Raw genomic sequence first — 72,089 nt, 5'->3', positions numbered from 1 at the left:
TCACCTTTCCTTCATGTGTAAACGATCAAGATAACACTGCGTTTATATAACGCGGTGCCCTATGCACCATTGTTTTATTATTATTATTATTATTATTATATATTGTTGGAAAATACATCCAAAATTTAACACGGTTATTGTAACAATCCAATAACCGTGTTAATTTATATTAATATTAATTTTAACGGTTTTAAAGTTACATTTATATTAATATTAAAGGTATCTCAATTAGATAAGTTCACAAACCCTATAAATACCTAGACTTCCATATGCTTTCATCTATGTCGAGAAGTTAAAATATATATTTTTTCTTATCACATACACGATTAGGCATTATCTGTCCATTCAGTTCAAACAGCTTTATAAAGATATATGGTAAAACACAAACTTTGATGCCTATTATGCATACAATATAATATTTATATTTTAAAATGTTACCATTTTTTAAGTGATGTGATTTCGTAAAAAAATCGTTTTTTTCCATTTGAAGCAATGGCAGGATGCAAACGAGTGTGACGTCACATCCTTTAGCTTGCCCCCTTGACTCGCGAGTTATCAAACGAACCTACGTAGTACGTACTATACGAGTATACTACACTTACACGCTAGTTTGATAGTTACATAAATGTCTACATTCGTACATGTACGGAGTATTACTACGGAAGATATGATAACGTATTTTTTCTGCTTTTAATATTATGTACTTGCGAGTGTGTTATACACATATTATGTGGTTTAACATAGTATCTAAATTACGGTGTATATATATTTTACTCATTTCAGTGCTGGATGTACGTGTGTGTGTGTGTGTTGAAATATATATATATATATATATATATATATATATATATATATATATATATATATATATATATATATATATATATATATATATATATATATATATATATATATATATATATATATATATATATTTATATTTTCTCCGCCTCTGTGGTGATGGTCAGCGTGTTATATATATATATATATATATATATATATACATATCGCCCTTGAGGTAGAATTTTGCACGAGAATGACATATAAATTATCTGCTAGGTACTGTACTATTAATTTTTACCTTGCCTAAATTTGCACTTGCCGAGAAATTTCACAATGAATCGATTTGATGCAGTGCCCTATGCACCATTGGGTGCGGATGAGGGTAAGAAGAAGAATGAACAGATTTTTTCTTATTTATATATTTTTGTCTAATCGTATTTTTTGCCGTTATAAAATTGATGGGACAATGGAAGCCAGGAAATAGTTTGTTAACATTCGAAATATTTTGATGAAATAAGGAAAAATACAAGGTTGAGATAAGTACTATCGATAAAATTGAGAAAGGTGCGTTGAAATGGATAAAAATATGAGTCCAATGTAGTGGGAAACGGAAAAGGAGGAAGCCCGAGAAAAACCTGGCATGATCAAGTGTTTCAAAAATGTATTTCAAAGGAACAAGGTCTCTATTTTAGAGGCTTGTCTGCATTTAAGATAGTAAGGATAGGGAAGGTAGATATGAAAATACATCACAGACACCCAGACCAATTGAAAATAAATATTTCAAGAATTAATTTTGCAATTAGCGGTAATCGAACCCGCGACACCAGTTTCGCTGACGAGCGTCTACGCCTGGCGTATGTATGCATATATATTATGAACGAAAATATTTTGTCAGGATTACGAGTCTTGGAATAATAATGGGAGGAAGTCCTTTCCTGTCCAATAGGCGATGGCGATAGGGCTACCAAACTATTATATAAATAATACAAAAAAGAAGAAGACGTTCTCATTAATGAATATTGTCATCCTTTTCCAATTTATCATTCATCATCTTGAATGAGATAGATCATCAAGGAGATGGCGAGGGGTTTTACCTAGAATTTTTAGCTCAAGAATTATATCGCACCGTATAGTATTAACTCAAAAAACTGTTTTTTCAGGGGAGACGAAAAACGTATAGTGATGTCGCCGTATGTAATAGAAGTTTTCATTTTATGAATGGACAATGAATATAAAAGACTATTTACATTAAAACATTTCATAATTACTAACTAACCATCACGCCACTTCTCCGAAGGGGTAGGCAAAGAGAATCGTACTCTTTTATTCATGAAAAGGAACATATATTTTCAAGAATATTTAAGATATTGACTAACCGCATAAATTGATGATGCGTCTTCGTTTGTAGAATCCGAAAAAGTGATTATCTAAAAAAAAATCATAATTTTTGAGTTGATGCAGTTTTGATCTAGGTGTGTGATATGTTATAGTAATTTAAACATAAAGAGTAAATACACTCACAAGTAGGAACAGAGTATACAACTTATAAAGTTGGAGCCTTAGTATGCACATGATAAAAATATTAAAATAAAAAATATTTTATAAAATAATTGAAACGAATATTTTTTGTGATTCCACTCCTCTAATTTGATTCAACATTCTCCATCTTCTTCAAACCCTTATCCGCACCCGATGGTGCATAGGGCACTGCATCATATAAACGCAGTGTTGTCTTGATCATTAATTAACACATGGAGGAAAGGTCTCCGCTTCAGGTAGCAGTTCCAGGTTAATTAATATTGAATAAACATTTTAGTTGAAAAATCACTTATTATATTTATTTGAGATACAGTTTTCTGAAGGTAGTTGATGAAATAATATTGACGCTAAAAAATAGGCGAAGTACTTTTCCGTTATTTTCTTCAACGATTTGCACATTTAATTGTATTTTTTCCGAATCTTCTTTTTTTAAGAAAAATCTATTTCAATATTTTTACAAAAAATAATAAAATAAAAATTTCATTGTTTCGACAGTCACTTTGTTTATAATACCTTTTGATTTTTTAATTAAGTTTTACTTGGTAAATACCACAATTTTTTATAAATCTATTGTTACATGTATTGTGTTTTATTATTATTTCTTCAGTTAGTTTATATTACATTTAATAAAAACTATAATTTACACTTAATTTACATCATCCATATTTACAGCTTCTTACAGTACATAAATCAATAATTTTTAAATTCTTTAAGACTGTTATAATTCTTCATACATTTAGGCATCTCATCTTACATTTTTAAACCCTTATGCGTAATACAATGATGTACACAATCGATGTACCTCGCATATTTTTCAATGAAAATGGTGCGGAATGCTACAAATACGTGTCACAATAGATTTCAAGAAATAGTGATATATTTACCAAGTAAAACTTTTATTTGAAAAAAAATAATCTTAAGGTATTCCCGTTTTATCTAGTAGCCCTACTCAGCGGTTAGCGCTGGTCAGTAGTATTCGCTGGCTACGTCACATCCTCTTCCTGTTATTAGAATTATTAAATACTTGGACGTTTTTCCAAGAAGTGGTCTCCATACATCATGCCATATAATGGCTCCTGGTCCTGCTTATCATGGGAAACCATATTTCCATGACTAACCATCAAATTAGCAGTAAAAAAAATAATTTATGCTGAAAACACTGACACATTTTCGTCGGTTCCCAATAGGCATTCTTTTAAAGTCATGTAAAACTCACAATATTTTATGTTTTTGTTTACAAATCTAAGTTCAACTAATTTTGTGTATAATTATTTATAAAAAGGTCACGAAAAAACTACCCTTTTACAGGTAGAAGCCCTTTAATTTCCTAGATATCTGTAATCTTCTTCGTCTATGCTAAGATATCAATATAAATAACTCCCATGTGGACAAACCCTAATTTGTGAACAAAGATTTGGATACATTTTAAATGTTGTGTATAATAATAAGGTCAAAATATGTCGCTCACTCCTTTCAACGTCATATATCAAAAAGGTTAAATTTTCAATTTTGCATGTTTTCGGAATGCCCATAAAATGTACTATATCCCAGCGAAAGAGGCATATTTTTAACTTAATATTTACCCGCTACAGGGCAGAAAGTGTTGTTTTTGCATTTTGAAGAAAAGGTATTATTTAATATATTTTTTAAATATACTAAATATTTTTCAAATGGAGAAAAAACATTTAGTTTTAACCTAAAAAGATCTGTTGCACAGTAAAAAGTTCGATAAGTGGCTTGATATTTAGTTTTAACACATTTTATTATATTTTTAAACTTTAAAAACGTTCTCCAGAAAAATCAAGTTTTTTGATTTATGACGTTCATGAAAGGAGTAAGCGATAATATATCATAAATTATAAATATATGTTTTTCGTTGTAACCGGGATTGTTCGTTCATCTCCCGCTCGCTAATGATTCGAGCCGACCAGGAGACCAGCGGACCAGAGGAGACCAGCAGACCGGATATCGAGACCGGCTGGTTCGGTGTTCAACAAGCCCGTTAATAGTCGGGACGGCGCGAGAGGGACGCGCGCGCGGGTGCGAGCGGGACGCGGCGTGAATTATTGCACCAATCACGGGCCGGAAGGGACTCACCCTGATTGGGATATTACCCGCGTTAAAAAGCTCCGAAAATAATTAATTCTCTAGTTACGGACGAAATCGAAAAGGAACATGACGCTTTTATTATAAGCCGTTATTCACCTTAATGGATTCTGTTTATGTGTCTTTGTTGAGAGAAAACTTGGGATTATCCACAAAATCTAATCAGTACCTTCCATCCATCCATCCACAAAATTATTTACAAAATCGAATAAATATCTTCTATCCACAAAATTGAATAACCCTTTGTACTCTAATTGTTTTTACACGGAATACCAGCTACTCAATGGATCATTCTCATGATCACTCATTTCCTCTCCCATATAGCAGTAATGTCCTTCACCCTAAGCTTAAATAAATTTTAAAAGTTAAATTTTATCATCTGATTCGAACAAACATATTCCACTTCTATATCCTTCAATCTGAATACCAGCTAATCACCTAGCCTTCATATAATCACGATCGAATAACACCACAGGAATTGATGCAGTGCTATATGCACCACATGTGTGCGGATAGGGGACAGAAGAACCATAATATTGGGTTTATTAAAAAGGTTATTAAAAAATTATTTATAATAAGTAAATCAAAACACAACCGTATGCTCCAGACAACAGTTTTAATTAAGGAAAACATAAAGATTACATACTTTTGTATGGAAGCGAACTGTGGACTACCGGGCAGGTAGAACGGGGGCGGATGGAGGCGTTTGAGATGTGGTGCTACAGGCGTATGTTGAGGATTCATCTCTCTGAACATGTAGGGAACAACAAGGTATTAAGCAGGGCTTGGGGAGTCTAGATGCTTACTAAATAAAGTAACGCAACAGCGACACAAATGGATAAGCTGTAATATAAGACACACAGACCTGCTTCTTACGATTGCGGAGGGCATATGCGAAGGACAAACTACAGAGGACGTCCCGCTTAACACACATGGACCAAATTATCTCCGACATGCGCTGTAGCAGGTACGCCGAGTTGAAGAGACGATCGGAAGATCGGAGGATAGACTCGGGTGGAGTCAGATCATAAAAGAAGCGAACCAATCATCACACAGTTTTATTTTTTTAAACTTCATGTACAGAAAATAAATAAGTAATTGGCGGGCTTACTGCCAAAAAGCAATATCTTCCAACCAACCAAAAACAGACTAGTGAAATTGATCAAAACGTTTGATATCATATATAGCTGTTTGCAATCAGAGGGTAGATAGTACTTGAACATTTTAAAAAACATACATTACAAATTGATGATAATAAGGAAGATAATTAAGGCATAGATTATAACCCACGAAGAGGAAAATCAAAATATTATCGTCTTAACATGAAATGAAATCGTCGTAAATTATTTTAAGATTTTTTTATGTACCTACCTACAGTATCGAAGAGATTAATTGAAACAAAACTTTTTTTTTCGTATTTTCAACACCCTCTAAAATTATGTTCTGGGGGTGTTCCTCGTATTATGGACCAGCTGCTTCTTTCAGTGACTGAGATGATGAAAAGCGAGAAGTATCACCCGATTCTACTGGAAAAGATACTACCGGAGATACAAAAACAAAGGTCATATGGTAATGGAATATTTCAGCAGGATTTAACCCCCTGCCACAAATCCAAAAAAAATATGAAATTATCAAACAAAAACAATGAACTGTGTTGGGCTGGTCAAGAATTTTGCCAGACATAAACCTAATTGAAAATCTATCGGCAATCTGTAAAAATCGGTTCTCCAAAATTGATTGCACTACTGTGGAAAAGCTCATTTTGTCCATAATTCGGGGATGGTTTCGAGACGAAAAAATGGCATCCACGTGCCAAAACCTTATATAATAGATGCAAAGAATAGTAAAATCTTTGATTGAGCTCAAATGAGTTCATATTAAACATTAATTTGTGATATAACTAATAAACACAAGATTTTACGAAACTTTTTACGAAAATACAACAAAAAAAGTTTTTTTTTCAATTAATCTGTTCGATACTGTATGTACCTACATACGCATACACCTATGCATACGTGATATACCGATATGATACCGATATTTCATTTTGGATGCTGAATCTCGTGATTCGAATAAATTACGAGAAATATCTAAAGAGCACATTTTTTCAATTTTCGGACAGAACGAAGGCGGGCTCTGGTAAACGCCTGTCACATACTTCAAATGTAGGGCCAGTTTTTAGAGTCCTCGCTAAGTCAATTTTAAGGAAATATGTGTGTAAAATAAAATTTAAAAAAAAAAACAAAAAAAAAACAAAAAAATCGTACAAAAAAGAGTGTTATCCGCGTCAGTGGTATAATGGTTAGCATGTTTAGCTACCGTGCTGGGGATCCCGGATTCGATTCCCAGGGAGGGGGAGTTTACACTCTAATATGTCAAAGTTTGAAAATAAAGAATTGTGAATAATTTTGATACAATATATATTATTTATTAAATTATTATTAGAATTAAAAAAAAATGGATTTCTAAATTTTCTTAATAGTTCATAATTTGGCCTTAGTGTGGTACTAGGTGTAATAATCTCAGTTTTTGCGAGTGGAATGAGTGATTTGTATCTATTATATGATTTGCAAATTCTGAGAAATAATCACTAACAAGACCACTACGATGTTCTTTAATTCTCATCTTTAAATTTCTCGCGGTTTGGCCTATATATTTTCTATCACAATCTCCTCACGAAAATTCATCAATACCCCTTTTTGTAATATTTCAATTTTTGATATTGAGTTATCGAGGATATTATGTAAATCATTATTTGTATAATATGCAGGTTGGACATAATATGGTTGTTTATAGTTGATATGAGATATCGTCCATATATCATATCAATTAGTATAAAAATATATGAATAAGTCCCTTTTGACCACATTAGTGCTCCAAGTAAAAAAAAATCTTTGCAGTATTAATACGACAAAGGATTCACTCATTGTAGAGTCGACATTCTAAATAAAGCCACATTAGGTTTTTTTCCCAGTGTTGAATTGTTGATTCAATATTCCAGTAGAACCGCTTAACCAGAATTCATCATTCATCACCATTCTCTGTGGATGAATTGAAGAATGGCAAAAAATCCATCTGGTTTCGTATTAAAATAATGAGAGCAATTTTTTTTCTTTAAAAATTTTTTTTTATACATTTTTTTTACAATTGAATTTTACAATTGATTAGGCAAATCTATATCCATACAATTTCTAAACATTTGTACTAAATACAATCTTATGAATTTAGTTGCGCTGAGCCCCTCCAAAAAATAGTCTGAGCTATTCGGCTGTCCAAATTTAAAACACAGTAAGGGACATTTTTTTGTAGTAGTTTTTTTTTTGCATTTTTGGACTAAGTAGAGTCTACTTAGTCCATAAATGCAAAAAAAAACCTACTACAAAAAATGTTCCTTACTGTGTTTTAAATTTGGACAGCCGTATTGTGCTTGGAGAGGGACCTTTTCTTCTTTTTTTGTTTGTTCATAGTATCATGTTATACATTTAAAAAAAAATACACATATATATATATATATATATATATATATATATATATATATATATATATATATATATATATATATATATATATATATATATATATATATATATATATATATATATATATATATATATATATATATATATATATATATATATATATATATATATATATATATATATATATATATATATATATATATATATATATATATATATATATATATATATATATATATATATATATATATATATATATATATATATATATATATATATATATATATATATATATATTTCACAAAAATATACTTGACTTAATGCTTTTTACCAGAACACCCTCCACATTACAATAAAATATGTTGATTTAACAAAAATAGCACCCTCTCTTTTCGAGACCGAGAATAGACCGCGCGAATACGGCAAAAAATTATGAATCTTGAATAATATAATCAAATATCCAATTGAATGGGGGGTTCCCACCTTGCACCCCGCTACCCACGTCTCGCCCACACGTGCTCTATTTTTAGCCACCCGTCCATAAGTTTGGATCCCGAGAGATAACCTTCGATTGTTACATTAGAATCTAAAGTTTGGATTTCGCAGATTACCTCGGGATGTATAATATTCTCCAGACATTTTTGTATCACAAAGAACTTTTCTTAGCGAATTTCTCGGCGACGAGGTGTGGGCGAAGAAAAGAACTACGGCACTTTTTAAGAAAATATGCTTTTTCAGTCAGTCCCTCGGGCGGCTATTTTTAACTTTCTAATTTTATATTAAGCGGTTTTATTCGTGAATTTCAGAGTTCAGAATGAATGGATATTATAGTAACATAATATGAATAAGATTAACATAACAATTGATTCATCTTCTAGCCCTTATTCCTAACCCAGTGATGCATAGGGCACTGTATCGTATATAACCAATTACGTAATTGCGCCATTAAGTCACTTTGTGTAATACCACTAAAATTCAAGTCAAAAACACTAGCTCCTAAAACGGAACTAAGCCAAGAATTGTTTTAAAGAGGTATTTTATTTATATATATATATTTGGCGTTTGATTTGTAAAACTGTTTTTAATTTATGTATTAAATTTTAAATCAAAGACTGATTTTTTTGAGTCAACTACGTTCTACTAATTCAAAAGAGTCTACTAATTCATAAGAATGTTTATTGCATTTACATTCGTCTAGAAACGACAAAAAAATGCCATAACTAGGCGAAACAACTGTCGCAAACTTTATTTTTTTAACAATAATACACTAAAAAAATCAGTGTTTGATTATAACATTTAATATAGAAAATAAAGTCTTGTTTATTATTCGCTAGCCCATCACTAAACATGAACCATATATGCGCAGTATCAATATCGTTCTAATTGGTTGACTAAAAATGTAACATATGCCCATTAGGGAAATCTATATCCATACAATCCACATCCTTTGGAGTTATTGGATGAGATGCATTTCCCTTCCTTTGTGTGTAGTAATCTCAGCAGCCAAGTCTGATTAAGTGCGTGGTACATATCGCTCACTCCTTTCAAGAACGTCATAAATCAAAAAACTCGATTTTTCAGGAGAACGTTTTTAAAGTTTAAAAATATAATACAATTTGTTAAAAATAAATATCAAGCCACTTGTAGAACTTTTTACTTTGTAACAGATCTTTTAAGGTAAAACCTGAAGGTTTTTTCTCCATTTGAAAAATATTTTTTATATTTAAAAAAATAATCAAACCATACCTTTTCTTCAAAATGCAAAAACAACACTTTCTGCTCTGTAGCGGGTAAATATTATGATAAAAATGTGCCTCTTTTGCTGGGATATAGTAAATTTTTTGGGCATTCCGAAAACATACACAACTGAAAATTGACGAATTTTGATTTATGACGTTCTTGAAAGGAGTGAGCGATATGCAAACCACTTAGCGTCTAGATAAACGCGAATATCACACTTTTGGGATGATTCTCCCGTCTCACGGTCACACTGCTTGCTGCGTATTCAGTACATTTCTGAGAATTGGGTCGGACATATTTTTAAACCTTTTTTTAAATTCCACACAATGGATCTGAGTCCAATATTGGACTGAATACTTCAGAATTCATAGACAGAAATGGTTCACGCAGAAAGACATGTCAATAAATTAATATATAAATATATTGAAATAATATAAGAGTTTCTGCTCAATAAAAAGCTTCTTTTTATCTCACCAATAGATGTCTCTAGTGAAGTTCTAGGGATTCAAGAACGATGTTTCTGAATTGGTTAATATATATAGAACTTCCATGAATTTGAGTAGTGTGGTTGTCAATAATGGGAAAAATTGGTGAATGTTATACGTGTGTAAAGTGATCTCTTAAACCACCCTACGACGGTAGTCAGCCCCGTAAATGCCCAGACTTCCATAGTAGCGATGAAATCCAGTTACTGGTAAAATAAAAATGAACTAATAACAGGTATTTGTTGTTTTTTTTTTTTAAATATATATGCAGTTCCACTAAGAAATGTCAGTACAAAACGTTAATCATACATGTTATTTTAGAAGAAGAATTTTGAATTGTTAGAGAAATTTTATTCTTACTAGGGTTGGTAGTAGAGGTAGGTGGTAAGGTAAGCTAGGTAGTATTTAGTAAGGTAGGGTAGGTAGTGGTTGCATTTTTATAGGATAGGCGCTGTTTTCTGCCTTTATGGAATGTACGCCCCTGCTGACTACCATATAACAGTCGGCGATAGGATAGCCTATATGCTAGTATTATTATTACTATCATTTCATTAGTAGTATCTAACAATGTCATAATACTGAAGATGTTGTTGAGAATCAATCTTTATTCCGATTGGGCAGAGCATTGGTCTCTGACGGCTAATATCCGGTATGGGGGCACTTTCCCACGCGGGACCGGAAGTGAGCCGCGGGCTCACCTGTTGGGCCGACTTGATTGGAGCCCAATATTTCTTAAAGATTGTATTATGTATTCGAATAAATTATTTGAATAACTTATATAAAAAATACGTAAAATACGTATGTAAAAAAATACCTTAAGGGCGCTTCACTGTGAATGAATTGGGGAAAATATTGTCATATATAATCAGTGTCCGCAGTGTAATGGTTTGCACGTTTATTTTTTGACATCTCAACATAGGTGTCATAGGCTGGTTTAAGTGATCACTTTACACACGTGTAACATTCACCAACTATACCCATAATTGACAACCACACTACTATTTTTTTATTACCTAACGTCCTAGTGACTATGAAATCTAGCTACGGCTTATGTAACACCGCTTGTCATGACCTTACTCAGGCTTCAAATTTTTAAGTTTTATAGCCTATGCCTACTCGTGAGTGGATTTCCTCTTTATGTTTGAAGTTACTATAATCTCATGTAATTCATGAGTGAAAATTCTAGGCAAAAACACTAGCTCACACACGCACTACTCAAATTCTTGGATGTTCTATATATATGATCCAATTTCGAAACATTGTACAAGAACCATTAGAATTTTCACTAAAGACATCTATTGGTGAGATATATAAGTATTTGGACACACTCAAATCTTCTTTACACGTTTGTCTGTGAATGAGGACCAGATCATGCAATCAAAGTAAAAACAGATTTTTTACTTCAAATTGGACGTTTTCAAACCAAATTACACGTTATATTGTATTTTATACAAAGTTTAATATAAAAATAATAAATATGTACATATTAGTACTACATTTACCGTCAGTGTAAATACCTGCCCACATCTTTCATTCTTAAGACTAGCAAGTTCGTTAGTTGTCAAGTTGGCAAGCCTGCATGTCTAACAGGTTTACTTATGTATATGCTATATAGTATCGGTGTATGTGAACGAGCGTGCTTATTTCAAACAAATGTATGCAGCTAGAGAGCATGCTTTTATTAAGCATGGTCATAAGCATGCTTACTTATGAAGTAGCACGTCTAATTAGTACCCTCATGTAGATACTTAGCTATGTATGTATTATTAATTCAAGTTTCACTTAGTAAATACCACTATTTCTTAAAATCTACTGTGTCACGTGTTTCGATGCATTCCGCACCATTTTCAAACACCGTATGATGATGCGGAATGCATCTAAACACGTGTCACCGTAGATTTTAAGAAAAAGTGGTATTTACTTAGTAAATCTTAAATTCAAAATTGATTGATTTTACCAAAAAGTGACTACCGAATCAATTAATGAAATTATGTACATATGTATTTACTAATAACGCGGGTGCCGTTTTCTCGACAATGCATTTTATTTTGCTCGCTTCACGTGATGCACTTTCCTCACACATCACCTTCACCCTCGCTCTTTCCTCCTTCATTTCATCTCCCATTCTTCTCAATCGTCGAGTTCTCCCAAGTCCAGGGCAGCTGACGAACAGAAACATAAAACCATAATGCGCCATTGTTTGCGATAGTATAACGCCAGAGTGGAAACAGGTCGTGTTGCCACTTTCAAATTATTTTAATAGCATCACCTTGATATGTTCTACTGCAATCTTTCAAACTTTAAAGCTAAATTGTTCGAAATCTTATAAACCTAAAAAGGTAATTCTATTCCCTGTCCTTTCCTTCTCTTCTTTTCCTATCACTGCCATCTCCTTTTCTCTTTCTCCCATCCCATCCTTGTCTCATGTTCTTCCTTTATAAAGACCTCTATTATGCATAGTTGTGAAGAACTATAATTGGAACTCATGATTTTATTTTTTGTATTCTGATGTATCATATATTGTACTGTTGTTCCTTCCAATAAAATAAAAAAAATAAAAAATAAAAACATCTCAACATATATGAAGAAGAATATGGTAGGGTATTTACAGGGCTTATGACTTATCATAGGGTGGTTAAGTGATCACATGTCACATTCACCATTCTACCCATGATTGACAACCACACAATACTGAATTATTTTTTGTAACTCATTCATACAGGTATATCATGAATATCGATTGAGTTCACGACGGCATCTATGGATGGTTTGAAAAAGCTTGTAATTAGCAGAGACTCTTTTAAATAGATGTATGAAAGATCCAAATCGGATTCTTTCACATACTGGGAGACGCTTGACCTAACGTAACCGAACCTACCCCAGATTTGTAACGAGAATTAAAAAAAAACTAAATTTTTTATTAATAGCTCCTAAGAATTCTAACATAAAAAATATATTTCGTTTACTTTCATGGGTAGGTGGTAACTGCCCTCAAGAAACTAGTACAAATATCTATCTGATCGTGTCACAATGTATGTATGTGTATATATATATATATATATATATATATATATATATATATATATATATATATATATATATATATATATATATATATATATTATATATATATGTATATATATATATATATATATATATATATATAGATATATATAAATATATATATATATATATATATATATATATATATATATATATATATATATATATATATATATATATATATATATATATATATATATATATATATATATATATATATATATATATATATATATATATATATATATATATATATATATATATATATATATATATATATATATATATATATATATATATATATATATATTAATATCATGGGCAAAATTTCCTAAATCCGTACCTTTTCCTTTTGTTAAGAACCGTTCCGGTTGGGCGGAAGTGTAAATGGCCTTGTGTGCCCTTGCTCGGCCCTGTACCATAAATTAATACTCAATCGTATGTATAACATATATGTATATACTTACGTATTATACAAATAACACACCCATAATATGTGCTTCAACCAAATGCGAAACGATTATACAGTATCACCCCGAATTACGTTAATTCGCAGTTACGTAAATATGAAAAAATTGAAACAGTGTGTTGAAAAAGAAATTTTACATTCAATTTATAATTCAAAGATCTAATGTGCGTTTGGTTTCGCGCGTTGGTATGTATAATATAATATAATATAAATGGTATTGTATAATATTTTTGACCTCTCAACATATCGCTCACTCCTTTCAAGAACGTCATAAGTCAAAAATCATAAATTTTCAGCTGTGCGTGTTTTCGGAATGCCCAGAAAATGTACTTTATCCCAGCAAAAAAGGCATATTTTTAACTTAATATTTACCCGCTACAGGGCAGAAAATGTTGCATTTTGAAGAAAAGGTATTGTTTAATTATTTTTTTAAACATATTAAATATTTTTCAAATGGAGAAAAAACCTTCAGGTTTTACCTAAAAGATCTGTTGCACAGTAAAAAGTTCAATAAATGGCTTGATATTTATTTTCAATACACTGTGTTATATTTTTAAACTTTAAAAACGTTCTCCTGAAAAATCTAGTTTTTTTTATTTATGACGTTCTTGAAAGGAGTAAGCGATTTATGAAGAAGACTGGGCATTTACAGGGCTGACGACCGTCATATGCTGGCTTAAGTGATCACCAATTTTACCCATGATTGACAACCACACTACTCAATTTATGGAACTCCTAGATATATTTATTAAACTCGTGACATAGTACATGTGAGTTCACAACAGCCATCTATGTTGGAATATGGAAATTATATATTTCTTACATTTACATTAGGTACTTACTTTATATACATTTTATATATTTTCTGAATAAGGTGTTATTTTGGGATATATTTATTTGACATCTCAACATAGATGAAGAAGAATATGGAAGTCTGGGCATTTACAGGGGTTACGACCTATATTGAGATGTCAAAAAATAACATGAAAAATAACTCCAATAATTGGAAAAAATCCACATTTGTGAACAAGTATTTGGACACATTCAAAATGTTGTTATATTGTTATTTTAGACAATTTTGGGATGATTTTTCAAACAATTAAGTAAGTTATATTATTTTATTTTATTTTATTTCTTTGGGAATCGTACAGCTTTACATATAAAAAATGATAAAATAAACAATAGTCACATTAACAATAAAAACATTACATTACATTAACGAAAATAGTAACGTTAAAAAAAGCGAATTAAACAATTCTACATTTATGTTTTAGTAACTATTAAAAAAGATTCAGAGTAAAAAAAAGGGGATGGTATAAAATAATAGATTTTGCAGGAACTAGAAGGAAAGGAGAGGAATTAATGAGGGTGTATAAAGGATTTTTTTTTTCTAGGTAAGAGGTTTAAAAATAAGAATATTTTTTAAATTATACATACATACATATACATACATACATACATACATTCATATATATACATAATACCTATATATTTTTGATAGTATTTTTTTCCTCTTTCCAAAACTTGCCAATGCTTAGGTTATCTCCTCCAAACGTAATATTCGTTTGTATTATAATCGAGGATAATAATATATGTTAATATTATGTTCTCCATCACGTTGAAAGCAAAAAAAGAAGCTCAGTTTCCCGCTGAAGGCTGAGAGGATTTATATAATATTCAAAATGCAAAGGATTGCAAAAAGTGGCTTTCCTCGCATCCGGTCGCATTTGCATCTTCTGCAAAGCTGTAAATTACATACAGGAGTGTTCAATCATGGTGATAAATGCCTGCCAGGTACCAGCAGGGATACACTAAATACTTTTCAAATTTTACCTTATACTGGGCTGGACGTGGTTTAACAAACTAACGAATATATATTTCCTCTTCATAAAGGCCCTACACACGTTAAATAGCAACTTAGCTTTCTACCCATGTAACATATGTCGTAATGAATTTTTTTCTTAAAATATTATTTTCGTATTGAAAAAAAAAAGTTTTTTTTCGTTTGGCGACTGATTTTAAAAGAAGAAAAAAATATTATAAACAGCCTGTGACAAAACCTAGTGATAAAATCAATGAGTACAAATTTAACCCTAGATTACTAAACTATCCTACGAGTGACGTTGTTACTAAACATTCTTAAAAAATACAACATATAAATTAAACGGGAATAAATAAGATAATCATATTCATATGCAACTATTATTCTTTTTTGTCCACCTTAACAGTGAAGTGGTCAGCGCGTTTGGCTACCGTTTGATGTCATTCTCTCGTTATCCATTCGCTCCACATGTCCATACCACCGTAAAGAATTCCTAATCATTTCAATTATTCCTTGTTCAGCCTTATACTCCTCTCTTATATCTTCGTTTTAAATTCTGTCATACAATGATTTTCGACACATTCGTCTGAGGGAGCGCATTTCAAAACTTTACTGCAGTTAAAAAAAGCCTTTGTATTTAAGAGCTCTGAACTACTGTGCGATAATATGGTAATCCTGCGCTGCTGATCAGTCCAAGTCTCGTATTTCTTATCCATTCATTCATATATGTAAGTTTTATTTGAATACATGAGGTGTCAGTATATAATATATATTACTGAGCAGGTATTGTGAAACGTATTACCATATAGGGCAAACGTTGGTAGTGGGTTGACGTTAACTTGGCGGTGACCACAGTTTTAAAATAATGGGAACCAGAAAAAAATCAATATTTTTGGATGGCTTTTCATTACCAGCACTGATTGCAATTTTACATGAAGAAAAAAATATGTATTTAAAAAAAAAAACAATGTAAAAACAAATTTAAACAAAAGTTTTATTAATTGATTCGTCAGTCACTTTGTGGTAAAATCTATCCATTTTTAATTAATGTTTTACTTGGTTAATACCACTATTTCTTAAAATCTACTGTGACACGTGTTTCGATGCATTCCGCATCATTTTCAAACACCGTATACGGTGTTTATACGTTTTCGCCTCGAAGAGAGGTATTTAATAAGTAAAACATTAATTAAAAAATTAAACAATATGCTTAAAAAAAGGACATCAGATGCATGATGTATGTATTACGATATACAGAAACAGATTTACATACATTTAAAACATATTCTTCTCCGTCTTATTCTTGAGGTTTTGACTGTTGTAGAAGTAATGACTCGTCTCCAGTTATCCCTTGACTGCGTTGCACGTAGCGCTCGAACCACCGAGCTGTCTGCTGCTGCCTTAACTTGATCGGTCCATCCTGTGGGAATCTTCCTCTTCGTCTCCCTCTCTTCCCCTCCAGGCTACCGATCACAACCAGTCGTTCCAGTATATCCTCGTTTCCACGCGCAACGTGTCCAAAGAACTGAAGAATCCGTCGTCTAAAGACAGTGGCCAGAGTCAAGCCATCAAAAAAAAAATCTCAAAAATGTATTTGATAAGAAAATATAAATAAGAATATTTGGTAATCACGTAATAAAGATAAAGCAATTTCGTCACAAGATTTAATTATAATGAATAAAAATACTATGTACATAAAAGATAAAAAATTCATTAGGTATAATGTAAATGTGATTCAAAAGTAATCATACATTGACGACCTCTATCCGCACTCAATAATAAATAATGCAAACTGTATCTAATTAATGCAATGTCAAGAATGTACTCTCAAATGTACAAAATCAGTAGGCGATTGTGCGAGAAAACTACGGAAGCGATTTCAACAAACGCGTTTTTTCTTTATTTTTGAAGATTAGTTTCTAACTGCCCGTGGTTGAGAATTCCACGCTATTGGTCTTGCAACAGTTACATATTTCACTTATCCTGAGTTGCTAACGAAGGGTCACCCCAGCGGAGGAAGCTGCGCGAGACCAGGTGTTATCTCGGGCTTCCTCGCTTACCTGTTCTCAAATACTTAAACTGGACACCATAAACACTCCAAACCATCAAATATAGAACACCACATTACTTAAAAGGGTTCCAATCGTAAAACTGCCCGTGTTAAAGGTGATTTTTTCCCCCAAAACTGGTTACTACTTATAACCTACGGGAAGGCTCACCTAAACTCCACTGGCCTGATGAAATAAGGACAAATAATATAGATGAAATTGCAAATTAAAATGCGGCATTGCTGTTGATGAAATGGAATCATGAAATGGAAGGCTTGTAGCAAAGCATAGATTAACATTTTCAGGTAAATATTACATTTAAAAAATATATATATTAATATCATTATGTTATGGTTTTCCAATCCTTTACGGGTCTCTAAAGTTCATATAGAATAAACATTATTCAACATAAAATATTTTTAACATATGATTGAGAGAAATAACAATAAACTTTAAATGAAACTAGAGATAAATTTATATTTTTTTAAATTTAAGTTTTACTTCATAATTACCACTCTTTCTGCCTATTTACCAAGTAAAACTTAAATTAAAAATGGATAGATTTTACCATAAAGTGACTGCCGAATCAATTCATGAAATAAATGTATTAAATATTAATGTATTTTACAAAGGTTCGTACACGGATAAAAATTTCAATTATTATTTAGAATTTAAAAAAAAAGTAATGTAATATTTTGAGTGTGTCCAAAACATTTTTCACAAATCTGTTTTTGTCCATATTTTACTTCTATTAATATGCCAACATAGATGAAGAAGAATATGGAAGTCTGGGTATTTACAGTACTTTTGACCTGTCATAGACTGGTTAAGTGATCACTTTGAGATGTCAAAATGTAAAAATAACTCCCAAGTGGAGAAACGCAGATTTGTGAACAGGGATTTGGACACACCAAAAAATGTTGTGAAATCAAATAAGACCTACAAACAGTGAAGGTAAGTATTGTAACATACGAAATTTATGAATTACGTAAATATTTACAACATTTTGAGTGTGTCCAAATACTTGTTCACAAAATCTGGATTATCTCCAATTACAGGAGTTATTTTCATTTTATTTTTTGATATCTCATCAAAGATGAAGAAGAATAAGAATAATATAATAATATAAGAGTTTCTGCTTAATAAAAAGCTTCTTTACATCTCACCAATAGATGTCTCTAGTGAAGTTCTAGTGATTCATGAACAAGGTTTCTAAATTGGTTCATATATATAGAACTTCCAAGAATTTGAGTAGTGTGGTTGTCCATAATGGGTAGAATTGGTGAATGTTACACGTGTGTAAAGTGATCACTCAAACCAGCCTATGACGGTCGTAAGCCCCGTAAATGCCCAGACTTCCATATTCTTCTTCATCTTTGATGAGATATCAAAAAATAAAATACGTAAATATTAATAAGAACAACGTTTACCTGCTGACAGGAAATTACTTAATCAATATTTCAACGGGATATAGGATACATTTATAATTATATGAAATAGTGATTATCATACCTTTCTAACGACTCTGAAAACTACTTCAAAAATAACCATATAAGTACAGCCTAAAGATTTATAGCTGTCGAAAAATTAAAACTGTAATTTGTTATAAATCTGTCTTCACTTTTTTATATGGTATCGATATGGTATTGCTAAATTTGATGAATTAAATTTGAGTTATTTTAATATTCATAGGAATATTTGAGGTCGGGAAGATGCCAATTCGAATATTCATAGGAATGTTTGAGGTGGTGAAAATGCCAATTTGAATATTCAAAGTAATTTTTAATTAATGTTTTACTTAGTAAATACCACTATTTCTTAAAATCTACTTTGACACGTGTTTCGATGCATTCCGCATCATTTTCAAACACCGCTGAAATGATGCGGAATGCATCGAAACACGTGTCACAGTAGATTTCAAGAAATAGTGGTATTTACTAAGTAAAACATTAATTAAAAATGGATAGATTTTACCACAAAGTGACTGCCGAATCAATTAATGAAATTATTCAAAGTAATATTAAAGGTCGTGAAGGTGCAATTTTGAATATATTCATAGGAATATTTGAGGTCAGGAAGATGCAAATTAAAAAAATTATGGCAATGTTTGAGGTCGGAAAGATGAAAAAAGGTATGGGTAAAGTGACCATACGTCCCGTTTTGAACGGGACCTTCCCGTTTTTAGATAGCTTGTCCCAAAATAAAACAACATTTTTTTTCTTCATATTTATATTATTTATTTCTCTTATTTTCTTTATCAACATTCCTTTTCATTTCTTAATACATAAAGGCTACGTTTTTTTTTTAAATATACATTAAGTGGTATATTCAAGTATTTAATTTCTTAAAAATAGCAACATGTCGTTCCACAAAGTTAATGCTGATTCAATAATATATATATATATATATATATATATATATATATATATATATATATATATATATATATATATATATATATATATATATATGTATATATATATATATATATATATATATATATACATATATATATATATATATATATATATATATATATATATATATATATATATATATATATATATATATTATATATATATTTATATATATATATATATACATATATATATATACATATATATATATATATATATATATATATATATATATATATATATATATATATATATATATATATATATATATATATATATATATATATATATATATATATATATATATATATATATATATATATATATATGTATATATCCCAAGGTGGCGAAAATAAATATTGGTGATTTCGCACTCCAATATTTTTTGTTTAGTATTACCCTGAAGCGCAAGAGTAATCACCTCGTCTTCATGTAAGTAACGATTAATATAAGATAACACTGCGTCAATACTATGCAGTGCCTTATGCACCATTGGGTGCCTATAAGGGTTAGAAGATATATGCTAAGTACCCATAAACAGTGCCGAACACACAGTTAACGGCACTAAATAACATTTTTATTACGGATGCCTAATCTTCAGTGTTGACAGTTTAAAACCGTAGCCTATATTTTGCAAAACATTTTTTTATTCTATCTCTCTTCCTCCGCGTCTACCTCCGCTGACTTGTGGTTCCACCTTATTTGTGTGGGTTCCCACATATCCGTTTCCTGTCCCTTTCAAATCCCCGGGCCGTGTTGTGTTATTCTTTCTACATTTAACATCCTGTCTCCAGCCTTATTAATGTATTCCTTTGTGAGCGACGTCCCTTCCTGTACTATTTTCTATTACCTGTAACAGGTGTTTGTTCGTCGGCCATCTTACAAAGAATGGTGTAACTTCGATATGCTAACTTGTTACTTAAATTAGTTTATTCGTGATAGTGCATAGGGCACCGCATTGGATCGACTGTTAATTTTAACAGTGTTAACATGAACTTCGGGACTCGGATCTGACTTGGGAGGATGCAAGGGAGCTGGCAGCCGACAGAAAAGCCTGGAGACAGTTTGTGGACTTCATATGCTCCACCTAGGGAGCGGATATGGTTTTTAATAATTTTAACATGACTATTATTTTAAGCCCTTTCGTACATATTTTTTTAAAAGTAAGTTTTAAATACCTCCACGTTTGGAATTTAAGTGTGTAATTAGACATGGACAAAAAATATAGAATAAAATAACAAATAAGTATGTAATATTTTCCACAGGATTTTTTTTGGACCGGGTTTCGTCGTAACCGACATCATCAGACTAGTCGACATCACCAGTCTGATGATGTCGGTTACGACGAAACCCGGTTGCTGGTCAAATAAAATTCATGCGGAAAAAATTACATATTTGTTATTTTATTCTATAAAATGCAGTTGAACCAAGAAATATCAGTACAAAACTTAAATCGAAGGAAAATATACAAACATATTTTTTTGGAATTTACAAAGAGACCTCATATAAGGCTTATTTATATTTGAGGGGAGCAATAGTATGGGACTGTAACATTTTTATGATAAAAATTTCGATGTATGGAATTTGTGTAGGAAGATTTTAATTTTTTAATAAATTTCAGCGGGCTCAAACAAAATACTGATTTGTATAAAATTAAAATCTCTTGAGTGTAGAATTTAAATAGAATATTAAATATAAGAATTTATATTAGAATTTGTGTAAAATTTTAAGAATTTATGTAGAAGAATTTTTTTCAAAACATATTACATACATAAGTCATATATATACAATATTCCCGATGAGTAATTTCTATTTCTCTTTTTGGATATATATAATTTTATATATAATTTATATATAATTCAAATATATAAAGAATTTCACAAAAGCCTCATTTAAAAGGCTTATTTGTATTTCAGGGAGTAAAAAAATATAATAATCTTGGATGATTTATATAGCGCCATTTTCGTAAAATACTACCTCAAGTGCGCTTAAACAGATATGGATTATAATATGAAAATGATAATGAAATTTGAGCAGCAAAATATGGGACTGTAATTTTTTAATGATAATCTAAATAAATGATAATAAATTGCTTGTATTTGTAAAATAGAATGTATTTACATATTGATATATCAAGACGAATATGGAAGTATGACCTATCATAGGCTGGTTAAATGATCACTTTATACACGTGTAACATTCACCATTCTAGCCATAATTGACAACCACACTGCTCAAATTAAATTTTAACTCCTACGTATATCATATGTATTTTTTTATTACTAAAACATCTCACGAAAGAATTATCATTTTTGCAAAAGAAAACCCTCAAAAGCATCGCAAAAAATGTCGAATCAACCAAATGAGTTCTGAGTCACGACGTTTTAAAAAGAAGCTACCATTTATCACTGCCAGAATCAGAGAAATAGGGAGCATTCAGCATCCTGTAGGTTTTATTATCTATTTATTTACATATTTCATCATCATCAAACCCTTATCCGCACCCCAATGATGCATAGCATAGGGCACTGCATATAAACGCAGTGATATCTTGATCGTTAACACATGAAGGAAAGGTGATCAGCCATCCGCTTTAGGTACCAGTCCAGGGTGATATTGAATAAATATTAGAGTGAAAAAAAAATCACTTATATTTATTTATAAGTGATTTTAATCCCCCCCCCCTGGGAATCGAACCCGGGACCTCCAGAAAGATAGTCGAGTGTGCTGACCATTACACTATGGAGGCGGACATATATATATTTACATATTTGGGATTATTGAAATATATGTTACATTTTAGCATCTTAATGTGTATTATATGTTTATATGTATTTATTTATTTATTTATGGTTCATAAACGATGAAAAACACATACCATGAAATGAAAAACAGTGCAAAACAACCCGTTTAAATGTTTTTCATCAATTAGATAAGAACACAGCAAACTTAAAGAAATAAGTAAAACCACGAGTTAAATACATATACTCGTAAACAGAAAGAATAGAAATTTGATTTTAGAAAATAAACTAATAAAAGTTCCAAAAAAATAGTAGTGTGTTTGTCAATCATGGGTAGAATTGTGAAGTGATCACTCAAACCAGCCTAAGACGGGTTGTAAGCCCTGTAAATACCCAGACTACCATATTCTTTTTCATTTATGTTAAGATATCAAAAATTAAAGTTAAGGTAATGCTAGATGTATGTTAACACATCGCTCACTCCTTTCAAGAATGTCATAAATCAAAAATCGTCATTTTTCAGTTGTGCATGTTTTCGGAATGCCCAGAAAATGTACTATATCCCAGCAAAAGAGCCATATTTTTAACTTAATATTTACCCGCTACAGGGCAGAAAGTGTTGTTTTTGCATTTTGAAGAAAAGGTATTGTTTAATTATTTTTTTAAATATACTAAATATTTTTCAAATGGAGAAAAAACCTTCAGATTGTACCTAAAAAGATTTGTTGCACGGTAAAAAGTTACATAAGAGGCTTGATATGTATTTTTAATGCATTGTGTTATATTTTTAAACTCTAAAAACGTTCTCCTGAAATATCACGTTTTTTTTATTTATGACGTTCTTGAAAGGAGTGAGCGACATATCTTTTAGATGTGAGTAATTTGTAAGAAATATAACTAGGTTTGAGGATACCCACTGTCTAGAGATCATATATAAGTGTATGTACATACCATATGTCCTACTTAGGAATTTGAAGTCGATATGGTTGGTAAAATTTGCGGTCACTAAGGATGCAGAATCCTTCCGAGAAATGGTATAGAAATCCGCTCAGAAAGGATTCAACTTATTATTATTATTATTGCAGCAGCAATACCCGCACAAATTTACCCACATTGTGTTATAACTTCCTTCAAACATACAGCGATATGTGTGTATACCCATGCAGGCATATGATGTACACATGTACATATCTTACATTTATATATATATTTTTGACATCTCATCAATGATCTGGAAAAAGAAAAAGTCTAAGCTTTTACGGGTCTGACGATCGTCATAGGCTGGTTTAAGTGATCACTTTACACACGTGTAACATTCACTAATTCTACCCATTATTGACAACCACACTTCTCAAATTCTTGGAAGTTCTATATATATGAACCAATTTTTAAAAATTATTTAATGAGAAGTCAAAAAATAATATGAAAATAACTTGAAATTGGAGATAACCCAGATTTTGTGAACGAGTATTTGGACACACTCAAAATGTTTTTAATATATTTTTGAATAACTTCGCTTTTAAAATACTTAATTAAAATATAAACAATAAAATAAGAATAAAAAATATGAATGTGTTATTTTCTTGAAATAATAGAATTTTACACAAAAAAATAGTATTTATAATAAAATAACAAAACTATAATTATTTCCACATTTATTCGACATGTCGCTCACTCTTTTCAACAACGTCATATATAAAAAAAAACTTGATTTTTCAGGAGATCGTTTTTAAAGTTTAAAAATATAATAAAATTTATTAAAAATAAATATCAAGCCACTTATTGAACTTTTTACTGTGCAACAGATCTTTTTAGGTTAAATCTGAAGGTTTTTTCTCCATTTGAGAAATATTTAGTATGTGTAAAAAAATAATGAAACAAAACCTTTTCTTGTGCAACAGATCTTTTTAGGTAAAACTTTAATGTTTTCCATTTGAAAAATATTTATTTTATTTAAAAAAAAAAAAACAATACCTATTCTTCAAAATGCAAAAACAACACTTTCTGCCCTGTAGAGGGTAAATGTTAAGTTAAAAATATGCCGCTTTTGCTGGGATATAGTACATTTTCTGGGTATATAGTACATTCACAACTGAAAATTGACGATTTTTGATATATGACGTTGTTAAAAGCAGTGAGCGATGTATCAAGATGTATGATAGATGTTCGAATGGTGATACAGTGTAAGGAAACAATGCGAGCCTCATCAAACCCTTTGAATTTTTTAAACTTCGCTTCAAACGAATTGTAAGGACAAACGTGTAATTGCATTGTAATCGTGAAAATGGCAGTACATGATGGAGTCCTGGTACCAACCCTAATGTACTCGAATGGTGAAATGAAAAATGTATGCAAGGCTGAGATAAGCATTATCGATAAATTAAGCTTAATAGTGTGTTGAGATGTTTTGGGCATGTGAATCGAATGGGTGAAGAAAGAACAGTAAAAAATATGAGGTAAATGAAGTTGGAAATAGAAGCAGAGAAAGACCGATGAAAACATGGCATGATCAAGTATTTCAGATACTTGAACCTCCTCCATAGTGTAGGGGTAAGCGCGTTAGGTTACCATGCTGGAGATCCTAGGTTAAATCCCCAAGAGGATCAAAATAAATATTAGTGTTTTTTCAGTCTAATATTTATTAAATTGACCCTGGACTAGTACCTGAAGTGGAAGGCTGATCACCTTTCCTCTGTGTATTCAAAAATCAAGATAACATTGCTTCTATATGATGCAGTGCCCTATGAACCATCGGCTTGCGTATGAGGGTTTGAATGAATGAATATGGTTAGGTCAGCAGTCGGAATAATCGGCGGGTACATATGAGGAGATGCATGAATGTGAAAGACGCAAAGATTGTTCCGCAAAGACATATTGGTGTGACGTTCTACTCTCTCTGACGACCCCTTCGGGGAAGTGGCGCAGCGGTTAGCCAGTCAGTTTGAGTGGACTGTGACAGTATTGGTCATTCGTGCTAGCAACATCCGAGCGCGAGTCGTGCCGCGGAGGACCTCCGCCCCTACATCCGCCCGCCTGACAATGCGCGCATATTAATCATCCGACAATTAGTATTCAGATCCAACTGCCGTCACTATTCACTACACTAGCTGTCCACTGGCGGCACTTGCCCGGTACCTACCTAGCCCCCACACTAGCTACCGACTACCCATTTCCCGAAGCGCTGTGTCACCTTGGTTTTCCACGGAATGCCTTTTCATAAACAGGAAACGCACGTGCGTGGTGAATTAATTCAACCATATCCGCTCCCTAGGTGGAGCATATGGAGTCCACAAACTGTCTCCAGGCTTTTCTGTCGGCTGCCAGCTCCCTTGCATCCTCCCAAGTCAGATCCGCGTCCCGAAGTTCTGACGAAAACTGCCGACGAATTGTCAGCAGTGGTCGTCCCGGGCGGCGCGAACCTGACGCCTTGTAAAAGAGGCAAGCTTGATGGCGGCTCTCAGGAGGCATGCCGAGTACATGGCCAAGCCAACTGAATCGCCTTTTCTTGACGACAGTTGTGACCAAGATTTGAATAGTTTCCATATAACCAGTGTGAATAGGTTCCATATAACCAGTAATGTGCTGCTATATCGGTTGCTAAAATAACACTGGCCAACAATGATTTTGTAACTGAAATTTCGATGACTGATATGGACTAAGTTAATCGTTTTAGTGATCACTCTACACACGTGTAACATTCACCAATTCTACCCATTATTGATAACCACACTAGTCAAATTCTTGGAAGTTCTATATATATAAAATAATAAAATAAAAATAAAACCCTTATCCGCACTCCAATGGTGCATAGGGCACTGCGTCATATAAATGCAGCGTTATCTTGATCGTTTACACATGAAGGAAAGGTAATCAGCCCTCCGTTTCAGGTACCAGTCGAGGGTAATATTGAATAAATATGACAGTGAAAAAATCACTTATTTTTATTTTACCCCCCTTGGGAATCGAACCCGGGACCTTCAGAACGGTAGCCGAGCGTGCTGACCATTACACTACGGAGGCGGACAAAATAAATTTATGTATATGATCCAATTTCGAAATATTGTGCTTGAATTACTAGAATTTCAGCAGAGACATCTATTGGTGAGATGAAACAAGTATTTGGGCAGACTCAAAATATACATGAATATCTCAAATAATATATGAGTAGTCCACTTGCAAACCACTTTATGTTAAAAAAAAAATTTTTTTAGCTAATGGCGGCAATCGGTAGATAATTTAGAATATTAACGTCTATGTTTAACATAATCCACCAAAATTGATTGAATTCGGAATAAAATACAATAGAAAAATCAGTACTCTTGCAAAACTCGCTCTGCCGATCGACAGTTCACTTTCAAGTTACTGTAAACTTGCTCAGTTGCATAGTGACTCATGCAAAATCCGCCCTCTTGGGCCAGTACGCCAGTAATATATATATGAACCAATTCAGAAACATTGTTCTTGAATCACTAGAACTTCACTAGAGACATCTATTGGTGAGATGAAAAGAAGCTTTTTATTGAGCAGAAACTCTTATATCAGTGTGTGAGGTCCGAATTCTGGATTATAATCACATAAATGAAAAACGCCAGAAAATATCATTTTCATTTTTATTATTTAAGCTTGTAATTTGACCAGTCAATTTATATGAAAATATAATAAATTTATATGAATAATATGCAGGCCTAATACTTCGCGACAGAGTAAGAGACTCAGATATAAGAAAAATCTGCGATGTTGAAGATGTTGTGCGATGGGGAAGAGAAAGAAGACGTTTCTGGAGAGATCATGTGAGAAGAGCGAGTTCGGATCGAGTGGTGAGGGTGGCAGCGGACAGCAGCATAGGCGGGATCAGACCCCCAGGAAGACCACCTAAACGATGGAAGGATAGCTGGTCTTCCACATCCCAGGAGCGACAGGACCTAGTCCTAAAAGAAGAAGAAGAATAATAATAATAATAATAATAATATGAAAATTAACTGCTATATATGGATATAATCTAGATTTGTGAACAAGTATTTGGACACACTCAAAATGTTGTAAATAAATTTACTATTTTTGTTGTTGTTGCTTTAAAAAAAAAACTTTGTTTTATTTTTAACCTTGTGCTTTCCGTAGGTATGTAGGTACCTTTATTAAAGTTTAGTGTGTTTTAAACGAGTAAACATGGTTACAAAAATCAGTATGTCTCAGAGAGATGATTCTAAGAAAAGTTAATACTAAATTGTATCATGCAAGTGTCAGTTCCGCGAACGAAAATATTTGGATAAAAACTCATCTGAAGTTTCCTCTTATTTTTCTTACGTCATTAAATGCGGACGTCAAAAAATCAAATGTGGAAAAATCCACTTAGCTGCTTTGTTATTCAAGAAACATTATACCAAGTTCCCAAATAACCTCTCTAAAATTAGCAATCTTAGAAAATCATACGTACAAAAAAATGATTTTCAATTTTATATACTGTTTTATGTAACCTGGTTAGTCGCTACCAAAAAAAACATGCAAAAGACTTTTTTTACTACGGTGAACATAGCGCCATTTTCGTGAGAAATTATCTAATATCATCTTTGCAATTTATAGTAATTATAACATTCAAAACTATATAACTACTTACTTATTTCATATCGATATTCAACTAACTAACCAGCACGCCTCTTCGCCGCAGGGGTGGGCAAATAGAAAAGAACGCAAATCCACATTTGAAAAAAATTGCACACATTTTTCGCCTCTTCCACATTCATGCATCTCCTCATACAAACCCGCCGTTTAGTTCGACTCTTGGCCACTTTCAAGTATTTCAAATACTTGATAATGTCGAGCTTTTCTCGGTCGTTCTCTGCTCCTATTACCAAAAATACATTCGTCTCATAAAATTGTTTTACCGTTCTTTCTCCACTCATTCGTTCCACATGTCCAAACTATCTCAACATACTTTACTTAATTTTATGGATAACGCTTATCTCAGCTTTGTATTATTTCCATATGTAGGTATGAAACAAAACAAAATCTAGAGAAACAGGTCCTAACTGTATATATGTATTTTGTTTATCTCCATCCTATGGTGGTTAGGCCCTTGTGAGGAATCGAATCCGTGACTTCATCCGTGGTACCCAAACGCTCTAACCACTACAATAAGGAACCGGACGTCCAAAGGGTTACCATCACAATAACGTATTATTTTTTAAAAGTGAAATACCAGCACGCTTCAAAATTCAATATACTTTTTCCGCTTCCGGTGCCTTTCACAGCAGTTCCGGTTTATTTATAACATACGTGGGTACCCACTTACATACAATATTGAAAAACAATGACTTCATTCAAATTATTTTCATTCATATTAAAATAATCGCCTAATTACGTCATACTTCGGTCCACTTAAAACTCCACTATTCAAATAACACGATATACCAGCTGCCCGGTACTATTCTATATGGGAGCAAAATAAATCTGTCGAGAAATGTTCTATGCTTAATACATATATTTGTGGTGCCGTTGTCATGGAAATGCGCCTCATCCACCTCTAGCACCACAAAGCATTGCCGAATAAAATAAGAAGAAAATAAGTGTCGGGTTGTGGTCCCGTGGTTAGAGTCGGAAGTCAGAGTTTCTCGGTTCGAATTCACTCTACCACAATTTGATACCTATTTCTAATAATGAGCTACTTAAGCTCCCAGAAATAGTATGAAATTGAAGTATTTTTGTAAATAATAATAACACAAATACTTCTCTTTTAAAAAGAAAATAATAATAATAAATCAAGTATCCAATCTAAACGTCAAAGCTTTCCAATTATACGCTATTACACTAAATAAACAAATGCAAACATTCCCGCAGCTGTTTTTACACGGTAAATATTTTTTGGCACAAACACCCTCGAGTAAATTGTGTCTGACGTCGGCCTTCCGGCTTCCTGGTCCAAAGCGCAAACACAGATCGCAAGATGGCGACTGGCGACTGGCTACCGACCGCGAGCTCCGCACATCTCACGATATGTTGCTTCTTGGGAGCTTTCCAACACCTGAATGAAGTCATCGGGCATTCATAATACTCGTCTATTAATGTTATAACTATTTATTTCTCATTCACTACTGTTATCATTCAAATTGTATTACGTTTTATGTTCTTTGCCACCAAAAAGGATATTTTTTAGGAGTCCGTGACACTAACCACGGTTGTTTTGTTTTGGCAGTAGACTAACATGACGATTTGAATTTACAATAAAAAAACCTACCATAAGATGCCTTTTTGAGATTATGAGTATATACACAACTAGTTTTGAGAACTACAAATGTTCTCATCAACCGATAAAAATGCAAACTATTGTTTTTCGAAAATAAAACTAGTTACTATTCTTAATATCCATATTATCAATATTATCCAGATTCTTATTTGTCCACCTCCGTGGTGTAATGGTTAGCGTGTTTAGCTACCGTGCTGGAGGTCCCGGGTTCAATTCCCAGAAGGGGGGTGAAAATAAATGTGAGTGATTTTACACTCTAATATTTATTTCATATTCCCCTGGACTGGTCCCTGAAGCGCAGGAGTGATCACCATGTCTTCATGTAAGTAACGATCAAGATAACACTGCGTCAATACGATGCAGTGCTTTATACACCAATGCACCATTGGGTGCGGATAAGGTGAAGAAGAAGAGAAGAAATACCACTATTTCTTAATATCTTAAAAAAAACAAATAGACTTTAAAAAAACGCACTCTTCACAAAGCTTACCAAAGTAATGTATTACTATTCGATACAAGACGATAATTCCCTTTATGTTGCATAGTTTGGGTCCACTATTGCCAGGATTCTGTAAAAGTCGTAAATTTTAATCGCCTTTCGTCTAACCAGGAATAACCGACTCGTGGCAATATAATGCAGTGACCGCGTTACATTATAACGCTTTGTTTTGTGTCCCTTAGAACTTGAGTTACCGTGTTTTACAGAGAGTAGAAATTATTTACTGCCAAGGTAACCAATTCCAGGGTCCTGTCATAGAAAATTTTCAATGTGACAGAAGTTAACGTTATTTTTTTTATTTTCTTAATTAGTATAGATTTCTTCTTATGAGCTACTGTACTAGTTATCCGAGCTCTGTCATACAGACAATCCCATTCCGCAGGGTCAATTCGGAATATATTTTTTTAATTGATGTTTTATACTGTCGCTGATGATAAATCACGATTTTATTTCTTCTTTAAACAGTGCGTCTACCACATTGGAATGGCCGGTTAAGGCACCGAGTGGCAGGCTTACGGGAGAGGCTGATGAAGAGCTCCAACCTCATCATAAAGCGGCTTGTGGAGCACAAATGGGGGCTGGACATGTGGCGGCACTGGACCACAGTTCTGCGTTTGCCAGCGAGCTAATCCTTATCTACATCTCTCCAAATTTTCTTTTTTTTTTCTTTCACCGTTTCTTTTCATTATTTTTATTTTTATGAATTTATTATTTTAATTTAATTTTATAAAAAAAAATGTTGTAAAACATATATGGCTGACTAAGTACTGCACCCACCACTTAGTCAAGCTGGAATAAAGATTTATTATTATTTTTATTTTTATTATTATTATTATTATTATTAAGTGTTTTTATACTCCCTTTGGTGCGCGCTATCGATCGATATTCGAAATTGAAAATTCGATAATCAAAATTCTTTTTTTCGCAATCAGAAAAGTGCGAGTAAAAAAGGATTCCTGTTTATTGATAGAATTATTAAAGATTAAATAAATATGAACTTTTTAATAATGTCAAAATTTTGTCATTCATGGCGGACAATTGTTTTTACGAATGGTTTTACGGTATGAAATGGAGATTAGTATATTATTTTCTATTCAAATAATAATTTATCTGGATATGTATTTACATATATGTATACCTCGAGTTATGGTGATTATTTAACTATGATGTTATCTGTACAAATCTATGCATAATGTTGGTACGAAAGAAAAAAATGCATATAAATATTTTGATTTTTAAAACTATTCTTAGTGAATATAACGACTCTTTACCCGTATGTATTACAATTGTAAAATCTGCTTATACCAGCCAATGTCAGATCGTAAGCCCTGTAAATATCTAGACTTAAATTCGATATACTCAAAACTTCACTCAATACTCAATATTTCACTCAATACTCAATACTTCACTCAATACTCAAAACTTCTTCATCTACATACGTTGAGATATCATTCATCTCTAAATAAAGTTGAATTCGACAATGATTGACATTTTGACGAACCCTTGCTTAAGGCCTTTCGAAGGCTGTGTTTTTTATTGCCTCGGTTATAGCTTGTGACCTCGACAAGGTCAATTCCTGTCTCCCTCTCGTCTGCAGCCGAGTGCAGCGCTGCATCTCCCTCCCCCGACCCATTGTTACACTCGGGTGTTATGCCTGCGCTCGAGTGACGCGTAACCGGCGTAGCATTACACCACGGGCATATTTCTGATAACAATAACAGTAATAATATAATTTTTATTATCATAATGGATTTAAAACGAAAAAAAAATTGAGGTACATGCAAGATTGTCATTTTTTTCTACCCTTTATGTGCATGTGATGTGTATTTGTCTGTGTATGAATATGACATTTTACACCCTTTTGATTTGAAATTTTCTCAGATCAACCTGTTATTGATTTCTAGGTCAAACCACGGAATATAACCCCCTTTTTAAGGTCTTACTCGCAATAATAAAATTCATTCAATAGTCGGACGTCAGATCACGCCTGATTCATTTTTGGAATATACATACGTCGGATTTTTTTTTAACAGAAATTTTAAAAAAATGTAATAATTTTGACTAAACCATTTATTTAAAACCATTTATTCATTTCGCAGAAAAAAAATTTAAATACAAAGACAGTGTTTTATACATGTAATAAAATACCTAGGTACCTACCTATACATTTTATTAAGTACTTACAAATAGTACCTACATAAAACAGTTCTACCACCAGATGTCGCATGCGTCGCACTGAATAAAATAAAAGACGTCAGATAGAAAAAATATAATATTCTGAACTGTCAGAATCAGATAGATACATAGATAGAAAAATATTATAAAGATAAATTAAGAATAAACTTTAATTATAAACTTTAATTACAAAGCAACACATTGTTTATTTTATTATTATACACCCACTTTACATATTATTTACACCCAATTTACAAAGAAAAATATTACCACGTTATATACATAAGAAAAAATTCTATTACATCAAATGTCACCTGGGTTTAAAGATAATTATGTTGCGATTTAACGTACATATGTTGGGCCTTAATATGAATATATAATTTTGACATTTTATATTTGATTGATTTTTTGATATTTTACAAATAATATAGCTCGAACTCCTCAGTAGATAGATAAATCTTATCGTTGTAGAGGTTAGATATATCTCAGCGCCTAAACTTGAACTATGAATACTCTACGAAAATGCCAAATACGTTTGTTTTAAAACGCCTCTTTTCTAAAATATAAACTGAAACTGATGATTACAAAATCGAAAACTTAGACATATCAAAAAATAAATAATATATTCTCGAGCAGTCTCACGACCATGAATATTATTACACAATATTTTGGTTACACAAAAAAATATAATAAATATAATTTTGATGTGAAACTTTTTTAGACGCGGTAGGGAAAATTGCCTGGCTTGGACGAAAAAGTGAAACGCTTCCCCTTCTCCGAATTAGCTTGACATTATTTTCAGTATTTTTTACTGAAATTTTATTTCACTGAAAATATTATCCGAAATTATTAATATTTGTTTTCATTTACAACATTTTTGTCTAAATACTTGTTCACAAATCTGGATTGTCTCCAATTATAGGAGTATTTTTTCATATAATTTTTTGACATCTCATTAAAGATGATGAAGAATATGGAAGTCTGGGCATTTATGGCGCTGACGACCGTAATAGGCTGGTTTAAGTGATCACTTTACACACGTGTAGCATTCACCAATTCTATCCATTATTGACAACCAAAGTTCTATATATATGATCCAAGTTTGAAACATTGATCTTGACTGACTAGAGACATCTATTGGTGAGATGAAAATAAGCTTTTTATTGAGCAGAAACTCTTTTATTAGTATGTGAGGTCCGAATCCTGGATTATAATCACACACATGAGAAACGCCAGAAAACATACACGATTTCTTCTTAAAACTCAATTTGCTTAATTATCATGAAATTTCTTCAAAAATATTTAAGGGCCTATAACTACACTCTTCGCGCTACCGCCTACATATATGTACAAACATGTGTAGTTAAAAACCGTAAATGTGATAGATTTGCTTAATCGTAGGTTCGCTTTCACCATTAATTGCTAAGGAACTTAGGTAATACATGGTCACCCACACAAAGAAGTTGGATAAACTGATAAACTTGCATACATGTACATATCACTATTATTATTAGGTATGTGTATTTAACTTATATCGGCAATAGGTTTACGCTGTTTGATTTTGCAAGCGATAAGACGTAGGCGTTATTTGACTTACAAATATCTGCCATAAATACCCATCAGATAGAGCGGCACCTATATGTGTATTGCAGATAAATATGTAATGGAATTTTCCTGGAAATTATGACTCTTGTCACCGCGCTGTCTGCCGAATAGAACTTCGTACTACATAATGGTGACTGTATTATATGGCTCGGAAATATTTTACAATATTCAAAGACGTGCAACGAGAGATAATATGCGTTAGTCACATCTTAAGCCATTGCTTGTGATGTGAGATGTGACTAATATGTAACTGTTACGTTTACGTTCACCCGATTGGGACCATGTTACTATTTTTTTGTTGTTTCATTAATTAATTCATTCAGCAGTCACTTTGTGGTACCTGATGTCTATCGATTTTTAATTTACGTTATATTTAGTAAAATACCACTATTGTGACACGTGATTTGATGCATTGTTCATCATTTTCAAACACCGCGTGTGAAGCTAGGTCTAAATTTTAGAGTAATGTCCTTGGGACGTTGAATGATGAAGAGGAGGTAGGATTTGTTTCATTTTTTTATCAGTAAGAACGTAGATAATACGGGGGAGGCTTTAGTCATTCTCATATTATTAATTATGGGGTTATTATTTATATTTTTTTGAATTTCTATTGCTTCAAAATTTTGCAGTTTATGACTATTCGTTTTAATACTTTTTAGGATTTCTACGTTATTGTTGATATATTTGTGATCATTATGTATTAAATTATGAAATGCAAATTCTGAAAAAATATTATTTCTAAAAACATAATGCATATTTCATCAATTGATTCGGCAGTCACTTATTGGTAAAATCTATCCATTTTCAATTTTAATTTCACTTAGTAAATACCACTATTTCAAAAAAGTGTTATTTACTTAGTAAAACTTAAATGAAAAATAATGCATGTTTCCTCATTTAAACATTCTAGAAGTCATATAAATGTATGAACTTCCATCGTCGCAGTTTAATTTGTGATTTTAAAATTTAAATTAAATTATTTTTTGAGTAAAATGATGGTTATATACTATCGGGGAATTTTTTGGTTATTTTAAGCTATGTTTAATAGATTTTAAGACATGGGTCCCATAAAATATTTTTATCCAATATGTTTGCTATTAAATAAATAAACTGCTAGGCATAGTTTTAAAATATTACAACTGAGCAGTAAGCGTATTGTGAGCCGGTCGTTATGATTACCGGAAGTTAGACGAGCTTTTTGTGATGTTTTATTCTCAACTCGTCACTTCCGGTAGTCGTAGAAACATATTTATGAATGAATTGAACCGTCCCTAAACACCGAATCCGACCATCTGGAGCTCGTCTCGGGATGCGTCTTAACTCTGTGGCTTTAAAAAAACTAAGGAAGTCATAAGAAATGAAGATAGGTACTACAGTACCTACTGGGTACTTAACCTACAAGGACGAAAAAAACAATTAAAAAAAAAATATTTTAAACAAAATAAACAGTTAAAATTATTAACTATGTAGTTCCTTTCATTTTAAAACAATGTGTTATTCGATTTTGATTGTTATAACCACATATGAATAATTTTGAGTAGGTACAAATGCTTGTGTTATCTAGAATATATGTACATTTGTACTAAACTGGGTTTTCTCCATTTATGAGTTATATTTTACATTTTTTGACATCTCATATAAAAATCAATGTTTTCTTAAAAGCTGATAATTTGCTGAAAATAATTATTGTTTAATTATTTCCAATAAAATATTTTGTTTTAAATTCAATTATTTGCTCAAAGTGAAAAATAATAATCGTAGAACACATTTAAAAACGTGGCCATACTAGGAAATTCTCAAAAAATTAAAACTAAAATGCTAGTTATTTCCGTTGGAAACCATTTCTAACCGTCTTCATCGCTAATTTTTGCGGTTAAAATGGTTTCCCGTCATTTGGCTGCGAAAAAAGAAATTTCTGAATTTATTTATTTATTTTACTGAAGTACCTACCCATGCACATTATTGTATTTAATCTTTTAAATATATTTTTTTCATTTAATATATTAAATGCGATCAATTTATGTACAGATGGAATACAGATGTAGAAACTGTGGGAACTTAAGGTGAAGGTCGTTACTGCTTTATGGGAAAAGAAATGGAGAGGAAGCTAGAGTTAGGGCACTTGAGGATGCATAGTCATACTCGTATTGGCTTATGTAACTCGGGCACTACTAATTTTCACGAGTCCTTTAAGGAAGAATAAGGGAATACACATACTCGTATATGATTATTTAATTACAATTTATTAGTATTCTTAAGCATAAGAGTAAACAAAAAGCATGTTACAATTTTTTTAAATGTGTTTACAATTATCGAACTAGCATGTATATTTTGAAGGAAAACAAATAAAAAACCATTGTTAACTCAATCTTTGAAATGCTTTTGTTTTCAAAGTACTTGCGTACCTACATATTTGGGCGAAATTTATGGATTGTACATTAAATACATTTTTGTCAAACAGAAATTCTAAAAGTATTTATGGTTAATCCGTAAATAAGAGTAACATTCAACACTGTTTACATTTTTTAAAATGATTTAATATATATATAAGGATTTCTTTCAATAAATTAATTTCATAAATTTTGTCTCCTTTTCACCTAAAATAAAACAATGCAGAGTTGGCAATTGGTAATTAATTTTTTTAAATCCCATAACTAATTCAAAGACATAATTCCGCTACGGACAATTGACTGTTTTTTACTAAAATACTTCATAATCATTTTGAGTAAAATAATGCGCTATTTTACTGACCGCATGTCCGCAGTTATGTACTTAAAAAAATAATTTGAATAATATTTTCAACGTCTGTTTATTACAGTGCCATAGCCAATTCCTCGAAAAATATGCGTCAAATATTGTTGTAAAGTCACGAAGTATCTTTTAAGTACCGCTGGGGTACACAGTTTACAATAAACATGACTTTTGATAATTAAAATTATGCATCTGTTAATTGTACGTGCCGCCATTGTTACCAGTGCCCATTCGTAGCGGAAACTGCGCGCGTGTTTCCGCTAGCCACCGGTAGGGGCGTGATCACAACTTCTGTTGTAATGGCAACACAATTCTATGAATGATTTTAAAAATTTTAAATTATGTAGGTACCTTGTAACATGTAACCCCGCTATTCGTACATGATGGGAGGTTTACGCTACTTTTTTTTTTTTAATACATGGACGTATAACCAAATCACTTGCCTTGATAACCATGACTATTATCTAATATAATATAATATATCTTTATTCTTATAATAATAATAAATCTTTATTTTTATTGTTATCTTTGAGTAACTAATGCAGAGACAGACCAAAATCTGAATGAAAGTGCCCTTAAGAGTTACAAGAGAAGGAAGATGAATGAGATGCACACAGGGGTGGGGTATAAGTATTTTAAAATCGTAGGGTGAGGTGGATGGTAATTTTGAATCACTTTAAAAAATATCACAATAATTAAAAATAATAAATATATTATTTTGAATAACATGACAATATAGTGAAAGAGGAAAAATATGGTTACTTTTTGTACGGTGTGCTTTTTTTCTGAATTCAGTCAATTAAATATATAAATATGCGGTGCTAAAAATAATAATTTAATTGCATGCTAGGTTAAAAAAAATATAGTGTGGGTTCATTCTCGTCAGTACGGTTTTGAAAAATGAAAGCGACTGGGACAGTTTAGCGTGATCGAATTTACGCGCAACGTGTTCACGCACCGATCCGAAGAAAGATGGACAAAAGCACAAGTCAATCCAAGCCAATCATCGTTTTAAAACGCGAACTGAAGTATCGGACGGTAAAATTCCGTGTAGTGCACAAACCCCCAAAATGTTGTGAATTCAGAACCTCATTTATTAGTTTTGGAACGCTGTTTTACCTCTCCACCCCAATTTAAGTTTTTTACTCAATCTTTCGCTAATATCTTTAAGTTCTGTTCTGTCAGAAAGATTCAGTGCTTCGTCTTTGTCTATTTTATGATCATATAATTCTTTTGCGTAAACTATATTCCAATCAGGCTTGCAGAAAGTATGATTAAAATCTACCCATTCTGTGTACCGATATCGTCTAGTACGTATTGTGTATCCCATTATTTTAATTTGATCCAAGCGCGGTTTATCGCTGTTTCTAGAAGGAAAAACACCAGGTCTAGGGTATTGACTAAAAGCGGGATGTTTCCAGACATATCCAGACTTCCCCGCCATGGCATCTTGAATTAAAGGAACCAGACTGAATCCTTCTGAACACAATTGCTCATTTTTTTCACCCGTGCATTGAGGCAACTCACTGGCAACTCCAGAAAGTTCTGCTAAAGTAGGGAAAAGGTCGATGAGTTCTACAATTTTCTTGACGGACTGCGGTTTGTCGGAAAAGCCTGTGTCAGTCAATCCTGGAACGTGCAAAATTAACGGTATTTTTAAAGCAACGTCAAAATTGCTATATTTTGCCCACTCTCCGTGTTCTCCTAATGACCAACCTGAAATTGTAACAAAAATTTAAAGAAAACAAAAAAAACTAACTGACTAACCATCACGCCGCTTAGGCAGAGAAAATAGAACACCACACTAATCTGTCTTTACAAACAATTTTCATAACATATAAAAAAATATAATTCAAAGTCACTTACATTTATTTTGACCCTCCTGGGAATCGCACCCGGGACTTGTAGGATGGTAGCCAAACGTTTTAACAACCCTACCTCCATATAATTACGATCGAGTAAAAAGCCTGTAGATTTAATACGATGCCATATACACCACTAAGGTGTGATTACGTGTTAAAAAATCTTATTCCTTATGAATACATACATACATGGACTCCAAGAGTAAATAGTTCTAACACCTAATTCATGTGTGTCTTGATCATGATCATATTTTGATGTATGATTGATATACATAATATATAATATATTTTTTAAAGCGAGGTAAAATATTTTAGTAACAAAAGTACATAATGCTTAGTTGAAAAATGAGTCGACTAGTGCCATCTATCGTTTGTTAGTTGTATTATAAATGGTAAGTAAAACGTTACTGCGTAAAAATAGTTTCCTGTATACTACAGATGGCAGTATACACCGTAAATTTACTGTAGAACTTTCTTATACGAATCCATCAAGAACTTAATTTATATAAATTATCATTATATAATTTAATAATTATGTATTCTAATCTTATAGAGTACAATCTCGATAATTCGAAATGAATGGGGATGAAAGACTAAAAGATTTTCCTATAATATTCAGTATGAATATGGATTATACACTAAAAGAATAGAAAATATTTTATGGTAAGTAAATATTTCGGTAATCTGACTTTACATAATTTTTAAAGGGGTTTCTTCACTTTTAGTAAAAGGTTGTCAGTTCTCATATACTAAGTACTTTAGTCAGTTCTCATATATTAAGTACTAAAATAAGATGTCTTTAGGATAAACAAAATAAATAATAATAATAATCGTCCCATTGGTAGTGTTGCAGTAAGAGCGTTTGGCTACAGTGCTGGGGTCCAGGGTTTGATTCACAGAGACGTTAAAATGAATATGTATATGTGATATTTCACTAAAATAATGATTCATTATGACCTTGGACTTGTGCATGACATGCACTACGGTCATCTTGGCTTAATGTACAATAATTTAACACCAAGATAACACTGCTTTGCATTGTATGCAGTACTCTATGCACCATTTGGTGGGTAGGTATTTGGACGCACTCAAAATGTTGTAAAGCAGTTATGTACAACCTTTAAAATGTCATATAATAAAATAACAACATTATAGTTTTTCCATATTTATTTTATTTGACCAGTAACCGGGTTTCATCGTTACCGACGACATCATCAGACTAATAACCAGTCTGATGATGTCGGTGACGATGAAACCCGGTTACTGGTCAAATAAAATATATGTGGAAAAACCATACAGTTGTTATTTTATTATATTAATCTTAATTTTTTGTATAATATGGTAGTCAATCAAGGATTACAGGATGATCACTCAAACCACTCATTGGCTGAACGTAAGCCATGTAAATACCGAGATATCCGTATTTTATACTTAATAGACTTCTTGGATTATCGTAATAATAATGGTCATAATTACCATGGTCACTAGTCAAGACAACGATGGTGTTGTTCAGTTCAACTTCCTTCAGAATTTGTCCAATCAAGTCATCGATGTACGTTATGGCCGCGTAATAGCTTTGTTTGACTTTAAGAGTCCAGTTCGACGGCATTATTCCAAATGGGAATGAAATATTAAGTTTGTTAATATCTTCTCTACTTTTGACATCTGTCCACGGATTCCAAGCTACTGATGGCATTCCAGGAGGACGAAATGGCTCTCTTGGAAGTGACATTGTATCCAAGGGATAAAAATCTACGAAAAACATTATATTCATGTGTGTGTTTATATACCGCTCACTCCTTTCAACAACGTCATATATCAAAAATCGTGCGATCTTTCTATTGTTGATATAATCTACGTGCTTAAAAATTGTCATTGTGCTTATTCATCTATATCAACTTGTTTACATTGCTTTATTTTATTTTGCATTATTTGTTATTACTAGTTTTTATTTTATTAAAATAAACATAATATCACGTCCTATTTTTTTTAGATAAATATTTCGCTCACTCCTTTCAACAACATCATAAATCAAAAATCGTAAATTTTCAGTTGTGCATGTTTTCGGAATGCCCAGAAAATGTACTACATATATCCCAGCAAAAGCGGCATATTTATAACTTAATATTTACCCGCAACACGGCAGAAAGTGTTGTTTTTGCATTTTGAAGAAAGGGTATTGTTATTTTTTTTCAATATACTAAATATTTTTCAAATGGAAGAAAAACCTTCAGCTTTTACCTAAAAAAATCTGTTGCACAGTAAAAAGTTCAATAAGTTGCTTGATATATATTTTTAATACATTTCATTATATTCTCAAACTTTAAAAACGATCTCTTGAAAAATCAAGTTTTTTGAAATATGACGTTGTTGAAAGGAGTGAGCGATATATAATCAAGTTTTTATTAAGTGTGTACTATCAAATGTACAATTTAGTACACGAGAAGTCACACGTGCTGTCCACGCACAATTTAAAAAATATATACTTATATTGTTATTCGTTTTTTTAAATATTAATTTTAAAAAATATTTTTTTTAACTCCTTACCTTTCAATAACTCTTTTGTTTTCAAAACCATACATTTATCTTTAAAAATCTTTTCAATATACATATACACGGTATTTTAAGCAAAAATTCATTTGCGTTAAATGTTACCTGGGTTTTAAGAAACATAATTATCGATTATTCCGCCTTAATGCGTATTTTTATAATTCAAATGATACTACTTTAAATTCATAAAAAAATTGTATTTATTTTAAATTCTCTTTTCATAAAATGAGAAAATTACTTTGGGTAGTAATTTTCGAAAATGGCAAAACAATTTGATTTTATCATTATAATAATGAAAATCTCGAGATAAAGGTTATATAGTTTCCATAATTGACATTGGTAGCGAGAAAATTAAAGTTACAATATAATAGTAAAAAAAACAACTGCTTTTGTTAAAAATTCAATGTAATAATGTATTGTACATAATAAGATATATTGTAATATATAATAATGTACATGTTGTAATATATGTATTAAAATTCGAAAACAGGTTTAGGTACGCATAGCTGGAGATGTTGCAAACCTTAGGCCATGGCTTATATTCGGTTTACCTACCTATAATACGTAGAAGAAGAGATTCGCTTAGTACCTACCTAACAAAATAGAAAAGTACCTACCTAACAGCATCAAAAAAGTGAAAAAACACCCACCTACCTAACTTATAATATTATAAATAGAAAAGTACTTACCTAGATATTTTTTAGGAAATTTTAACGGAATGTGCGGTTTGTGGAAACCAATCGCCATAAAATACGGTACATTTTTGAAGGCTTTTTCGTGCTCGATAATTTTTTTGACCGCAGTTTCCGCAATTTGAATGTCTGGTAGTGTTCCTTCCGGTTGGAATTCCGTTATCACCGGACAAACGAGATTGTCCGCCAAAGCACCGCTTTCTTGATCGACACAAACTTTTGCATCTTTGTATATTTCCGTCGAGGGGTGATATGGTGACTCGGACCAACTGTATGGAAAGTCGTCAGTGAAATTAGAACTGATCCCCGGATGGAAGACTTTCCCAAAGCTGTAGGACTTGTACCCATTTTCTTTGAAATATTGAGGTAGTGTTGTGAAATTTCCAGATTTTTCACGCCAATAACTGTAAAAATCGTATAACTGTAGTGTATCTGGGCGCCTTCCGGTCAAAAATGAATTTCTACTCGGAGCACAAAGTGCTTGCTAAAAAATAATAAAGGAATACATGAAATTAAATCAGGTAACTTAATTTTGAAGTAAATTTGAATAGGTTTATTGACATTTCAATATTAATGAAGAAGAATATGAAAGGCTGTGTATTTACAGGAATTACGGCTTGTCAGAGGCTGGTGAAAGTGACCACTTTATACACGTGTAACATTGACCATTCTACCAATGATTGACAAACACACTTCTCAAATTTTTGGAACCTGTGCATATAAATCCTATAATTGCTATGCTCAGCAGATTTTTTTGGCTCTTTCTTTATATCATTAATATTCATCTATGTTGAGATGTCAATAAATAAATAGCTGTCAAGTGAAGAAAACCAGAGGCGTGCATTCTATATAGGGATAAAAGCAGTGCCTACCATAGATTACTAGCGTTCCATATAGAAACACGACCAGCGCCTACTATGCCTTATCCTTACCCAACCCTACTGCCAACCCTGATTAAAAACTCTGTGCACGCCACTGGAAAAACCCAAATTTGCGAACAATGATTTTCACACACTGACACACTCAATATGTTTTGAATAGGTTTATTAAAGAGAAATTGAAGTCAAAGAAGGCCGATAAAGACATGATTTAATGAGTTACACCATTTACCGGTCATGCTTTTTTCATTTACAGGTATTTCAATTTTTTCATTTTTCTTCCTTGAAATTAATATTGAGTCATTGAGTAATTATCTAAATATGTTGTATATTTATATATTTTTTTCTTTAATTCTTTGGATATACATATATTTTGAAACCATTGAGAAATGTACTAATTAATATATTTGAGTTTTATTATTTAAATGCAAAAATAAGCAATATTTCATTTATATAAAGTTACACGTAAATAAAAAGTTATACCGCTTTCAAAAAATAAAGATTCAATCATCGATTCAATGCGATGTTAATTAGATTATAATCATGTAAAAAAACGGTCATCAGTCTTACGTTCCAGACTTATGGGTATAGTAGTGGTTTTTGTTTGTTGTCATGTAAGTGAAGGTGCTTAGGGTGAATGACGTTATTGCCATATAGGAAAAAAATAAATGAAGCTTAGTTGGTAATGTAAAAGAGAGACGAGAATAGCGGTAATGGCAAGAGCACTCAGGTTTTAAACCCGTACTCGTACTTTAGCTTTTGACTTACACAAATATACACTTGTATATTACGAACTAATGTGTCCCTTGCAGAAGACGAGCTATTACTTAAACTAGTAACATATTTAATGTCTAAACACGGTAACATAATTTTTTAACGTTATAATAGTGTTAAAAATCTAAATACCCTACAAAATTATCAAACTTGTAATTAATACGTTTGCCTTATAAGACATCGATATTGTAGAACTGGGATAATTCTAAATTGTTACTAGGTATGAAAAAAATATTTTAAAATAATTTGAGAGCTCATTATTTAGTTATTTTAAATAAAAGGTACCAACCTGCGCGAAAGCGTTTTTGAATATAATGCTATTTGCCGCCAAAAGATTAATATTTGGAGTGTGCGCATGCGCCAGAGTATCTCCGCAACCTTCCAGCAGAGGTCTCAAGTCGTCAACAACTAGAATCAAAATATTTTCTTTGTTATATACGCTGCTCCCTTTTTTCACAGCGAGAGCTGTGAAAAATATTATATTTATTAGTTTATATAATTTTAAGTTTCCCATTGTTGTGCAATAATTCTGGCGATGATTCGGTTATATATTTTTGCGTTCATCAGCTGATCTTTGTTTTTGATAGTGATAGGTATTGTTCGGATTGACAACAGACAAAAGTATTCGCTCGCGTATTACGTCTCGTTCAGTCCGAAAACACTTCGTGCGCGACGCGAAATTAGCAAGATTCTGTCTCAATACCTCAAATTTTTAATTTTAAAACATTTCTAATCGTGCGCTACGCCCCGAGGGACAGTTTTCTACCGAAGCAAATTATATTTCGCGTCAAGTGACGTCATTTTTGTATCTGTCAGTAAAAATGACGCAGTTGCGTTTGAGCTGAGAAAAATGTTTTCATCATGAAAGTGTTTAAAAAGTTTAAGGTAAATTGTTTATTTTCTTTTTTAAATATTTTCACAGTGTCCTTACATAATTCTGATGCGCTTTAGAGTGTCTGGAATAAAAATAGTGGCTTCTGGGATTGTTATTAGTACAGTTCTTTGTCCTTCACGGGTAGCTATTTCTGTTGACTAATGTATGCAATCGTAATATATCTGGGCCTATGTCATAAATATCAAATAGCGATTGTTTGTTTATCATGGACAATATATTTCTATATCGTTAACGATATCCACCATTAACATCTGTTCATAAAATATATATTACATCTGACAAGACACTTCTGGCATCGAAATAAATTCCTTTCTGATAATGTAAGTTTGAAATCAAACATCAAATATATTACACTCCTATATCCATGAATCTGAAGCGCGGGAATGTTCACCTTGCCTTTATATAATTAATAACCATGTTTACATTGGGTGCTCTATTCACTATAATGTACAGATAGAAGAAGAAGATTTTCGAAATAGAGAATCTGACATAATTCTAGAATCATTATTTCTTTTATCTACACTCAATGGTGTACAGGGTGCTACATTAGATTGATGAGTAGTTATCTTGGTTGTACTTAATGTGAAGGTCAAGTGATTACTTGTCTGCTTCAGGTGGTAGTCCTGATGACATAGTTGGGAAAATACACTCATTGTTATTTTGATCAATTTCTGATAATTTTTATATATTAGAAAATTTTAGTCTTTTTTATTATTATTCTATGAATCCTGTTAACAATGCAATAAACTATTTGTCATATAAGATTTAGTCACTATTGAAAAATCACAAAAAGTGCCCTAGGCACGGGAAAACCCAGTAAAGGCACATAATTGTAATTTGTAATTATGTGTACGATGAAATAAAAACAAATAAAATAAACATTTCCTACCAACGGTTTAAGGACAGGGTCAATTCACTTAAAATGTATAGTCGTTTATTTTTTACATTTTAAAGTACTACAATTGACGTACAAAAGATATCACTTTTTGTTGTTATTGATTGATATACATATGTGGTCAAATAACCTGTTTAATTAATAATTATAAAGCTAAAAATGATCTAATTTGTTTAATTTATTTATTTTATCAATATAGTATAATTAAAAAAATATATATGAGGGACACCTCACTAAGTGTCGGGTTGTGGTCCCATGGTTAGTGTCGCGGACTCTTGAATCAGAGTTTCTGGGTTCGAACCCACTCTACCAAAAATTGATGCCTATTTTTAATAATGAGCCGCTTAGGCTCACAGAACTAGTATGAACTTATGAAGTATTTTTGTAAATAATAAAAACACAAATCGCTCACTCCTTTCAACAACGTCATAAATCAAAAAACTTGATATTTCAGGAGATCGTTTTTAAAGTTTAAAAATATAATACAATGTATTAAAAATAAATATCAAGCCACTTATTGAACTTTTTACTGTGCAACAGATCTTTTTAGGTAAAACCTGAATGTTTTGAGACAGGAGAAGTGTACAATCATTACCCCACCAAAATAAAGATAACCAAATGATTATTGTTGCAATGTTTCTTTTGTTGATATAATCTATGTGCTTAGAAATCTCTTTGTGCTTATTCATGTATATCAACTTGTTTACATTGCTTTATTTTATTTTGCATTGTTTGTTATTACTAGTTTTTATTTTATTAAAACATTCATAATATCACGTCACTGATTCTATTTTTTTTAAAGATACTTTCGCTCACTCCTTTCAACGTCATATATCAAAAATTGTTAATTTTCAGTTGAGCATATTTTCGGAATGCCCAGAAAATGTACTATATCCCAGCAAAAGAGGCATATTTTTAACTTAATATTTACCCGCTACAGGGCAGAAAGTGTTGTTTTTGCATTTTAAAGAAAATGTATTGTTTTATTATTTTTTTAAATATACTAAATATTTTTCAAATGAACAAAAAACCTTCAGGTTTTATCTAAAAAGATCTGTTGCGCAGTAAAAAGTTCAATATGTGGCTTGATATTTATTTTTAATAGATTGTATTACATTTTTTAAACATTAAAAACGTTCTCCTGAAAAATCAAGTTTTTTGATTTATGACGTTCTTGAAAGGAGTGAGCGACATGTGCCCCATGACCTGCCCAGTTCCACTTCAGTTCTGCGATTCTTTGACCCATAGATTGTATTGCAATGTTGTTAATCAGTCTGACAATGAATGCTGCATAACGATCCAAAAATAATAATTTAGTCAAGATAAATGTTTCTAGCATCTGAAGATATTGAATCACTCCAATCTAGTTCCTCAGATATCAATGTGAATCGGGTCCGGTTGCAGGTAGTAGCTTGGAACAATGTCTGCGGAGTCGCCTCGTCGTGCGCGCGCGGGAGGGCCGCTGGTGGTGGCGCCGCAGCCCCCCAGCGACCGCAGCCTGATGGACGCCGTGTCGGGCTTCATCAGTGACGTGGCGCTGGCGGGCGGCCCGACGGCCGAGGCGCGCGACGCCGTGCTGTGGACTCGCCTCGAGCCCGTAGAGCTGGCCGACCACGCCGAGGACTCGGAGCAGGATGCCGACTTGCAGCCGCTGCTGCTGATCGTGGGCTATGGTTCCGGCGTTCAGGCAAGCGAAACACTGTTGACTTACCAACAATTGATATCATAGAATTACTATACAAATATCTTTTTTTTTTTTTCCCCTGGGGATCAAGGGATCTTGCATCCCTTATGTCACCGCGACCATATCAGGTCTATTGTGACTTCCCTCTGTATTACAGCTCACTGCCAAGACCTACATGAGTCATGTAACTCACGACCTGTCTTGGTGGTAGGAGCTTCACCTTCTCGGAGTCCAGTAGAGGTCCTCCAAGGATGTGACTTCGTTTGTAAGCGAGTGCGTCACAATAGTAAAGAATGTGGATATCCTCCATACAAAATCTGCATACTGGGGAGTCATGAAATGAGATTTTGTCATGTGTTTCCTCAGTCTGCAGTGTCCTGTCAAGGTCCTGGTTAGGATCCTTATTTGTTTTATGCTAAGCTTTAGAGCTTCTGTAGTGAATTTCCGCGAGTATCCTGTGATCAGTTCGTTTGCGTGTTTCATCCCTGAGCTGTTGGACCAGATTTTTTGGCTCTTGTCGATGGCCCAGTACATATATTTTAAACGACATTTAAAAATTTCCTTCCTTCTTTTGCATTAACAGTATCTTTATTTTTTATTTTAACCCTTTCTCAGTCAATCACGAATGAATGTTTTATTTCCAAACTATTTATTTTAATTAGAAATACAAAAACAAAATGATCTTTACCTAATTCAAATTGCTAATGTTTTACACGGAAAGGGTTGATGTGATAGGAATGAAAGGAAAAAGAAAATCTATAATCGTTGTAAAATTTACATGTTCAATGGGTAAAAAAAAATATGTCATACAGCGGAAATTTTTGAAATCCCATAACTTTGTTTAAAATCAAATTCTACTTTCTATTTAAACATTGTAAATAAGTGTATTCTTTCATGTTTTCAAAAGACATAAAACCTGCTAAGAACCCTTATATTTTTTCAACACGACTCCTGTCAATGCGTGGCGGCAATATTTGTATGGAAATGAGAGCCGTCTTCGACGCACAGAACATTTTAATACAGAAATGGAAATACAAATGCTAAATTATTTATTCAACGGGTTAATTAAAGCACAAAAAAACCTTTAAATATTTAAATTACGAGTTTATAAACATATTTGTTTTTTCTCATTCAAAGTATTGATTATTTTGATAATTGCAAAGTACTTTTACTTAAATACTTAATGGCTTTGTTATGTTAGCCCAGATGTATGGATGATAAAGAAAGCATCATTTTAATATTTTTCCAATTGTGTACTTTGATCGCCACATAAAAAAAAATAATATCTGAATTCAACAACCTCCTATACACCTATCTTAATGGTGTCTCGCGCTTCTATTTTAATGGCCTCTGTTTAGAAAATATAAAAGTAATAATTATTATAATAGTAACGTCATTAGCCTTCAGCTAACCGCTAGAATAAATAAACTCATTGGCACTGTTAAGATAATACAATTATTTTATCAACAAATTAGTATTTTCGTGCTTAAAGAAAAATATAATTATTTGTTTTTTTACTTTTATTTATTTGCCTGTATGACACAGATAGCTTTTGTACACAAAATAACAGACTAAACAAAATAATAAAATAGTGTGGCATCACTTATTTGTTTATTTTAAAAAAATATGTAGTTATAAAATTAATTTGCCCCCATGATTGTTTATCATATTGAAATACAACGATGTAATAAGTTAGATTCGAAATCGGTCATGATATAAAATAAAATATTTTCAATGTTTTATCATTTTAAAATTAATTAATTTTAATTTTTAAATATATTTCAAGTATTAAAATCAAACACTGATTTTTAAGGTTTACTAATATATTTATTTAAAAAAACATCAAAATATAAAAATTTATTTGTGACCATTGTTCGCCTTGTTAGGGCATTATCAAACTGTCAATGGTCATGATATAAAATAAATTATTTTCAATGTTTTATCATTTTTTAGGGTCTATTAAGTTTTATATTTTATTTTTTAAAAACATAAAAATAAAATATACAACTTAGTAGACCCTAAAAATCAGTTTTTCATTTTAAAATTAACATAAAATTTAAACTATGGAGTTCTATAAATGAAACGCCAAATCAACAAATAATCAATTTATAAATATGAAATTTTCTTAAATTTACTTGATATTAGTTATGACGCCTACCTCATAATTTTATTTAACATAAATCAAATAAAAGTGCATATTTTATGTCAACAATTGTGAAATAATTGTTCACCATAAACTATATACCAATAACACCGATGTTAAGGCAAACAATAGTTTCCTAGTGTAATAAAATGTGTTTTATGATTCACACATAAAAGGTTTATTTATTATGACAACTGTTTTTCATCACATTATTTTTCTAGGTGTGTTTGAACTTATATTGCGTTGTAATACATTTGGCAAAATAAGTAAACAAAATAAAATGTACCAGTTTTTTCGTTGCTGATAAAATTACTTCAATTATTGTCGATTTCTTTACGAATTTCTAATCGTTTTACTATCATACTTTTCCAAAAGGTATTCTGCTTTTTCATCCATAGCTCAGTCATCTATCTCAGTCCTAAAAATTACTTCGAAGTTGGGAAAGCCCAGATTTGTGAACTACTATTTCTTCTTCATCAATCTTCAAACCCTTATCTGCACCCCAATGGTGCATAGGGCGCTGCATCGTATAAATGCAGTGTTATCTTGATTGTTAACACATAAAGGAATGGTGATCATTCCTCCGCTTCAGGTACCAGTCTAGGGTAATATAGAATAAATATTAGAGTGAAAAAATCGCTTATATTTATTTGTCCCCCTCTGGGAATCGAACCCGGGACTTCCAGAATGGTAGCCAAGCGTACTGTCCATTGCACTACTGAGGCGGACAATTATTTGGCACACTCAAAATGTTGTCTATGATTTTCTTTTTAAATATGATTGATTTGTCTCCGGTTGCAGGTGTGGGTGATCCAGCCGGGGGCGGAGGCGCAGGAGGTGCTGTCGTGGCGGCAGGGCAGTGTGCGCGTGGTGCGCGTGCTGCCGCCGCCGACGGGCCGCGACCAGCACGCCGGGCGGCGCCCTCTGCTGGCGCTGTGCGACTCCACGGGCCCCGGGGTCGCCTACTGCTCGCTCACCTTCATATCCCTCCTGGGCGGGGAACAGGTCACTTTTTAAAATTCTTTATTAACGGAAACTTCCGCCTTTTTACTACAAAATATTAACACATTGTTTGCAGGAAACGCTTGAAAGCATCTTTAACTCTTACCACTCTATAGGCCAGGTATTCTGGCCTGTATGATTCTAGTAGACAGCTCTGTGGGCAACAAAACAAACAAAAGTGTTCCAACAAAAACTAACAAAAGTATTAATGACAAAAAAGTTATTCTTTTTTATAAATGATAGAGTGAGATCTGGACTACCATTCTACACTTGTAAAGTGACATTTGGGCCACCGCTCTGCACATGTAAAGTAAGATTAGGGCCACTTATGTACACATAAAGTGAGATCTGGATCACCATTCTATACTTGTAAAGTGACATTTGGGCCACCGTTCTGCACATGTAAAGTAAGATTAGGGCCACTTATGTGCACATAAAGTGAGATCTGGACCACCATTCTATACTTGTAAAATGACATTTGGGCCACTGTTCTGCACATGTAAAGTAAGAATAGGACCACTTATGTGCACATAAAGTGAAATTTGGGGTACCATTTTGTACGCAATGAATTCTACTTTTAAAACTTCCCTCTAAGGCAGTGGTTCTTAACCATGTTGGAGGTGCCGAACCCCACTAGTTTCATATGCGCTATACTAGTTCACCGAACCCTTGATTGGAAAAAAATATTGTTAGATTGATATATTCCTTTCAAATAATATACTAGATCTATTGGATAAAGGAATATATCGTATGTCATATCATTTTTCAAAATGTTTGATATATTCCTTTCAAATAATATACTAGATCTATTGGATAAATGAATATACTGTATGTTGTATCACTTTTCATAATATCGTACATCAAGTCGGGTGTGTGTTTTGAGCTCTGCCGAACCCAGGAGACTGACTCATTGAACCCCTGGGGTTCCATCGAACCCAGGTTAAGAACCACTGCTCTAAGGTAATATCACTACAACACGGAGTCATGACCATTTCTCGTGTCTTTTCAGGTCAAAAGCATCAAGTTCAAGAACCCAATACTGGATGTGCTAGCCAACAAAAAGTCTATCGTGGTTTCTTTTGCTGAGCGACTGGCCGTGTTCGATGCCTGCACTCTGGAGGACCGCTTGACTGTGACCACCTGCTACCCGGCCCCTTGTCCCCTGGGGGGCGCCTCCCCCTCCAACCCCATCGCGCTGGGGGACCGCTGGCTGGCCTATGCGGAGAGGCGACTCTCCCCCACCAAGAGGAGTAATGGCGGCTGCGAAGGTGAGAAATGTTACTCATGCAAAATCTTTAGTGTTGTCATTTTGTGAATTGAAATATTTAATAGAAATTAAAGCTTGTGCCTTTGTGATGGAATTAATATGGAAGGATTCAAAAAGACTTAGGATTTTACTCTTTTCGATTTGTTAGTATTGAAAAAGACTTAAACTGGGATGTTTAAATTGAAAAATTTTGAAAAAACATTTTTTGTTCTTAATATCTAATATGCACAAAAGGTTCCGGAGTTTATTATCCAAAAGAAGAAAAAAAAAACATCAACACACTTCGCAGTTACTGTCTAGTTCTTCTTCTTCTTTTTCTAGATCCTAAGGATCTGTTTGTACCTCCGCTTGTAGCTCTTGGGATGTTGACTCCCAGCTGTCTTTCCACCTTTTTGGAGGACTGCCTGGGAGTCTGCGTCCTTCAATCCAGGGATTCCTCGAAAGGCGATACGTGGAAGTCTATCATCTGACATTCTGTTTACATGATCATTCCAGTATCCCCTTCGTTGTCATCCCCACCTCACAATATCCTCCGTCTTACACATGCTCCGGATGTCGGTATTTCTTACTCGGTCTCCAGAGAGTCTTCATCTTGGAGGTTCGAAGTCGAGATTTTGTTCTAGAAGTATCTGCTCTTGCCTCAATCCCATAAGTGGGTATTGGTCGAACACATGTTTTGTATATTTTTATTTTACTTTCTATTCTACTAGTTACTGTCCTTGAGATGAAATCAGAGATTTACGAACCTTTTTGTATGTCTCTGGGCACTTTCATGATGCAGACTTATCAAACAACTTTCGTCGGCATTTATGTATATTTTTTTTTGCTAAATATTTAAGTGAAAAGTAACTATGTTTGTTTACTTTTTAACACATTGTTTGCGGGAAACGCTTAAAAGCGTATTTTACATACTGTTGGTAGAGTGTCGATGAATAATGGTTGAGTGGAAATGCGATGACTGACCATTCTCTGTAAATGTCTTTGCACTATTCCGTGTCTATCCACTGTGGTGGTCGGGGTTGTGGGCGTCTGTGTACCGGCCAATGTCGGGTCGGAATCGGATCTAGCTGACTAACTTAATTTCACTGCCTACACCGGGGTACTTCTAGAAAATTTGGTGAAGGATTTACAAACTTGTATTTATTTAGATTGGCAGTGACAGGGATATTGAATGTAAATTCACAGTAAAATCGGGAAACAATTTTATGTTGTTTCACATTTTCAATAAATTGCGCTACTTAGTCAAAATAATTGCTTTGCAAGAGCAGATCTGTCAGAAAGCCTAGATGTTTCTGTATCAGATCAGGGAATGCGGTGGGACAGCTTTCAATATGTTGGTAGAGAGCGGGAGATGCTTATAAGCGTTATTTGCTTACTTTTGGTAGAGCGCGATAGTTGCCTAAAAACATAGTGCAGATCGTAATTGGGTTTGCTGTTACATGTGATTAGTATACTGAGGGTTGGCCGGCTTATAATTAGGGGTCGGGGTTGATGAAAAAACCGCCTGACAACAATGTGTTACATAGTTAAATTAATCTAATGATTTAGACATTTTTTGATAAAAAATCTTTAGTATAAGTTACAAAATTAGACAATTTTTCTACAAGAAGACAAGGAAGACAAAATTAAAATTAAAAATTGCACTTGCCTTAGAAAATCTTGTATGAAAAAACTTTTGATTGCTACCTCCAACCTGATAATGAATGTAATATTTCATATACTTAAGTTGTGTTATTTTTGCATTTGAGTAATAGCTTTTTCATGTCTGAGATTATTTGCTGGGTTGAAATTGCCCATTAAAAGTTTATTGAATATTTAAACCAAGTCAATGTTTCATTATAAGTACTTAGTTGATAACAGTTAGTGAACTTAGTGTAACCTTGCATAGGATTAAATGCCAATTAATGGGGAAAATTGAAAACAGTGCAATTTTTATAAATCATTAATGTATTTCTAATAAATTACATCTTAATACAACTTGAATGCAATTACCTTTGATGTTTTTATTGACTGTATCAAAATAAAATTACATGTTTTCTTTTAACACATCTCAGTCTGGTTATTTTCCAGTCCAATTAGGCCAGAATGCGGGTAATTATTTGATTTTCGCGGGTAATATCCAGTCCGGAGTGAAACAGTTAAATCTTAACTAAGGGCGCTTGTCCACTACCCGGAATTTGACCGTCCGGCAGCCCGGTTTTGAAAAATGAAAGCGACTACGACAGTTTAGCGTGATCGAATTTACGCGCAACGTGTTCACGCGCCGATCAAGAACTCCGATCCGCCGGCACTTATTCGCTCCCGATGGTGCAAAGAGCACTACATCATATAAACACAGCGTTTTCTTGATCCTTAACACATGAAGACAAGGCGATCAGCCCTCCGCTTCAGGTACTAGCCCAGGGTAATATTGAATAAATATTAGAGTGAAAAAAAAACTTATATTTATTTGACCCCCTCCCCTGGGAATCGAACCCGGGACCTCCAGTACGGTAGCCGAGCGTGCTGACCATCACACCACACAGGCGGACACAATATTTATACATCATATTATAAAATTTAAAATTATTATCCTTGGCATTATTATTATTCACACTGAATCCAATTAGTGTTTGAATCTACTTGCGGTAGGCAAAGTTGCATTCTATGACATTGGGTGCAGATAAGGTTACCCTAGTGATTGTTGATCTGTTATTAAAATAAATTAACAAACTAATTACTTTTCTTGGTATCTGTTTTTTGCCTCTGATATATGTAATTGGGGTTATGGTGCACACCGTTCTGCACTCTATATTTTTTATGCTTTGTGAGAAAATAGTAAGTGATATTAGGTCGCCCCGTGTTGATAAAATCGTGTCCAAAAGGTTGAAAACCTTTGGATGCTTTCAGTAAATGCTTTAGCCACCTCAATCTTAAATTTTTTCTCATTATATATACAAAAAAGAAAGGTTTTTTTTTATTACACAAAAGAGAAAAAAATATAATTTGAAAAACGCCAGTAAAACTGAAAAAGTGTCAATATAGCAGTATCTTGCTGATTTACATAAAACTAACTAACTAACCATGACATCGCTTCGCCGCAAGGGTGGGCAGAGAGAATAGACCGCCGCACCAATATGTCTAGCATAAAATCTTCGCCTTTTCCACATTCATGCATCTTCTCATACATACGTGCCAATTATTCTGTCTGTCTGACCTGATCAAATATTTGAAATACTCGATCATGCCAAGTTTTACTCGCTCTTCCTCTGCATCTATTATCTACCTTATTAGCTTCATAAATTGTTTTACTATCCTTATTTATGATTTGCGTAACGTATGTAAAAATACCTTAAATAATAAGGGTGCCCGATATACCCAAAGCGAATGGAGTGTATGGTAAATGAAGTTATGGTAATTTACCAGATTTTTTTTGCTTTGACTGTAAGATACAAGGGGTTAGTATCAGCCATTTTTTATGTAGATTTTTCATGACAAGGCAAAATTCTAACGGATTTTGTAAACAATGATTTAACTTCCGTTTATTTATTTTCTACAATTATTGAATTGATGGGAAGTAACTATCAATTGAACTATATAAATTACATTACAAATATGAGCAGCTATTTCACAGACAACAGAATTTCTTTAATTGTTTTTATTTTTTATAATTGCGATAATAAGCTAAGACATCAAAATTGATGTTTAGTCTTAAATTCCTCTCAAAATATCTCAGAGTGACAAAGCAAAGTTATTCCCTTTTATATGTTTTGCATTACACAGTGATGACTGGTAGTATTGATACACAAAGAAAACTTATGACAATGTTCTTTATACTCTATTTTTCTACTTTTATTTTATCAGCATCATAAATCATATATCAGTATCATAAATTACATATCAGCCTATGTCAAGTTCATGAACTAAAAAACTATAAACCAAGATAATGCTTATGTTTATGAGTTCCAAGTGTCCCTTTTCAATATATAATTTTTTTAAACTTTTAGACTGATAACATTGCTAACGCATATTTTTTTGTACTGTAATATACCAAAATATATAATGTATGGAAAAAAATTGAAAAAAATGGTGAGTTTTTTTTCAATTTTGTGTATGCTTCTGTAGAGTAGTGGTTCTGGATTCGATTATAGTGGTACATATATTAGTTTCTAAGCCTAATCCAAATTAAACAGTGTATAGATGTTCGAATGATGAAATAAGGAAAGAATGTAAGGCTGAGATAAGCATTATCGATAAAATTAAGAAAGGTGTGTTGAGATGGTTTGGACATGTGGAGCGTATGAGTGAAGAAAGAACGGTTAAACAAATTTATGGAGCGAATGTAGTTGGAAAAAGAAGCAGAGGACGACCGAGGAAAACTTGGCACAATCAGGTATGTCAAATACTTGAAAGCGGCCGGGTCAGGAGTCGTAATAATCGTCGGGTATGTATGAGGAGATGAATGAATGTAGAAGAGGCAAAGAATGTTTGCAAAGACAGAGTGGTGTGGCGTTCGATTCTCTCTGCCTACCCCTGCGGGGAAGCGGCGTGATGGTTAGTTAGTTAGTTAGTTAGTTACGTTAATTTACAGCATAATAATGAAAGGTACCAGTAATGAAAGGTGGCATGGATCACTCAAATTTGGGTGCCTTTGCCAATGAAAACAAGAAAAAAGTTGATTAAAACATTTAATTTTTAATTTTTTTGTTTTACCATAACTTCTTAAAGTAGATACAAAACAACAAGAGACTATTTGTTTATACAGTGGAATTTGCAATTACAGTTTTCAGATGGTAAAATATGTTTATTTAATAATACATAAAATGTTTATAGGTTAATAGGCGGTAATTTTTGCTTTCTCCAAGTACTTGATCACAAGTGATTGTCTTTATTACTGGCAACTTTGTAGTATAACTGCGACTATATTCATGTTATTCCAAAGTTATAGAGGTCTGATTAATTTACTCTCTTCTTTTCGTAAAATTTATTGGACCATTTGGTTTCTGGATCTCTGACCTGAATTTATACCTTTAATCATTGCAATTTAATGTAACTATTATAATAAATTTACAGAAAACCTAATTTGTCCATCCATCTTTCATTATGAAGAAAAGAAATACAATTTACACCCCAACAGTTCGATAATATTCTTAAAGAAAATAATGACGGTGTATCAAGATTAACTGCGTATGTCATAATGCAAAACATTTTGTAAATATTAGCGGTAATTCCACCAAGATTTATCAATTAAGAACGATAAATGTATTGAAGACATAATATTGACTCAATAGTGTTATTGTTCATAAAGAAAGATTCTTGTCAATTTTGGATATTGACACTTCATATAAACAAAACATGTCAATAAAAAAATACACCTGTACTAACAGGTTTATTAGAATTAAGACGCAAAAAAAAAAAATACTAAAAACAAAAAAAAAACACAGGAACTCCTGCGTGCTAAGGGCGCTTGTCCACTACCCGAAATTTCACAGTCCGTCAGTCCGGTTTTGAAAAATGAAAGCGACTACGACAGTTTAGCGTGATCGAATTTACGGGCAATGTGTTCACGCACCAATCAAGAGCTTCGATCCGTAGAAAGATGGACAAAAGTACAAGCCAATCCAAGCCAATCTTCGTTTTAAAATGCTAACTGACGTGCCGGACGGTAAAATTCCGAGTAATTCCGTGTAGTGGACAAACATCCTAACTGTTGTACTACAAAATCATATGAAAAATTACAAATAATATTAAAAATTACAAAGGAATTAGTGGTTAGCTAGTTCAGTTAGTCAGCTAGATCCGATTTCGACCCGACGTTGTCCGATACACAGATACCTCTACAAACCCGACCAGCACAGCAGACAGACAGGAACAGTGCAAAGACATTTACATCAAATATTTGCAGACATTTAAAAAGTGCAGAGCACTATTTTTTTGTTTTACGAACTAAGTTATGAAATTTATAGAAAATGTGAAACAAAATTGTATCCCGATTTTGATGTGAATTTGAAATAAATTTCTGTCTGCCTGATGAGCTGGAAGATGGAGATGTGATTAGATAATATTTAATGTTTCCAGGTGAGGGCGTGGCCAGCTACACGGCCACCATGCTGCACGCAGCCAAGTCGCTGGGGAAGGGGCTCCGGGGACTAGGCGAGAGTGTGGCCAGCAGCCTCGGGGGGCGCGGAGGGGGTGCCCTGTCCCAGTCCCCCTCTCCGCCCAACTCGGAGCAGCTGCAGCCCGGGATCATCACCATCCTAGATATCGAGGTGGGTACAACAACATATTTTTTTTAAAATTTATATTTGAAGCAATAACTTTTTTTTTGATTTTCTATTTTATAATTAAAATATAACTTCGTTTTAAAATCACTGTAAGTATTTTATTACGTATAACTTAATTATAATGTCTGCCGGTTTCGAAAGCTAACCGCTTCTTTTTCAAGACTGATTTATAGTCTTGAAAATTAAGTGAGTACATATTATTAAGACTATAAATCAGTCTTGAAAAAGAAGCGGTTAGCTTTCGAAACCGGCAGACATTATAATTAAGTTATAACAAAATATTTTTAGTGATTTTTATTTATTTATTTATTGGAAAACCAACAGAATATTTACAAAATATAATAAAATTTAAAAAAATAATTTCCAAGTTATATTTAATTTTTTTAAATGGGAGATGCATTTATTATTTACCTTGCTTATTATGTGCAAGGTTTATAGATCAATTAGTGGATCTTTATTTTTTCAACCTAAAGACTAGTTTTTATTTTAATCCGTGTTGAGAACAGGAAGGATAAACTAGTGTGGGCTAGTTAGGAATTTCTCAGCATTTGCTCATTGCTGGGAGAAAACTATGTAAAACTCCTCAGGAGAAGCTGGCCTGTTGACTGGCATCAACAGACCTTCCATTCCACTAGAAGAGGGTTTAGTATTTTGTACCCTAGCTTGGTTTATGGTACCAATGTAGTTCACTATTTTTATCGTGTATTTATTTTTATACAAGGGTAATAATAATAATAATAATTTGAATAATTTGTATAGCGCCATTTTCGTAAAATACATCAAGGATGATGATGATAATGATACACAAAAAATGGATATAATAAAACGCCGTCAGTCGGTCTCAGGACATCGAGTAAGCTGCAGCGGGGAAAAGATGAGCCGACAAATTGTAACGCCTTCCTCTCGATCCTCATGGGTCAAGATGTTGGGCAGGACGCCTCCCTGAGCGATGGTCACGCTGGAGAGCAGCTTGTTGAGCTCCTCGTCATTGTGGAAGGCCAACTTCGAGCTTCCATACTAGCACAGTTCAAACGTGATTTCGCTTTTATCCTCTTTTAAACAACTTATCAAGTATGCAGTATATTAGCAGGTTTTATGGTGTATATGGAAAACAAGCCAAATGGCTCGCATGGTTATGTGATGGTTATGTTTCAAATGGTTATGTTTAATATGGTTATGTTTAATATGGTTATGTTAATCATATGGTTATGTTAATTCCAGGGTTTCAACTCCGTAGAGGATGAAGATCCTGACTCTGTGGAGAACAGCACGGTGAGCACCATAAACGACGCTGTGGTCGCGCACTTTGTGGCCCACTCGGAGCCGATCATCGCGCTGAAGTTTGACGCCAGCGGCATGATCCTGATCACCGCCGACAAGCGCGGCCACGACTTCCACGTGTTCCGGATACACCCTCACCCGAGCGGGCCCACTCTCGCCGCCGTGCACCACCTCTACATCCTGCATCGCGGAGATACAACAGCCAAAGTGCAGGTAATGATTTGAGAATTTGAGCTTTAGATCACCACCGCAGAACTTTGGATGCCCATCTATCCATTCCCTGTCTTTGTAGACTATTGGGGTCAGCTCTCCTCGTCCCCAGGTTATAGGTCCTTCTATCATGGACAACGTCACCTAGGCCATGACTTCGAATCATGTTAACTTTCTGTAGCATTTATGAATTCTTTGGTTTTCCTATAGATGTCTTTCCATGAAGATCCACGCCGATTGCCTGGTTCACAATATGATCAGGTTCTCTGTGTCTTATGTGCCTTCTGCCTCTCCTCTACCGTACTATTGATGCCTGTTACAGCCAGGCTTTCACGAATGCGTGAATTATTTATTTTGTCACTAAGGGACACTCCAGATGACCATCTGAGTATTCGCGTTTCAGCAGTTTGTTGCCCTGGAAAATAATGAATAATGAATCACTGCGTACTACATAATGTATTACATATTTCTCGGCTAATCCGAACAGCCTTAATTAGTTTGGACTTCTGGGCTACCCCTGTATATAAAAAAAACCCATAGCCTTGGTGTTTGAAATAGTGCTAGACTAATTGTATATTGCGCAGATAAAATATGTTCCCTTTTGATTTTAGGACATATCCATATCGCTGGACTGCCGCTGGTGCGCGGTGAGCACACTGCGTGGAACGACGCACGTGTTCCCTATCACTCCGTACGGGGGCCCCGCGGGCGTGCGCACGCACGCCACGCCGCACGTTGTCAACCGCCTCTCTCGCTTCCATCGCTCGGCGGGGCTGGCTGCTGATGGACGGTCCAATAGCCCCGTAAGTACAACATATATGACGACTTGATTTTTTTTACTTGGATGAATTTTCTCATACACGTGTATATAAAAAGAAAAATTAAGTAATATTTTAACCTTTCCGGGAAAATAATAATTGATGCCTGACTTTCTCTGGGGAGTAAGTTCTTTTGGCATGAATTTTTTTTCACGAAATCTATGTATTATGAAGATAGAACTTATATAAAAATAATAAATAAATAAATAAAAGTCACCATTTCTAGGTTTTATTTTATGACAAAATTACATACAAATATCCACTGATGTCATTGCTACATAAGTTGCATCATATCAACTGACAGATGGACTTTGACGTTCATTAACCAAATATCCACTGATATCATTGCTACACAAGTTGCATCATATCAACTGACAGACGGAATTTGACGTTCATTAACCAAATATCCACTGATGTCATTGCTACACAAGTTGCATCATATCAACTGACAGACAGAATTTGACGTTCATTAACCAAATATCCACTGATGTCATTGCTACACAAGTTGCATCTTCCAACTGACAGACGGACTTTGATATTCATTAACCAAATATCCACTGATGTCATTGCTACACAAGTTACATCATACCAACTGACATTTGACATTCATTAAAATTGATATTCCTTCGAGAAAGATTCACACTGATATTATTTACGTCCATACTCCCGGAAAGGTTAAAAAAAATCAATTACAATTTCCCATTCCAAGAAACTCCGTTTTAGGACAGTTTTACCATAACTACAGACTTTTTAATGAAAAAATCAGTATATCATTCATATTTTTTTTAATTTCTCATTTATTTTTCAAATCCTTCATCTCATTAAAGATGAAGAAGAATATGGAAGTCTGGGCATTTACGGGGCTGACAAAATGCCCAGACTTCCATATTCTTCTTCATCTATGATGAGATGTCAAAAAAATGAAGAAAATAACTCCTGTAATTGGAGATACAAGTATTTGGACACACTCAAAATGTTGTAAAAAATGTATATCATTCATATTGAAAAATCTTTTGGGATAATTTAAAAACTTTATGTAATACTGTACTTGTACTGGAAATGTCAATAATATGGGACGGTGTAAAGCGAGCTTGTGTGGGTGAACGGATGATAATGTTCTAGGTGGGAGAGAATCTGGTGAACTCTGCGTGGTACCCCAACCCGCGGCTGCCCCCCTTCCCTGCCCCCACCACCCAGGGCCCCCTCGCCCAGCTGCGGCCCCTGCCCCCCGCCGGCACCATACCCACCAACACCATCACCAGAAATAGTTCAGGTAAATATCTACTTACATTCAACAAGTCATTTCTGATGAATCAATTGAAAAAGTAAAAAAACTATGAAAGCTGGCTGAATGCTGTCGAAATGTGAGCTCTCAGACTAAGCCCTTGGTGTATCTTGATTGATTGGACATTCATCATTATCAACCTGTGGAAGCGTTGCTAGCCCGTTGGCACTGATCACGGGCCCACAAGTTCACTATCTCCTCAGAGGTTGCGATTGATTATTATATGAAATCATAAAAAGAATAAATGCTCAACTTGGAAATCCGCGTTTATTTTGTACAAAACATTTTTGGTTACAATTAAACTTGAAATTTACAGATTTTTTACTCTACACTGATATCCACAAAAATATATTAATAAAATGTTACAAAAATTTTGGTTACGAGACACAGGTGTAGGATGTATCGACAGTCACATTGCAGCTTCGGTGGCGAAAAAGAGGACGTACTCTGCTCGCTTTGGTTTATAAAGACTTGGTGACGTCACACTGTATGTTCGTAAACGCGCGGGGCGTTCACCACAGACCCTTTGTTTATTTGTACAAAACAAGCAGAAATTCACAAATTGACCGTTGCAGGACGCCAGCGGTTGTCGTCTCTCTCGGAGGAGAGCCAGCTGCCCCTGGCGGTGTGCTCGCGCTGGGGGGGCATACGTCCCCCTGCCGGGGGGGCTCCCCGAGGCGCAGCTCCGGGAGCGCGCCCTGCCCCGGGGGCCACGCAGGCTCTGTACGTCATGTCGGCCTATGGGTATCTGGTGCAGTACTACATTCACCCCAAGCACATAGCAGGTATGACAAATTATTTACTTATTTTTGTTTATTGTATGTGTATGGCGCGTTCCGTACTGTTTTTTTTTATCTATCAGCGAGTGCACTACATACATAAGAACAATTCTTTATAATTTTTAAGCCAGGATATACGTCTTTACGAAAACTAGTTACTAGTCCTGGTTCCAACCCTAATATATGGAAGTAGAGCTTGGATTTGCCAAAAAAACAGAAAAGTAGACTGAATGCAGTCGAAACGTGATCCTCAATTGATACCTCGGTTCATCGATTTGCCAAATGTGCGGCAAAACGATGTACGATAGATCTTCGAATTTTGAAATAAGAAATGAATGCTGAGATAATCATTATCAATAAAATTTAGAAAAGTGTCTTTGGACATGTTGAAGGAATGAGTTAGGAAAGAAAGTTAAACAAATTTATGAGGCGAATATGGTTTGGAAAAGGAGCAGAGGAATACCGATAAAACTCGGCATAATGCAGTATTGATAGTAGTCAGGTCAGGAGTCTAAATGATCGGCAGGTATGTATGAAAAGTTTCATGAGTGCGGAAGAAGCGAAGATTGTTTACAAAGACAGACTGGTGTGGCATTCTATTCTCTCTGCCCACCCCTGCAAAGAGGCAGCATGATGGTTAGCTAGTTAGTTAAGTATTTAGAAATAACCTTTCCCTCCTGGTGATATGTATTCACTGCAACTCGACTTTAGAAATGAGAATATGCATAAAAAGTATATTGGTACCGGCTCAGAATTTTTGTATTCCTCCGTAATATAATTATATATTACATAAAAGTATTCAAAAAATCGGGGACAAAATCACCAATATACAAACGTTTCTCAGTGTGTGCGTGCATGCTGTGCTTTGCGTACGCGGCTTGATTCTGCTTTTTTTAGTAGCGCGCAAGTCGTCCTTCGGGTTGGTCGTGCTGAAAAATACTGCTTGCAATGTATTTTTTTCTCGTTTTCAGATACTTACCAGAGCTAATATTACAAAATTGTTACATTTCATCTCCAAGTATGATCAAGAAAAGCAACATCTAGGAATATTCACGTTTTTCCGGTTTTTAAATCATATTTTCATATGGTGTACAAAACACATATCACCATTGCACGGGGTAGTTTTTAGCAACGTAAGGGAAAGGTTAATTAGAAATTAAAATTCTGCGGTATTCTATTTATTTATTCATGTTTTCTGCGCAGGTATACCAAAGGAAAAGGTGTGCGATGACACCTGTATAGAGCTGGAGGTAGAAGCGCGGGCGCAGTGGACATTACTCCGCCCCTCTACATCGCATGATATCCTGGCGCCACTTCTGCCAAATAATATCCTGATCAAACCTACCAAGCCTATTAAGGTAATAATTATCAGTCATTGTTTTATGTTCCACCAACTATTGGTACATTGGCCACCGCTGTAGTGTAATGGTCAGCACGCTCGGCTACCGTTCTGGAGGTCTGGGTTCGATTCCCAGGGGGGTTGAATAAATTTAAGTTTTTTTTTAAATTCAATATTACTCTCGAATGGTACCTGAAGCGGAGGGCTGATCACCTTTCCTTCATGTGGTAACGATCAAGATAACACTGTGTTTATGTTATGTAGTGCCCTATGCACCATTGGAGTGTGGATAAGGGTTGAAGGTAGGAATTGGCACATTCTTTCTTCTGCGTCTTAGTCCTCATTACTAAGGGTTGTGACCCTTGTGCAAGTAATGACACCATTCTCCAGTTATCCCTTGACTATGCTGCACATAGTGCTCCTACCACCGAGGTGCCTGCTGCTGCCTTAACTTGATCAGTCCACCGTGTGGGGGATTTTACTCTCCCTCTCTTCCCCTCCAGGCTATCAATCACAATCAGTTGTTCCTGGCTATCCTCATTGCTACGCGCAATGTGTCCAAAGAACTGAAAAATCCGTCGTGTACAGACATCGGTCAGAGCACATTAGGAGACCCATTACATTAATAAATAATGAATTTGGCTTTGGTGTTGCAAGAAGAATAAATTTGTTTCAACTGTTATTTATAATATGGCGGTGTTTACAAATTTTTATCTAGCCTTTGAATGAATGTATGAACAATTTGTATTTTTTTTTCTTCAGAATTCATGCGACAAGAGTTCCCTGGATGTTGAGGACAGATGGTTGAGTCAAGTAGAAATAATGACCCATGCCGGGCCCCACCGAAGACTCTGGATGGGACCTCAATTTGTTTTCAAAACCTACAATGCCACCAGCGGGTAGGTTCAATATTTTATCGGCACCTATCTACCTACTATTTTGTCAAGTACTCACTTATTTATTACACTGCCAACATTCTCATAAATAAGTTTTCAAATTAAGAATTATATTGCTGCTAATGAGTGAGTTATAAAGATGGTCTGGTAAATAATTACAGTGATTCCTACTGTGATTTTGTCAAGTACTCATTTATTTACTACGCTGCCAACATTCTCATATATAAGTTTTCAAATTAAGAATTATATTGCTGCCAATGAGTGAGTTATATTAATGGCCTGATAAATAATTACAGTGATACCTACTTTGATTTTGTCAAGTACTCATTTATTTATTACACTGCCAACATTCTCTTATATATGTTTTCAAATTAAGAATCGTATTGCTGCTACTGAATGAGTTATGTAGACAGTCGGGTAAATAATTACAAAGATTTTAATTTAAGTAGGTTTTTTTTTGTATATATGTATTTCTTTCACTGGCAATGTTTCAATTTTGTTCTTTTTTTGAAATTCTAATTATAGATGATAGCTTTTGTTTCTATTGTATTTTTTTTCTGGGAATAAATCGAAGATTGCACTTTTTATTCAACTTCTTTTCGATCTTAAGGATTTCTTCAAAAGATTTGATGCAAATATGAGTGGTAAAAATTAGATTTTGATATTCTTCAAACCTTTAGGCATTGAGTAGTAACATAATACAGATCACACTCAATATGTAAAATATGTCCATGTAAAATGAATATCCATGTAAAATAAGTGTAATAAAATGGTTTGTGTAAAACATGATTGGTGGTAGTAGGTACTGAGAGGAGCAGGGCCATATACTGCTTTAGTTAGTTCTGATAATAGTTCATTTGAAGTGTTTAAGATAAACTAGCTTGAGTGCGAGTATGCTGCCCTACGTACCCTAGCCATTTCTGCCATTCTCTTTTTCCTATCTACTATTACTGTACTTTAATTAAAATGTCAATAATATATTCCAGTACATCGCTATCTCTCCTGGACACTGACGCTGTGGAAGTAGGAACTGGTCCTGCTGTGGCGCGTTCCAACCCTGTAAATATGCCGGGAGCGCGACCCATTGTTCCTGTTCTCATTGAATCCGGATCTGCCAGTGAGAAACATTGCGTTATATATTTAAACAAACGTTATATATTTAAACTCTCATACATATATATACAATTCAGTTCAACCTTTTTTGTGCATTAAAAAAAATTGTGCATTTAATGTTAAATCAAACACTGATTTTTTGAGTAACATTTGAAAATGTCATAACTAGGCGAAACAATCGTGTCGGGTTGTAGTCCCGTGGTTAGTGTTGCGGACTCTGAAGTCAGAGTTTCTCGGTTCGAACCGACTCTACTGCAATTTGATACCTATTTCTAATAATGAGCCGCTTAGGCTCACAGAAATAGTATGAAATTAATCACATTCTCCTGTATGACTACAATATGTACATAATTATCAAATGCCGTTGCCAGTGGTCCACAGGCGTAAAAAATACCCATCCGAAATGTGTTTATAATTGATGCTGTAAATGACATGTATTAAATACCGATATCAGATATGAGGAAAAAATATTTCTTTACCCCTCTTTCAGGGCTGCCTTTCAAAGTATGATAGCATGTGGTATAAACAGTTTTGACATAAATAAACCGGTATTCCAGGTTCTTTGGAGCACTCCCCTCGTCTGTCGGACGCTTTCCGCAAGCAGTCGTCCCTCCTCACCTCGGATGGGAACGAGGCCGGCGGGAGGGGCGGGGGCGGGGGCGGAGCCACGGAGGGCAGACTCAAGGAGGACCTAGCTGAGGCCATGAAGGAGACGGAACAAGGTCAGGGGCTTTACTTTTATTATCTTATTCGTTGAAATGGTGCTTTGGATATGTTTGAATCTTTTGAGATCGTGAATACTGGATTTGACTCCGGAGAGATTGTATCGAGATGTATCATAGATGTCCAACCAATATTAAAATAAATGTACACATACATATATGTTTTATCATACTAAGCGTCTCTTAGTATGAGTTAACGCCCAATATACAATAATTCTCTAAACCCGGGTAACATTTGACGTAATTGAACATTTTTCTTAAGATGCCGTTTTTATATTGAAAAAAAAAACAGTTTTTATTCATAATAAATATACGGTTTTGAAAAGAAAACAGTTATTAAAAGGTAAGGAATTAAAAAAAAAAAATTCAGTACATATTCTTTAAAAAATGTAAAATTTCAATATATACTCTAAAAAATTAAGCGTGAAGAGATGTCTAGCCCTCAGCGCAGCCGCAAACGCGTTGTAATTTGAACGCTCAAAATCTCGGTCTTAATAATTCAGGAGAACGTTGCATACGTACATAAAAACGTTTCAGCTATTTCCATTGCGAATATCTCCAGAGATATTGCATCCACCTGGATGGATCTTAGAATTGATTGAGTATTCTGTGATCTCTTTAAATGCTTGACCTTCGAACGTAAAGTCTATTCAAAAAATATTTCTAACCGATTCCTCACACCTTTTAATTTTACCTCATGCATTTAAAATGGTAATTTCTGGCATTTAAAAAAAACTCAATGTACCTTTTCAATATGGCAACTGATTATTCTAATAATTTGTAATATTTTACGAGATTTCTAATGACAATAGTGTAGTGGGGTACAGGGTTTGATTTTGAACTGGGTCAACGTAAAAATAAGATATTAGCTATAATATTTTTTGCGTTGTTTTGGACTGGTGCTCGAAATGTAAGGCTGATCACTATGCTATCATGAAATTAACAATCTAGACAGCACAGCATCAATATGATGCAGTACTCTAGAAGAAAATCACAATACGGCTGACAGATTATGATCTGTTTGAAAAGTTAAAAAAAAAAAAATCGTTTTTTCAATGGTAAGTTGATTCTGCTTCTTAAGGAATAAATGGTCTGTGGTGCCAAGTTCTGACGGAAGCGAGGGACATATATAACCTTATTGCAATTCTATTGTTCTTTACTTTAACACATCTTTTTTCCCACGAACAATACTCTAGCTATTGAGAAAAAAATGGTCCTGGCATATGGTATGCGTACAATATGGTCCTTGTGGCATATGGTATGTGTACAGTATGGTCTATGTGGCTTATGGTATGTGTACAATATGGTCCATTTGGCATATGGTATGTCTACAATATCGTCCAAGTGGCATATGGTTGTGTACAGAACGTTCCGTGTGGCACGTGAAATATGTACATTCAACACACGGGACATTTATGCGTGCATTGACAATTAATTGAATTGTAAGAAGCATTGCAGCGCAGTATTTTCTTAGATATTTATTTTATTTTTGTTTATTAATCTATCATTAAAGAAACTTTGCTTAAAAAAAAAATCAAATGCAATTAGAAGCTATCATTTTTTAAACTCTTTCTTTGGGCTGAGTATTGTTTTGCTTTCTTTACTATTGCATGTTTATTCTCCTTACCAATAGCTTGACCCGCTAACCGGCTTATTCCGTCTGTGACAATTGTTGATGTGCGACAAAATACTGTCGATCAACATTTGTCTCGAGCTAGTTAAGTCATCGATGTCACCTTTATTTTTCCATTGTCCTTTGCCTTTCCTGAATCTTAACTCTGGAAATGTTTTTCTTTTAAGAAATAACGAGCGGTATCCGATCATTAAGCCGAATGTTTGACTCTCGTAGGGGAAACAGTCGGGCATGAACCTTCTGTAAGCTTGCACATGGCAAATAACGATCATTTAATCCCTTCCCGTGCGAGGGTGGTGTCTGGTGTGGGAAGAATGAGCCAAAGGCATTCATTACTAACTTTTCTATTTTTTTAGTGTTTTTATTTTCCATAATGTAGTATATTTCGCACACTGTATAAATAATATTTTAGCACCGGTTTGTATTTCTATAATTTTTTCATCGCTCGGAGCTTCGCCAGCTCTTACGAGATATTCTTTTTTTGTAAAACCGTCAGCGGTTGTTTTTAAAGATTCAAAACGGCAAAAGCGAAATTGAGAATGTTAGTATTGATTCGCCTTTGGGTTGTTCTGTCCAGGTTGCGAGTGGACAACGGAGGACAGGCGCGCGGAAGGGCGCGTGCGGCGCATCGTTAACCCCCTCGGGGCCGTCGTGTCGGGCGCCTCCTCTAGCCCCTCCAGCCCCCCCCCCAGCCCGCCCGACGAGGAGTCGCACATCCTGTCCAACGAGGACGAGGCGCTGTTCCGGCCCGTGGTGAGCGCCCCGCGCAGTCTGCCAGCGCCGCGCGCGCCGCCCACGCGCCCCCTGTCCAGCGCCCGGCGCCTGCCCGCCGGCTGGGCCCGCCCGGACCCCGCCGCGCCCCCCCCGCCCGCCGCGCCCGCAGCCCTCACCGACCGCGTCCTCATCCCCGCCAGCCTCGCCCCACGCGACCCTCCTCCGCTCCTCCAGCCCGCCACGCCCGCCACGCCCGCCACACCCGTTACGCACGCCACGCCCGCCACCCTGAGCGACCATCCCGTCGAACCCATAAAAAAAAAGAGCAAGGAAAAGAAATTTGCCAAAACCAAAACCTCCGGCCGTTCCGATCAGAAGCAAGTTACTCAGGATGATTTGAAATGCAACGCCGATAAGAAAAAGGTCGACCCGGATGACTCTGCGTACGACGTCCGTAAGAATATTTTCAATGCCGAAATATCCGACGTTCGAGTGTGTCCGACTTATTTGGACGAAATATCCAAAGCGGTGGACAATCTAGAAATTTTCAACGATGAATTTGCGGAAAATAACTTGACTCATTTTTCCAGCTACGATTGGGCAAAATCATCCAAATCTTCCGAGACCTCTTGCGACGCGACGCTCAATTTTATCATGGATGAGATTTGTTCCGACGAAATAGAGAAAGAAATCGAACCGATAAGAGAACAAATACCTCAAATAAAAAAGAAAATGGATAATTGCGAAATTCTGAAAACGGATGCAAAATGGAATGTGAATCCCGAAGAAAATTCGGCCTGGGAAATGTTGACTCGCGTACGTCGTGCGCAAACTGAAGAGGAAGCTGAAAGTCTCCGCGTTTCCGATATTGACACGTTAGCTACGAACTGTGTCATTCCCGAAGTTAAAGATATTGTCAATGTAGATAATATTAAACCGAAGAAACGAAAGACAAAATTGGTGAAACCTAAACCTCTATCGGCTTTTAAAACCGACATAACAGAGTTTATTCAAAATGCGAATAAAGTGCCGATCGAGGAAGATATAGATTTTTTTATCCCTGAAGAAGAAGCCCCGAAGCTCAGTTGGAGCGCTGTAGCGTCCTCTAAAAACAGAAAAAGTGTAGAAAAGGAAGTTGTAGAGGCGCAGCCTCCCGCTAAAGAAAGACGTGCGGATTCCGCTTCCCGAGATGGTGAGAATTCTCTCGCCTCTAAGTTGTCTACAGTGTGCAATAAGAAAAACATAGTCGTAGCTTTGTGCGAAACTCCCCAATCTGAACTATGTTTTGTAGACGAGCATCACTCTTTCTTCCTGGAACCCCCGCCTCTGGAGCCGCTAGACTTGGTGTTGGACGACAGGAAGATTGAGGAAATGCACGACAATCTCCTGGACTACTCCGAACGTTCCGTGGACCCGGTTATCGCCGCGTCTGGCACATATTCCGACAGGAGTTTCTTGCTGACCAAAGGCGACGCTTCTAGGAATATGGACGATTTCATCGGAGCGTCGGAGTATCTGCCTTCCGAGCATTATGAAGAAGAGCTGGAGGATGTAGGATTGGAAAGTAGCAAACGTTCTCGGACTAAGGTCATGGAGAAGTCGTCGGATGAAGAGAACAACTCCCCCTCCTCGTCGCAGACGGAGAGCGACGACTGCTCCAACATGGTGAGCTCCAAGATGGAGTACACAATGGATGGGGAATCTTGCGCGGTCGCCGATGAGCCGCTCGCCGTCGCTCCGCCCTCCGCTAATAAATCTAATAAAAAGAAACCAAAGCGTAAACGAAGATAAAATGACTATCCCATTCATATTTTTGAGTTTAGACGTAACATATTTTGACATTATCCATCAGCACTGTAATTTCTAAATTTTAATTAAGATTATCGATGAAAGAGTTTATATTTATACGGAACGAGATATCTTAAATGAAGCTTAAATACCCGGCATTATGTTTGATTGTCTATTCGAGTCATATTAATTGAATTGATCTCATACTGTAAATATGTTTGGCATAATCGCGGACCTATCATTATTTATTTGTGACTAGATCTTTGTAAAGGACTATGTGAATAATATTTTTCTTGTATTGTTGGTTCTCTCAATTAATTTATTATTAGGATATCGTAATGTGTTGTAAGCTATTTGTACCTAGAGGGATATCCGTGCATGTCTCGCAAGTTGCCGAGTGGACTGTCTGGAGTCTGCGTGAGGTACTTACCTACACTGCAGGTGGTAGTAGGTGGGTACCTCACTGCGGAAACTCCACAGTGGACTCTTTTACAACATGTGAGATACGATTTGGAAGGAAACAGGAATTCTTCAATAATTCAATATGTAATTAGCGCGTAATTGGTCCGATTCCACTACTATTCTCTTAGTGTTAAACTCGGGATTTTCTGCAGATCTAAAGTTTCAGATTTTCTGTCACTTTTGTGCGGGATGATTTTGCAGCTGATTAAGAAATCAATCAAAAAAGTTAAACACCCGTTATTTAATCAAAAATCAACATTAATGGATTGTAGGAGAATCGCCCTGAATGAGTGTTGAGAAAAACAAGGATATCACCTTTTCATTTGTATTATTTTTATTATATAATCTTAAGCTAACATAGGATGTATTATCTTCTGGGATTATTTTTTTTGTTGGTTTATTAATAATAAAAAGTAACAATTCATAATGAGCATTCGGTAGGAGCACCCATTATATTTGGTAACAAAATACAATTATTCGATACTTCGCTACATTATTGAATTATTTAAGAAGTAATTAGTTAATTTTGCAGAGCAGCGTTTAACATGTGTTCATAATTAAATAGTATTATTTGAAATTCAACTGGCCGGGAGATGTTTTTATTTCTGGCTAGAGTAGTTTATTTATTGTGTGACAATGTGAGAATGGAATGTGTGTGCGCTGAGAGCTGAGAGCTGAGAGTGTTGCGTTACCTGTACATAGAATAGGATAAGAAGAGATAAGAGTTGTTCCAACTTGTCTGTACTGTACTGCCTTCGACAGGTGGTGAAATAGTTCGTAGAGGATCATTACGTGTAGATTAGTACATCGCTTTAGACAACTGTCGTGTCTTCATTTTCCTCTATTGAAACTATTTTACCCATTCTAGATTAAGTATTATTTTACTATTAATATATTTTGACGATCAAACCAAAAGGAATGGTTGTAAGTTTTTCTTAAGACCTTTAAATGCTTCATTTTTTCGAAGCGCCATCTTTCTTTTAAAAGATGTACAAATGTATTGTTTATTTACCTAGACATCCCTTTTCCCTCGCTATTTAAGTGTTGATACTTTTAGAAGAATTTTATTCTGTTATTTTATTTTCCGAGTTATATTTCCGCACACATTACATGTCGCTGTTGCTTGATGATGTGGCGAAAGCAAACTGGATGGTGCCAATCGTATCACCGATGTTCCAACTG

General features: G+C 34.1%; 2 protein-coding genes across 2 annotated transcripts; one reads left to right on the top strand and one right to left on the bottom strand.

The window, feature by feature from the left end:
• Nucleotides 1-37,471: 37,471 nt before the first annotated feature.
• On the bottom strand, nt 37,472-45,246 carry Ids (iduronate 2-sulfatase). The gene is made up of 6 exons (XM_088261702.1): nt 45,215-45,246; nt 44,650-44,663; nt 44,008-44,126; nt 42,064-42,550; nt 40,301-40,576; nt 37,472-38,678 (listed from the first exon to the last, which is right to left on the bottom strand). Exons 1-6 carry the CDS (start codon nt 45,244-45,246, stop codon nt 38,059-38,061), a joined length of 1,548 nt encoding a protein of 515 aa, XP_088117828.1. The 3' UTR covers nt 37,472-38,058.
• Nucleotides 44,129-71,637, top strand: LOC148308415 (breast carcinoma-amplified sequence 3 homolog). Its single transcript, XM_088261682.1, has 14 exons — nt 44,129-44,603; nt 46,913-47,195; nt 50,137-50,340; nt 51,347-51,605; nt 57,662-57,852; nt 59,089-59,361; nt 59,970-60,161; nt 61,299-61,449; nt 62,037-62,246; nt 63,444-63,598; nt 64,342-64,478; nt 65,462-65,592; nt 66,146-66,310; nt 68,521-71,637. The coding sequence occupies exons 2-14, from the start codon at nt 46,929-46,931 to the stop codon at nt 70,446-70,448; spliced, it is 4,263 nt and encodes a 1,420-aa protein (XP_088117808.1). The 5' UTR covers nt 44,129-44,603; nt 46,913-46,928; the 3' UTR covers nt 70,449-71,637.
• Nucleotides 71,638-72,089: the final 452 nt, after the last annotated feature.

This window comes from Brachycentrus maculatus, unplaced genomic scaffold (assembly GCF_059751285.1).
Source record: "Brachycentrus maculatus isolate JH-2025_06_01 unplaced genomic scaffold, ASM5975128v1 h1tg000166l, whole genome shotgun sequence".
Classification (NCBI taxonomy): Eukaryota; Metazoa; Arthropoda; class Insecta; order Trichoptera; family Brachycentridae; genus Brachycentrus; species Brachycentrus maculatus.
Note: the sequence above shows the minus strand (reverse complement) of the source record. Positions and strands in the feature narration are given on the sequence as shown.

Bases quoted from the DNA above. Each gene is read 5' to 3' on its own strand.
- LOC148308415 (XM_088261682.1), top strand. From the start codon at position 46,929: ATGTCTGCGGAGTCGCCTCGTCGTGCGCGCGCGGGAGGGCCGCTGGTG. The intron at 63,599-64,341 runs GTAATAATTATC...TTTTTTCTTCAG, and splicing joins AACCTACCAAGCCTATTAAG to AATTCATGCGACAAGAGTTC. The intron at 64,479-65,461 runs GTAGGTTCAATA...AATATATTCCAG, and splicing joins ACCTACAATGCCACCAGCGG to TACATCGCTATCTCTCCTGG.
- Ids (XM_088261702.1), bottom strand. From the start codon at position 45,246: ATGTCATCAGGACTACCACCTGAAGCAGACAA. The intron at 42,551-44,007 runs GTTGGTACCTTT...ATTATTTTTTAG, and splicing joins TCAAAAACGCTTTCGCGCAG to CAAGCACTTTGTGCTCCGAG. The intron at 40,577-42,063 runs GTAAGTACTTTT...TGTTTTTCGTAG, and splicing joins ATTTCCTAAAAAATATCTAG to ATTTTTATCCCTTGGATACA.